Source organism: Phacochoerus africanus, chromosome 11 (genome assembly GCF_016906955.1).
Source record: "Phacochoerus africanus isolate WHEZ1 chromosome 11, ROS_Pafr_v1, whole genome shotgun sequence".
Taxonomy (NCBI): Eukaryota; Metazoa; Chordata; class Mammalia; order Artiodactyla; family Suidae; genus Phacochoerus; species Phacochoerus africanus.
Window position 1 is genome coordinate 66,018,870 of NC_062554.1, and position 71,232 is coordinate 66,090,101.

Genomic DNA, 71,232 nt, shown 5'->3' on the forward strand with positions numbered 1-71,232 from the left:
CTATGAACCTACAGGTGCATGTATTTTTTTGAATTATAGTTTTGTCTGGGGATATGCTCAGGAGTAGGATTCCTGAATCATATGGCAACCCTATTTTTAGATTTTTTGAGAAAGCTCCATACTGTTTTCCATAGTGGCTGCACCAATGTATTCTACAAGGTATGATTTTAAAAGCACCAGGAAGATATCTTTGTTCCACCTGGGGTCAGCTTGCTTGAAATTCCACCATTGTCCACTTTTTCCCTAGAGTAAGGCATTACCTTCTTAGAATAACGCCTAGCACCTAGTAAGCCCTCAATAAATTTTAGCTGTTCTTTCTTTCTAGGTGGTCTTTTAGAAATGCAAACATTCACAAATTTCTCAGTGGAAAGAGGATGAGAACAGGGGTGGAGTTGATGAAAGGGAGAAAGAGCTCCCAAAAAAATGCTCAGGAATCTAAAGCACATCTCAGTTTGTGGTTTTGCTGAGGCCCGCAGTGGCACAGCATGATGATTGCTCTGCAAGCAGCACCAGCCACTGGCGCTTCATTTTGAGGGGTGGTGTGCCTCTCCCTCTGAGCCCAGCCAGCAGTGGAGGAAATGAAGAGGCTCTCAAGGGAGGGGCAAGGGAAAGAGGCCAGGGTAGGGTGGAGGAGAGCAGTGAGAGCAGCTGCCTCTTCAACATGGAAGGCTCCTCCCGCTGCTGCTGTTCGCCCAGGAGACAGGTAAAGGGTTCTGTGGATGATTGAACTTCGCTTTCGGTTTCTTTCCTACTTGTCTGGAATCTGGGCTCAATAGGATGAAATGGGCACTAGGTAGCCTAAAGGGATTGGAGAACAAGGCCCCCCCCTTCCCTTTAACTAGTCCTAAGTTTCTCGTATATCCTAAACCCCCAAACCAGATGCATAATCTGACAGCTGTTCATGTGGGCAATGGGAAGGAATAGTGTCCATAAGCTTAGGATATGTCTGCGGTTCATAGGAAAAGGATTGAACTGCCGGTTAAGTACCTGGGGATATAAGTAGCTTGGGAACCCACAGGCACGTGTATACTGCTGGGTAAAAACATCCCCCATTTGTCCTGGATCCTAAACTAGACAGTGAGCCCCCTGAGGGCAGAAACCGTGCTCTAGTCTAGACCTCTTAACAGCCCAATGGTTGGCACATGGGAATTTGCCTACATTTGCTTGGTCGAATATGGCGAGCACTGGAAATGTGGCTGAATTGACGTGTGGCTATTGGCGTAATGTGCATGGTGATTTGAAGACTTAGGAAAAAAAACATAGGATAGCTTATTCATAATTTTTATATTAGTACAAGTTGAAATGATCATATAGTAAAAATTGTTTGTATTAAAGTATTGTTGATTTACATAGCTCTGTCAATTTCTGCTGTACAGCCAAGTGACCCAGTCATACACACACACATACACACACACACACACACACACACACACACACTATATTCCCTTTCTCATATTATCTTCCATCATGGTCTATCCCAAGAGATCGGATAGAGTTCCCTGTGCTATACAGAAGGACTTCATTGCTTATCCATTCGAAATGTAATCGCTTGCATCTATTAAACCCAAACTCCCATATTTTGGATATACGGGATTAAATATATTATGAACGATGAATGTCATCTGTTTCTTTTTACTTTCTTTAATGTGGCTAGGAGAACATGTGGAATTACCTAGGTGGCTTGCTTTGTAGTTCTATTGGACATCTCTGGTCTATACTGCCTTCCTTGTCCTACTCTTTCCTCTTCCCTTCAACCTTCAAATCAAACCAGAGATGCCCTTCATCCTGGGCATCTAAAGTCCCCAGAATCAGTTATTGGCCAGAGTAGGATCTCCTGTGTATTTTACATGTGTGAAATCACTGAGTACACGTTGGCAATGCTTTGCTCATGCATGTAATTTGTAACCACACCATTTGTTTGGGAATAAAGGAATTCAGGTGGTAGCAAGCAGAAGGGGAACCAACGCTTCTTAGGCGCCAGGGTTAATATTATCTTAAATATTATCTCCCAATATTTATCCCAAATAAAGCTTCCCAAATATTATCTCCTTTAGATGTATTTTCATGACATTCCCAAATATTATCTTTCCAAATATTATCTCCTTTCGATGTATTTTCATGACATTTCTGTAGGGGTGGGCATTATTTAGTTCAAGAAAGTAACTGAGGCTCAGAGAGCTCTGGTAACTTGCCCAAGATCACCCACCTGGTAGGAGGTGCACGGTTAGAACTTGAAACCTGGTGTGTCTGGCTCAAAGGGAAATTTTCCTTTGCCTCAGTAGCAGGAGGCTTCATTTTGCATCATTTGAAATGAATCTACAGGGGTTTCTGTGGTCCTGTTATGCCTGCATGTGAAAGGGGCTCCCTAAAGCAATCCCACAGATTTCTCTGTGGTGCAAGGAAGGAGCCCAAGGCTGGATCTCAGAACACTGGGGTGCGTCCTGGTCCTGGCGTGGTCCCTAATTTACTAAGTGGTTCAGGATGGGTAGCTTTCATCTTTGTAAAACAAAGAGGAACTTTACAGCCATGATCCCTAATCTGCAGGCTGGGGAAACCAAATGCAGGCTGCTCTTGTCACTTAATCACTAACGGGTTACTCCTGGAATTAGACGATGTTTTTCTAAATAAGATTTTTTTTTTTTTGGCAACCCTCTGAGAACTTCTTATTTCATGTCCACATTTCCGTGGAAGAGGCGAAAACTACATTCTGAACAAGGGAATCCACATTGTATGGGTGGGCAGGAAACCTCAAGTTCACTTCCAAGGATCAGGGGTCTCTGCTGCCCGCCCACGAGGCAGGCGGTTTCCCAGAGCGGCTTCATGCTGATGCGTGTCGTGGGAATGTTGATCTGGTATCGCTGCTCCAACGACTAGAAAGCCTCCTCATTATCTGTTTAGCAGATCGGAGAGGAATGCCAAGCTCTTCAAAACCTGTTTATTAATCCTCCCTGAAAAGCGGTTCATGAGCGCAGCATCAAAGCTGGGACGCCCTGAGGAGCTCTTTTTTGGGCCTCTGACAGCCTCTCTCCTTGTCAGAGCTGAACGTGAAGAACAAGTAAATTCCAGCCTGGGGGCTCCTCCAGCTGCAGCTCTAAGCTCCTTAAGCCCCTCCCCCCACCCTCCAAATCAAGCCTTTCTCAAACCTCTTTATCCAGTACCCTCTGATTGCTGCTAAGAAGGCCTGGGACGACGGCTCATTTTCCAAATGAGTTGCTATTTCTTGTTCCCGCTCTCTGGAAGGGTCAATGGAAGTCCTGCAGTAGTTAGTTCTCCTGAATGGATTTCAGGGTGAATAGTGATTTTTATCTATCCAATGGGCAGCATTGTAAATTAATTCACTGCTAGTCTTTGAGGCCTAGATATTAAAAATAAAAGGGGAGGGCAGAGGATAAATCCTTTATCTAAACCCTTTTGAAACTTGGCTCTGGAGTTCCAAGGTGGGGTGGGGAAAAGGGACAGAAAGAATTGTTAGTAAAGGATTTCAAAACCTATTTCTTTCTCCTGTTTTAAATTAGTTTTTTTACGTTTTTACATAATTTTTCCATTTTCCAAAGTAACATTTTCCAAGGTTACTTTCCATTTACAGCTATTATGAAATGTTGGCCCTATTCCCTGTGTGGTACCATACATCCTTGAGCCTGTTTTACACCCAATAGCTTGTACCTCCCACTCCCTCACCCCTATATTGCATCCCCCCCCAACTGGTAACCACTAGTTTGTTCTCTACATCTGTGAGTCTGTTTCTTTTTTGTTATAGTCACTAGTTTGTTTCATTTTTTTAGATTCCACATATAAGTGATACCATACAGTATTTGTCTTTGACTTATTTCACTGAGCATAATGCCCACCAACTCCATCCATGTTGCGGCAAATGGCCAAATTTCATTCTTTTTCATGGCTGAGTAGTATTCACTGTGCGTGTGCATGTGCACATGTGTGTGTGTATGTGTCACATGCATATATACTTATACCATTGTACTGTAGGTATACCACATCTTCTTTACCCACTCATTGGTCAGTGGACACTTGGGTTGCATCCCTATCTTGGCAATTGTAAATAATGCTACTATGAACATTGGGGTGTGTGTATCTTTTCAAATTAGTAAAACCTATTTCTTTCTACCTCTCTCTCTCTCTCTTTTTTTTTTTTTTTTTTTGGTCTTTTTAGGGCAGCCCCTGCGGCATATGGAAGTTCCCAGGGTAGGGGTCAAATCGGAGTTACAGCTGCCTGCCTACACCACAGCCACAGTAACATTGGATCCAAGCCAAACCTGTGACCTATAGCTAGCTCAGGGCAATACTGGATACTTAACCCACTGAGCCAAGCCAGGATTTGAAACCTTATCCCATGGATACTAGTCAGGTTCATTAACCGCTGAGCCACAATGGGAAGTAGGAGTATTTAAAGAAATACTTAAGCGTGATTATAAGTAGCAAGCGCTTATTGATTTTTCAATGATTCCATGACGACTAACTAATCAGGGACTCTTGCCTTACACTACATAGCAATAAATTAAAGGAGGGAAACATTTCATATGAACAATAACAAGGCCCTGATAAGTTATTTCTTAGAAACAAACAACAAATTAGCCTTTTAAAAGATCTTTCAGCATGTTGACAGTGGAGATGATCAAAGAATTCTGTTACTTTCAAATTAAGTTTTTCTGTGAGAATCCTTAAGAAAAGACTACCATGGGTAGGCAACCTACACTTAATAAGGCCGCCACTTTGATGGGAAAAACAGCATAAAGATTTCCTTCATTTTGCTGAAGATTGTTATTAAAAAGACCAAGATCGGAGTTCCCACCGTGGCTCAGTGGTTAATGAATCCGACTAGGAACCATGAGGTTTTGGGTTCAATCCATGGCCTTGCTCAGTGGGTTAACGATCCGGCGTTGCCGTGAGCTGTGGTGTAGGTTGCAGATGCGGCTCGGACCCTGCGTTGCTGTGGCTCTGGCGTAGGCCAGGGGCTACAGCTCCAATTTGACCCCTAGCGCGGGAACCTCCATGTGCCGCGGGAGTGGCCCAAGAAATGGCAAAAAGACAAAAAAAAAAAAAAAAAGACCAAGATCTTCAGAAAAAGGCTACATCTGCAAAACAAAGGCAAAAATGACAAGGCTTAACATGAGCAAGGTTACAAGGACCTGTCATTATCCCGGGGAAGAGTTTGGCTCTTCCAGAAACTGCTAAGAAAAATTTATGTGCACTTATACCTGGGTTGAGAGCCTTTCAAGGCAGGGAGCATGCCGAAGGCACTCAATAAATGCTGAATGAACAGAATGCGGTGTGGAGTCAGCTCTTTGCTGACTTGCCATTCTCAGGTCTTTTTGTCAGCTCCTAAAACAGCTGGAAGGTCTCTGTGTTGCCAAAAACAGAGAAGAAAGGAGTGGGGCATGCGCATGTCCATCCAGTGGTCCTCAGAACGATGGCGGGCAGGCCAAACAGCCCTTTCTGAGGGCTCAGAGACACCTCTGGATGCGTCTTGACATCCTGACAGAGGCAGCTTGGTGGTGCGCTCTGGGGCGCCCATGGGGAATGAAGAGGAGGGAGGCAGTGGAAAAGGGTGATGGAGCAGGACAGCGCCTGTGCAGGTGATGCTGTCAGTGCTGCAGAGCCTTCGGGGGGGGGCGGGGGGTGTGGTGGGGGACCTGGTCGGATTGCTGATGCCCGTTCCCAACAGCACACCTGGTGACCAGCAAGTCCTTCCTCCAAGCTACACAGAGAGAAAAAGACTCAGGAAAACTGGCCTAAATGTCTGGCAGGGATGCATGGTGGAGGCCAGGAGAACCCGAGGCTGGAACCTGAATTCTAACTCCAGCAGCAGATTCCTCCCAGGTACCTACCGTGCTGTCCCCCGGCCCCTCCTGCTTTAGAACATACATTTAACAGCTACCCTGCACAAGGCTTTGAATTTCCAAAGGAGCTAAATATAAAGTGACTGCAATGAGTCTCAGGCACTGAGTGCACTAGATTAAGGTGACATTTACTGAAATGTGTTTTAAAATAGATCCCAGGAAAGTGGAGATGCTCCAACCTTTGCTCGTCCCACATCAAAATAGATTCGTGGCAGAAAAACACGTTCATTACAAATCTGCTTCTCTGACCTACATTAAAAGTAGCAGACATTCCTAGAAAGAGGTCAGAAATTAAAGCTTTGTTAGATGCAAGGAGCAATGCTCTGTAAATAGACCAGGGAAACTAGGGATTGTGAAAATAAGTTTTACTGTCAGGAGAATTTTTCTCCAGCTGCTGGATTCACAGGCAGCTTCAATGATGCCCAGGCTGCCTTTTGGCAATTCCATCCACCTCTGGATACTTCTTTTAAAAACCTATCTTTGGAGTTCCCTGGAGGCTCTGCAGGTTAAGGATCTGGCATTTTCACTGCTGTAGCTCGGGTTACTGATGTGGCCCGAGTTCGATCCCTGGCCCGGGAACTTCTTCATGCCTCAGGCACGATCATAAGTAAAAAAATAAAAATTTAAAATGCAAGGTTTCTAAAACATTGTTTTTAATTATCTTCATTTTTCAAAGCTTCTGTTATCTCAGTACTGGAGGTCTTCGCATTCTCAACTCACCCACTCCCTCTCCCTCTCCTAATTCCAATTCTCTCTTTGCTTTGAGAGCCACTCTCCCTTCTCGTTATCAACCTTGAAAGGGGCTGACACCTTGGGGAGTGGGGGGCAGGCTCTCTCCTCTTCTATCTCTTCTCTCATCTCTTCTCCTCTTTCAATACTCTGTATGCTCACTGCAGAAAAATTAGAAAACGCAGAGGAGTAAGAAAGGAGAATATGAAGTCATGAGGAATCGCGCCATCCAGAGGTTCAGGGCTCCTACTGGCTCTTGCGGCATCTTTGTAGGAGGAAGGAAGAAGCATCCCTTTCTCAAGTCAAGTCTTTTCAAGTTAGTAAGTTGTGTACGTCTCAGTAACAACAAAGCAGACATAACCTGATTCTTCATAGATGACATACTCAAAATTATCGAATGCAAAATAGTAGACAAGGTTTTTAGTCCCAATCCTTATGAACGCAAAACCTCTGCGGTGTAACAATTTGTCCTAGGAGAGCTTCAGTCGTGAAAGAGTGTTCGTGAAAACAAAACCGTCTATGGTAATGCTTGCTTGTTCCAATATCTTATTTTCTATAGCAAGGGTCGCTAGATTTGGTAATCCTTCTTGTGACATTGTGAAGTCATGGGTGTTTATTTTTTGCTTTTTATTTTATTTGTATTATTTTTAGTTGAATCCTTTAAAGTATTGTTGATTTACAATGTTGTGCTGATTTCTGCTGTACAGCAAAATGACGCAGTCCTATGTCTCTCTCCCTGTATGTGTGTGTGTGTGTGTGTGTGTGTGTGGACATTCCCTTTCTCGTATTACCTACCATCATGGTCTATGCCAGGATGAGTAGTGTTTTTTAATTAATTTTAAATGTGAGAAGTTGCATTTTCCACTGGTGGCTGATACTGCCAAGGTTAGTATATCCTGAAAGCTATGATGGCTTTAGTAAAATGTGTCTGATATATTATTGCTGAAAATATATTGAGGCACTTTGAGTAAGTCAGCTAGATTTTTCTTATATCAAAGTCTCATCATTATCACATTGCCTACTATATTCCTCCATTTCAATTATGTGTTTTTTTTGTTTTTGTCTTTTTGCCTTTTCTAGGGCCGATCTCTCGGCATATGGAGGTTCCCAGGCTAGGGTCAAATCAGAGCTGTAGCCACCAGCCTACACCAGAGCCACAGCAACGAGGGATCCTAGCCGCATCTGCGACCTACACCACAGCTCGAGGCAACTCCAGATCCTTAACCCACTGAGCAAGGCCAGGGATCTAACCCGAAACCTCATGGTTCCTAGTCAGATTCGTTAACCACTGAGCCACGATGGGAACTCCCTCGATTATGTGTTTTTAATTGTAGAAGTTCATGTTTTTCATAACTTTTTCAAATTACACATATCAGAGTTCTGTTAAGTATCACAACTTTTTCTTTTAAAAAGGTATTGCCATTTCCCATATAGAAAAGCATTTTTGATTTTGATATTGATCTTTTGATTGTAAAAGGGCTGGTTATGGGGGTCACAGTTAAAATGAGGCTTCTCTTTCCTTTTTTCAGTATTTTCTGTTTTGGAGAAGTTGGCATCAATGTCAAGAGACCACAATTTGTTTGGCATCAATAATATCTATTTCATTAATTTTATTTTATGAACTGGGTAAAACTTTATGGCTTCTACAAGAGTTTCTGAATCCCTGTAAAGTTTTCAAAGATATTATGTACATTAACTTTTTTGATTTTTGCTTTTTTTGATATTTATATTGTCGTAATTTGTCATATGTTGTCATAAATTTGATGACAAATCAGTGCTGAGCAAATATGTCTTTTGAAATATTTTTTTCAAAAATATAGCTTTGGGAGTTCCTGTTGTGGCACAGTGGTTATGAATCCAACTAGGAACCATGAGGTGGTGGGTTCGATCCCTGGCCTTGCTCAGTGGGTTAAGGATCTGGTGTTGCCGTGAGCTGTGGTGTACGTCGCAAATGCAGCTTTGATCCTGAGTTGCTGTGGCTGTGGTGTAGGCCGGTGGCTACAGCTCCAATTCGATCCTTAGCCTGGGGACCTCCATGTGCCACAGGAGCGGCCCAAGAAATGGCAAAAAAAATACCGAAAAAAACCCCACAAACATATATAGCTTTGGCTTGTGTTCTAAAATCTATATCTTTATGAACATTGATGATTTCTTTTTTATTTGTCTGTTTTGCCTTTTCTAGGGCACTCCTGCGGCACATGGAGGTTCCCAGGCTAGGGGTCGAATTGGTGCTGTAGATGCCGGCCTATGCCAGAGCCACAGCAACTCGTGATCTGAGCCACGTCTGCGACCTACACCACAGCTCGCGGCAACTCCAGATCCTTAACCCACTGAGCAAGGCCAGGGACGGAACCCACAATCTCATGGTTCCTAGTCGGATTCGTTAACCACTGAGCCACGACGGGAACTCCTGAACATTGATGATTTCTAAAAGACTATTCCATTGTCTCTAATTGAGTTTTTCCAATCACAATGGTTTTTGATGGACTTTTCCATCATTTATTTGACAGTTGTTGCAAATTTATGTTTGATTACTCTGTTTTCAATACTCTCCAGTGTTTCACTGAAGTCCAACAGATCTTAGATGACATAACAGAATTCGGTGATGTCAAAAGAAATGTTTGCTGTATTATCCATCACTAGGTTTAAATAATGGGCAGCCTTAGGATGTTTTGGGGGAAATCTTATGCTGAACTCCGCTGAGTTTGTCATAAATTTTTTTCATTGTCATAATCTTGCTCCCTACAAATTATTAGTGCTTGGATTCAGTGTTTTGTTGTTGTTGTTGCTGACAGTCTACTAAAAATCTGTGGAATCCTCCTCCAGCTGTATCGTGTACAATAGGAAATTTGTTTAATGTTTTCATATAGATAGCCATACATTTTGAAAAATTACAAATCTAAAAATAACTGCTCCACGTGACTTACATGGCTATGTACCTCTGTTATTTAACTATGTAACGTTTAGTATTTCTTACAATATTCAAAACTAATTTGGTCAACAAATCTACTATATTTTTAAAATTTTTTTTCCACTGTACAGCATGGGGACCAAGTAACACATACATGTGTACATACTTTTTCCTCCCATTGTTGTGTGGCGATGTAAGTATCTAGACATAGTTCTCAATGCTACACAGCAGGATCTCACCATAAATCCGTTCCAAGAGCAATAGTTTGCATCGGGTTAACCCCAAGCTCCTGATCCCTCCCACTCCCTCCTTCTCCCCAGGAGCAGCCACAAGTCTATTCTCCAAGTCTATGATTTTCTTTTCTGTGGAAATGTTCATTTGTGCTGGATATTAGATTCCAGTTATAAGTGATATCATATGGTATTTATCTTTCTCTTTCTGACTTATTTCGCTCAGTATGAGAGGCTCTAGATCCATCCATGTTGCTACAAATGGCATTATGTCATTCTTTTTTATGGCTGAGTAGTATTCCATTGTATATATATACCGCATCTTCCTAAAAATCGACTATATTTTAATTAACTGACCTTTGGTTTTCATTTGCTAAATAATGTGTCATGTTATCTGGTGTTTGCATCCTGGATAAGTGTTCTCCTCTACTGCTGTTATTAATCTATGATTTCTGCAAATGAGGAAAACTCTTGTTAGAATGCTCATGTAATTTCTTGGATGACCCTCTGAATGCTAGATAATGTTTTGCTAAAAACATAATTGTGTTTATTATGTGGTCAACAAGAGCATGCCAGTATTTTCTTTATCATACAGAAGCAGTTTTGCAGCAAGTACACATTTTTTCACATCCAATTTGAAATCTGAATACATTTAATGTTCATTTCAAATTTTTTATCTTTAAGAAAAAATAGTGCTAAATTCTCCCAATCGTTGCACTCTTTCTTACTTTCTAGTTGGTTTTTCATTCTCAAAGTGCTGGCAAAATGCAGAATTCTTTGCAGTATAATAAAGTAACCAGAACTTAGTGATTCCCCTCCCCCCCCAAATTGTGTCTGTCATATTTCCATAAACTTCCAACCTGTATTATTATCGTATGTAAAGTATAAATTTCTTACTTGAAGTGAATAATTTTCAACGAGAGTGTGCCTTTGTTTCATATTCATATTACATGGTTTTGTATTTGGGTTCTTTGCATTTTGTACTAGTTTTCCTTGGAATCTATCAGTCGTGTTCGACAAGGGAATGACAAGGGAATGAATTCACATCCTGATCACATTTCTGTGACACAGTCACTGAAACCTACAGCTCTTTTATTTTTATGTTTTTAGCACTTTACCTTTTTCTCCCCAAATTTATTCAACAATACAAATTATTTTATTTCATTTCTTCTGTAGGCAGTTTTTCATTTCCTGTTTTTGGTTCAGTATCTTTTTTTTTCTTTCCAATATCATGGGAAAAATAATATATGAGCTTAGTATTTTATTTTAGAATCTACAACTTCTTTGTTTTTAGAATTTATGATGCTAAGAATTATTATGGGAGTTTTCGTTGCGGTTCAGTGGTAACGAACCCAACTAGTATCCATGACGATGTGGGTTCGATTCATGGCCCCACTCAGTGGATTAAGGACCTGGTGTTGCTGTGAGCTGTGGTGTATGTTGCAGATGCGGCTCAGATCTTGCATTGCTGTGGCTGTGGCATAGGCTGGCAGCTATAGCTCTGATTCGACCTCTAGCCTGGGAACTTCCATATGCCTCAAGTGCAGCCCTTAAAAAAAAGAAAAAAAGAAAGAAAAAAGAAAAAGAGATCAGATTTGTGGTTACCACAGATGGGAAGGGGCAGGAAGGGGGATTTGAATGAAGGCAGTCAAAAGGCACAAACTTCCAGTTATAAGATAAATAAGTTCTAGGGATGTAATTTACAACATGATAAATATAACTAACACTGTCACACGATACATGTGAAACTTGAGAAGAATAAATCTTGAGTTCTCATCACAAGGAAAAAAATTCTTTTCTATTTCTTTAATTTTGTATCTGTGTGAGATGATGGATGCTCACTAAACTCAGCATGGTTAATCATTTCGTGATGTATATAAGTCATATCACTATGCTGTACACCTTAAATTTACACAGTGCTGTCTGTCAATTGTAGCTCATAAAACTGGAAAAAATTCCTTAACCCATAAATAGTAGCTATATATATATATATTTTAATTTTTTAATTTTTGGCTTTCTAGGCCATACCTGCAGCATATGGAAGTTCCCAGGCTAGTCAAATCGGTGCTCCAGCCTCCGGCCTACACCACAGCCACAGCAACTCAGGATCCAAGCTGTATCTGCAACCTACACCACAGCTCACAGCAATGCCAGATCCTTAACTCACTGATCAACTCCTTGTGGATCCTAGTTGGGTTCATTAAATGCTGAGCCACGAAGGGAACTCTGATAGTAGCTCTACTTTACTTAGCAGTTCATTACATAGCAATCTCTAATTTATAAATATAAAATCATTACTTTCTGCATAGGTAATGGTAAATGAACATACGGTCCTACAAAAATGAGTTATATCAGAGTTCCCGTCGTGGCGCAGTGGTTAACGAATCCGACTAGGAACCATGAGGTTGCGGGTTCGGTCCCTGCCCTTGCTCAGTGGGTTAACGATCCGGCGTTGCAGTTAACTGTGGTGTAGGTTGCAGACGTGGCTCGGATCCCACGTTGCTGTGGCTCTGGCGTAGGCTGGTGGCTACAGCTCTGATTAGACTCCTAGCCTGGGAACCTCCATGTGCCATGGGAGCGGCCCAAGAAATAGCAAAAAGACAAAAACAAAAAAAAATGAGTTATATCATCATGAAAATAAGGTAGATTAAAATTAGGATCTCTGAGCGACTGTTCAGGCAGAAGATAGGAATTATAATGCAACATTTTAGAAGTAGCCAATACACAAATACTAATAGATTTTGGCAATTTAGATAAAAAAAATCAAAACAACAGATGGAAAAGCAGCTCCTTGTTTGGAAGCACTAGCCATTGCAAATCATCAACAAGGGCCTCACCAACCTCACTCTGCTTTACTTATAAAGCAAGGAAATGTCGACAGTGTTAGAAAAAGTCTTCTTATTTCCATCTGTCAGAAAATTATCGTAATAACTGGATTTTTGCTAGATAACACATTTTATTGTTATCTTCCAGAAAATTATTGTAATGAGGATATAAATCACCTACCTTTGGAATCGGCAGTCAAACAAAAGTGTGGGAAAAATTCAAAAGCATAATGACATCTATGATGCAGATAGTCCCCTTAGATGTCATACATTTGTGCAGTGACCAACCTGAACAACCATCCTTGGAGATGTTAAACATTAATGTGGCCATTAATAAGGTGTTCCCATATACATAGAAATAACCTGTGTGGGATATGAGAGAAGGGCTAAGGGATCCTGAGACCTGTGTTTGGATGCTGGTCACGATGTTTGCTGTGACCATGAGCAATTCACACAGCACTCTCTAGGAGTCTTCTCTCACCTCATCTACAAATGGGGATAAGTACACCTAATCCTTCAAACTGCTGCCTGGAGGCCATGGGAGATGTCTCTAGTTCAGTAGTAAATTAAATCAAGAGAAGGACGTGCAGGTTCCACTTTGCCCTTGATAAAATGTACTTTCTTTAAAAATTGTATCATGTTTTTTAATGTATTTATTTTTATTTTTAAAAATTTTTGTCTTTTTAGGGCCGCACCCATGGCATATGGACGTTCCCAGGCTAGGGGTAGAATCAGAGCTGTAGGTGCTGGCCTACACCACAGCTCACAGCAACGCTGGATCCTTTAACCCACTGAGCAAGGCCAGGGATGGAACCCAAGTCCTTATGGATCCTAGTTGCGTTCTTTACAGCTGAGCCATCATGGGAACTCCTGTATCATGTTTTTTAAATCGAATGAAATGCATGTGCAGAGCCAGTAAAAGACAATAATTCTGATGCATTTGGAACCAGTTCCCACTCTGTCACCTGTGGACAGTTGCTGATTTCCCATATGCAGTGGTGATCTTCTGTAGAAGCCCGCCTGAGAGGATGACCCTTTGATTCTTTGAGGAAGCCAAATATTAAGGCAACTGTTTGAAGCTTGCAAACAAGCCACTGTGCAAACTGAAAATCTAGAGGTGATCTTTACAGCCACCCCAACCAATAAATGGCTCTGTAATAAACCTCAAAAAGACATGGGGTTTCTATTTTGAGAAATCAATTTTGCAGAAACAGCCAGAAAAGCAGTTGAAGTCCCAGAAATGGTGAGAATATTTACTTCAGAGGAAACCAGGAGGAAGTTGGGTTGAACCTCCTCCTCACCTCTTTTCCTGATTGATGGCCCAGCTTGATTACAGCAGCGCATCTGTGGCCAACCTGGAAAGAAGGCGCGAGTGTGCAATCTTTCACTTACTCAGTAAACATATATTGAGGGCCTGCCACGTTCCAGGTACTGGCCTGTGTGCTGGAAAGAGGCAGATCGGACATGATCTCGGTCCACCAGGGCCCTTGAGGTCTCATTTGTGAATTTTCTCACACCCTGTCTCCCCCGGTTCTGTCTTTCCTTTCTTCCGTCATCCTAGGTGACAGCTCCAGTTTATCCTCAGAGGTCCAGGATTCCTTCTATTTTCAGTGCTTTCAGATGTTCACTGAGGGGAAAATGACTGCATGTTCCAATTGACTGCCTTTGCTCCTAGCATCATGATGCATCCAGAGTCTCAGCACCGCCTATAGAAATCCTTTCCATTGGAGTTTCTGTTATGGCTCAATTGGGTTAAGAACACGAATATAGTGTCTGGGAGGACGTGGGTTCGATCCCTGAAAAATTATGAAGTAACCAAAAGAGCTATTGTTTATATAGGCTATGTCGATTTACATTGACCAAGTTAGAAATTAAACTAAGACAATTAAAAAATACGTATTTAGGAGTTCCCACTGTAGCTCAGTGGATTAAGGACCTGATGTTGTCTCTGTGAGGATGCAGGTTGGATCCCTGGTCTCGTTCAGTGTTAAGGATCCAGTGTCGCCTTGAGCTGTGATGTAGGTCACAGACACAGCTTGGCTCTGGCGCTGCTATGGCTGTGGAGTAGGCCTGCAGCTGCTGCTCCAATTCAACCCCTAGCCCGGGAACTTCCATATGCTATAGGTGCAGCCGTAAAAAGAAAAGAAAGAAAAAGAAAGGGAAAAAAATAGGTATTTAACTAATTTTAAAAATAGTACTATCGGGAGTTGCCGTCGTGGCGCAGTGGTTAACGAATCTGACTAGGAACCATGAGGTTGTGGGTTCAGTCCCTGCCCTTGCTCAGTGGGTTAATGATCCGGCGTTGCCCTGAGCTCTGGTGTAGGTTGCAGATGCGGCTCGGATCCCACGTTGCTGTGGCTCTGGCATAGGCCAGAGACTACAGCGCCGTTTCAACCCCTAGCCTGGGAACCTCCATACACCACGGGAGCGGCCCAAGAAATAGCAAAAAGACAAAAAAAAAAGTACTATCACTATTGCATAGTAACATAATTAACATAGTTTTATGAAAAATAACCAGATTTTCCAAATCATAAAAAATTTTGTGAGAAGAGAGGTGTTGCTTTATATTTTTGCCAAACTAATTATTAATATCTGGCTTGATAAAAGAGCACTAGATTCTCAGACCTGCTTCTGCATTCAACCTGTTGACATTAAACACGTCCTGTAGCCTTTGGAAAACTTCACTGTACCTTGAGAAAGACAAAGAGAAAAAATGGCAGCTAGCATATTAGTACTGTTATGAAAGAGTTATGACCTCACCAACCCTCTGAAAGGAACCCTCAGGTGGTCCCCAGGCCACACTTTGAGAACTAGCTGCTGCCTTAGACCACTGGTTTCTTTCTTTCTTTCTTTCTTTTTTTTTTTTTTTGGTCTTTTTAGGGTGGCACCTACAGCATATGGAGGTTCCCAGACTAGGGCTTGAATCAGAGCTATAGCTGCTGGCCTACACCACGGCCACCGCAATGTCAGATCTGAGCCATGTCTGTGACCTACACCACAGCTCACGGCAATGCTGGATCCTTAACCCACTGATCGAGGCCAGGGATCGAACCTGTATCCTCATGGATGCTAATCAGATTCGTTTCCGCTGAGCCACAATGGGAACTCCCGACTGCTGGTTTCTTGATGGCGAGGCCACTCTCTGTTCATCTTTATTTTAAGCAGACTCTGGATTGAAACTCAGTAAATCTTGTCTGAAGTACATGGAAATGACTGTGTCACTGAGAGTTATCCCAGCCTCAGCATCACCCCCAGAAACACTCCACTTATTCTAGTGCTACTGCTGGTGCATTTGGGTTCTCATGGAGAACAGCCTCCAGAGGCAAAGCAGCTCTATTCAGTACCCTCCATGGTCTCAGATCTTTGCTATTTGAAATCTGGTTAAGAATTTGGGTGGTCAACTGGGTAATACTACAGTTTGGGATTTTGTTGTTGTTGTTGTCTTTTTAGGGATGCACCCAGAGCATAGGGAGTTTCCCAGGCTAAGGGGTAGAATTGGAGCTGTAGCTGCTGGCTTACACCACAGCCAAAGCAATGCTGGATCTGAGCTGCATCTGCAACCTACACCACAGCCCACAGACACAGGGATCCTTAGCTCACTGAACAAGGCCAGGGATTGAACCTGCATCCTCATGGATACTAGTCAGATTCGTTTCCACTAAGCCACAATGGGAACTCCTTTTTCTTTCTTTCTTTCTTTTTTTTTGGGGGGGGGCAGGGGGTTATTTTTATTTTTATTACTATTTTTTTCTTTTTTGGCCTCAACCATGGCATATGGATGTTTCTGGGCCAGGGATCAAATTTGAGCTGCAGCCAAAGCTGCAGCGACACTGAATCCTTAACCTGCTATGCCAGGCTGAGGCTCAAACCCATGCTTCAGCAGGAATCTGAGCCACCACAGAGACAATCCTGGATCCTTAACCCCCTGTGCTACAGTGGGAACTCCCAGTTTTGGACTTTTTAAAAAAGTAACACCGAGGTCTTAAAATTTGGATTGCAAATCTACTTTAATAACCATTCCTCTAATTCTAAACATAGATTCACGCATGTGCAAAATGAGATTTGAACACAGTTAATAACTGCACCATCATTTGAAGAGAAACATGGGAAACAAAATCTTAAGGCCCACACACAACCAGAGACCAGTTAAATAAACCACGGGCATCCATGAGATAGAACACTTGGTAGCTGAATAAAAGGAATGAGAAAGTTCTATACATATAGGTAATAAATTAACCCCAAGGCATATTAAGTACCTTTTAAGTTTTAAGCCATATGAATGTTACCTAAAAAAATAAACAATCTTAGGAGCCCTCACTGAACAAATTATGAGGTCCTTCTCCTTCTTCTAAAATTAAAAATGAAATCAATTCCTAACCCTTAGAGAGGCTATCCTCCAAATAAAAGTTCTTAGTTGGGCTTGAGCAATAGAGATTAGTAGAAGAAATACGTGCTCCGGGGATCAAGATGGTGGAGTAGGGTGTGGTCCTCAACTTGTGCCACAAACACACACACACAAAAATCTACATAGAGAATGATTTGGGGAGTTCCCGTCGTGGCTCAGTGGTTAACGAATCCGACTAGGAACGATGAGGTTAAGGGTTCGATCCCTGGCCTTGCTCAGTGGGTTAAGGATCCGGCGTTGCCGTGAGCTGTGGTGTGGGTCGCAGATGCGGCTCGGATCCCATGTTGCTGTGGCTGTGGTGTAGGCCAGTGGCTACAACTCCGATTGGACCCCTAGCCTGGGAACCTCCATATGCCACAGGAGCGGCCCTAGAAAAGGCAAAAAGACAAAAAAAAAAAGAGAGAGAGAGAGAGAGAATGATTTGGACAGAACATCTATTGATCGATGGCAGAAGACTTCAGACTTCCAAAAAGGGCAAGAAACCCTCCCCATCACTGGGTAGAACAAAAGGAAGAAATACGCAATGTATGTGGGGACACGTGCAAAGCGGATACTAGAAGGGGACAAAAGACACGTTTGTGAAAAGAACTAGTCATTTTTGTAGTCGTGCCTTACTCAGCCTCCCCCCATTTCACAAAGAGGGAAACTGAGTCCAGGCGGACTGAGTGACTCATCCAGGGCATCTGGCTCTTGGTCCCGGCTCTCGCCTTGTTAGGGGATTTCCTGACAGCCCCTGCAGATTTCTTTTCGGGGATGTGACAGTGGGTGGGGGCCAGATCCTCTTCATTTGGTCCTGTACACACCTCTGTCCTCATGTCTCCCCCCACCCCTGGAACAGTGGGGGGAGGCCCAGGCAGGACGCGGGCCCCAGTGATGGTGGCTTGTGGGCTGCATCTTACTCATTCTCTCCCCCTGGGCTCCCACCTCCCCCAGGCTCCACCAGGACCGTGCTCTCTTGGTGTTCGGTGATCGGTGTTCGGTATGCATAGCATCTCTATTTCCAAAACTGGCACTTCCCAGATCAATCATCACCACTTATCACACAACTTGATGGGTTCAGGTGACTTTGGGCTGTTTTAGGTCAATTTCTCCTTCAAAGGATGAAGATGTACCATCCACTAAGGGATTCAAAGTCTGTGGTGGAGCCTCTCCAAGGTCCCCACAGAAGTTGTGTCACCTGGGTCACAAATGTACGTGGAGCCTATTCGATGTTCTAGGCATTCGGGATGCAGGGATGACCAAAATGGAGAAGTTTCTGTTTTTTTGTTTTGTTTTGGTTTGGGGTTTTTTTGCCTTTTCTTGGGCTGCTCCTGCGGCATATGGAGGTTCCCAGGCAAGGGGTCTAATCAGAGCTACAGCTGCCGCCTAAGCCACAGCCACAGCAACGTGGGATCCCTGTTGCATCTGCAACCTACAGCACAGCTCATGGCAACACCGGATCCTTAACCCACTGAGCAAGGCCAGGGATCGAACCCACCACCTCGTGGTTCCTAGTCAGATTCATTATCCACTGAGCCACAACAGGAGCTCCCAGAAGGTTTCTGTTCTTGTAGAGCTTATATTCTTGGAATGAGAGACTGACAATGAGCAAGTAAACAAATGAAAGCTTGAGGTAAAATCACATAGTAATTAATAAATCAGAAGGTGATGTGGCAGAGGCTGGGAAGCCACCTTGGACCACGCGCTTGGGGAAGGCCTGTCTTGAGGATGCCTTCTGGAGTTCCCATTGTAGCTCAGTGGGTTAAGAACCCAACATAGTGTCCGTGATCCCTGGCCTCCCTCAGTGGGTTAAGGATCTGCTGTTATCTCAAGCCGAGGTATAGGTTGCAGCTCAGGTGAAACTTTCGTAGGCCACAGGTGCAGCCATAAAAAGGAAAAATAAAACCAACTATAATAGAAAAAATAAAAATCATTATAAACATTTTTTAAAAATTATGTTCAGCAAACAGACGAAAATTGAAGATGCTTTCTTTAAGACAGAAATGCCATCTCAATGCCTTTGAGGCCCCCCTTTTCCAGTGGTGAGAGTCTAATATTCTCTTCCTCTTGCAGGTGCCCATGGAGGAATGAAAGGCAGGGAAGAGAAGGAAGGTGCCAGTTCCCTGGGGTTCTGTGTCTGCCAGCTACTGTTAAGTGCCTCTAAGAAACTCTGCTTTCAGCTAACGGGGACCACCTATCCTGGGAACCTCAGTACATGGGACCAGAACCCCCTGGGTGGACTCTTTGGCAAGATGAATTGGACCAATGGTAGGTTCTGGGACTCCAGAGTCAGTGGTGACTTCCTAACAACCCCAGCTAATTGCTCTGCTTGGGTAAGATCAGCTGGAAGCCAGCTCTAGGCCCAGGGGCTATTAATTACTGTTAAATAATAGTCTGAGCATTTTGTTCTTAAACAACCCTGTGGGCTGTTCCAACTCTGTCCATCTCACAAGGGAGGAGAAGGAAGCTCAGAGAGGTTACGTGACTGTCCTAAGATCACACAGTTAGAAGTACCTACGACTCGGGGAGTCCCTTTTGTGGCTCAGCGGTAGTGAACCCAACTAGTGTCCATGAGGATACAGGTTCAATCCCTGGCCTTGCTCAGTGGGTTAAGGATCCAGTGTTGCCATGAGCTGTGGTGTAGGTTGCAGATGCAGCTCTGATTCTATGTTGCTGTGGCTGTGGCGTCGGCTGTAGCTTCGATTGGACCCCCGGGAATTTCCATATGCCACAGGTTCCCCCCCCGCCCCCCCGCAAAAGTATACCTGAGGCCCAGGTCACTGGATCCTAAAGCTCAGGCTCTTTCATGACATCATTCATCATCATGATGATGTGTTCTCCTCACCTCCCCCGCAACTTTTACTAACCCTCCTCTGCCTTCCCAGGATACGTGCCTGTCTTTCTGACCCTAGAGGGAAACCCTTATGTTGTCTGTCCTCCTTGCTGAGAACAGCTGTTGCCCTATCCAGCCAGCCTCCCGCAGCTGGTACCCCATCCCGCAGCTGGTACCCCAGGCCCTCCTCTCACAGCTTTTGTGTCACATCTCGTGCCACCTAACTCCCTGACACATCAAGCCCTATGACCTGGCACCTCATCTTGGGTGATTCCCAGCTGGGGCTGTGGACATTGGAAAGATCCAGTTTCCAAGTCCCCTCCCTACATTTTGCCCAGAAAGTGGGTGGGAGCTGTTAAAGAGAAACTTGGTGAGGTCGACGATCTTTTTTTTTTTTTTTTTTTCCGCTTTTTAGGGCCACACCTGGGGCACATGGAGGTCCCCAGGCTAGGGGTCCCATTGGAGCTACAGCTGCCGGCCTACATCACAGCCACAGCAACGCGGGATCCAAGCCGCGTCTGGCACCACAACTCATGGCCACACCAGATCCTTAACCCACTGAGTGAGGCCAGGGATCAAACCTGAAACTTCATGGTTCCTAGTTGGATTCGTTTCCACTGCACCACAACGGGAACTCCAGAGGTCAGCTATCTTACTCAGAAGGGGGACAAGAAAAAAGGAAATGAGCCATAAAGGTGACTGACACAATTCTATCCAGCCAGTGGCCCCAGAGGCTGTAATTCTTGGTACTTCCACCCTCAGATCCTATGTATGGTCAGTGGGTGTTAGATTGCTCGTAGGCAATTAGGTCCAATAGGTTCCCTCCACTCCACCCTGACAGCAGTCTCTGCATTCGGGTGTCTGAGAAGCCAGTTCCTAAGATATGTCTGGAGAGGTGTCACCTGCTATCGGGGCTGAGTCACTCAGCTGTATTTTGTGGGGGAAGGGACAGGAAGGGGCCTGAGTGCAGGCAGAGAGCTTTGGGTTGGGAATTGCAGACATGGACTCCTGGGGCCTGCAGCTTACCCTGAGGAACTGTACACAAGGGAAGCTTGGCAAGACATGTTTTAAGATTCCTTCCAACTCTGAGAATCTAGGGACAGGCTGTGGCTGGAAAGGGGATGGGCTTGGTATCTCCACCTTTTTTTTTTTTTTTTTTTTTTTTTTGCTGTTAGGGCCGCACCCGAGGCATATGGAGGTTCCCAGGCTAGGGGTCCAGTTGGAGCTGCAGCCGCCAGCCTATACCACAGCCACAGCAACACAGGATCCAAGCCGCCTCTGAGACCTACACCACAGCTCAATGGCAACACTGGATCCTTAACCCAAGGAGCCAGGCCAGTGATCGAACCTGCATCCTCATGGATACTAGTCAGGTTCGTTAACTGCTGAGCCATGAAGGGAACTCCTTGGTGCCGCCACCTCTTGATACAGGAGAAATTTTTTTCACTGTGCAAACAGCATCCCCTCACCAGAGCACGGGCAGCTGTGAGCTGCCACCTCTGTCTTGTTCCAGCCCATCTAGCTGGTGTCCTGAACCCTTCCCACCCCCTCACACACCCCTCCCTGGGGACAGATCACATGTGTCCTCCCTGCTGTCTTTTTTCTGGATATCATGTCATATCTGCTAACCCTTAACCCTTTGTAAGAACGGCAGAACTCAAGACAAAATGATAGCACAATGGCAGCAAGGGGTAGTATTCGTCAACACACAATCTAAAGTCAGAGGGACATGGGTTCAAGTCTGATCTTGGCCGCTGTCTAGCTCTATGACCTTGAGCAAGTCTGAGGGCTGTGAGCTGGTTTCCTTCCTGCAAGATGGACATTAGAATTGTTCCTACCTCATTGTTTGTTTATGAAGATTATATGAGGTAATAAATGTGCCTGGCACATATGAAGTCCCCAGGGTACAGTAGCTACTATTTCTGTTTGGCATCCTGTAAAGCTCACTGCCATATGTATTATCTTGGTCCATGGGAATTGCTGTAACCAGTTACTATTTGGCTGGATGCTTCATAAACCAGACATTTATTTTTCATAATTCTGGATGCCAGAAGGTCCAAGGATAAGGCACTGGTATATTCAGTGTCTTCTGAGATTGCCCTTCTGGTTCATAGATGGCCATCTTTTTGCTATGTCTTCATGACGGGGGGAAGGAGACCCTCTGGGGTCTTTTTAAAAAGGGAACTATTCCCACTCATGAGGGCTCTACTCTCTTGACCTATCATCTCCCAAACACCCCACCTCTAAATACCATGACCCTGGGGGCTAGGCTTTCACATATGCAGGATGCAAACATTCAGCCTATTGCACGTGCTAAAGAATTACTCTCAAATCTCCTTTTCAGAGTTCCCGTCGTGGCTCAGTGGTTAACAAATCCGACTAGGAACCATGAGGTTGAGGGTTCGATCCCTGGCCTCGCTCAGTGGGTTAAGGATCCAGTGTTGCCGTGAGCTGTGGTGTAGGTTGCAGACTTGGCTCGGATCCTGCGTTGCTCTGGCTGTGGTGTAGGCTAGCGGCTACAGCTCCGATTAGACCGCTAGCCTGGGAACCTCCATGTGCCACGGAAGCAGCCCTAGAAATGGCAAAAAGATAAATAAATAAATAAAATCCAAATCTCCTTTCCTTTTCCACTCTGTCTCTTTCTGCAGAGACCACCACCACCATGAAGCCAGGGGTTGACCCTAAAGGACTCAGTGGGTAGGTAAGGGAAGAGCTGACCACAGAGGAGGAGTATTGGGGATCTTGGAGGAGGGTCTGTTTGGCCTGGAGGCAGGGACTGGTATGGGAGGGACCATGGCCGTGGAGGTTGGGGCAGAGGAGAGAGTCTCAAAATGGAGACAGAGAGGGTTCGTTGGCTGCTGGGCATGTGGAAGCCCAGAGATGAGGGAGCTCCAACAGAAGGCGGGCAGGGCAATTTTGTGAATGGTCACCACAGCCAGCCAGGGCAGCAGAAGCATCCTCGTTCTCTGTTTGCTTCCCTCAGCTTAGGACCAACAGCCACCGTTCTTTCTGGCTCCATCGGTGTCATAGCCCTCATCTTGCTCCTGATGGGGCTCATGTCCATGCCACTGAAGAAATGGAGGCACGAGAGTGAGTTGAAGGGGCTGGGCATGAGGAAGGGAAGAAACCGGGTGACTTTCCTATGGGGCAGCCTTGGGGGAGGGGGGTAGGCTATAGGGTCTGTTCTCTGGAGTTGCCAGGGATTCAGTGCAAAGCAACAAGATATATATATACATATTTTTTTTTTTATGGCTGCATCTCTGTGGTATATGGAAGTTCCTGGGCCAGGGATTGAATCTGAGACGCAGTTTCGGCAGCACTTGAACCCTTTAACTCACTGCACCAGGCTGGGGATCAAATCCACACCTCTGCAGTGACCAAGCCAATGCAGTCAGATCCTTAACCCACTGTGCCATAGTGGAAACTCTGCAACAAGATTTATTTATGGTCCAAATTCTTTATGCCAAAAGCCACGTATCAGCCATCTGCAAAGATGGTTTATATGCTTCAACGAAAAGAAATATTGATGCCAAATAATCTAAATAATGAGCAAAATTATAAAGTACACGACAGTGCTCACGCCCCCTGCCTCTTCCTGGGCACTTAGCTCAGTCTTAAAGGCCCAGTGGGTTGAACGTGGTAGATTTTACATTCTGTAGTTCGAAGCTAAGTCCGGCAGTTGGCCAGACAAAGACGGTTACTACCCTGACTCAGGCTGACTCTGAATTTATTAATTTTTCTAGGACTATTTAAGAAACAACTGAAGCATCAGATGAACTATCTCCACAAATCCTCGGTAAGGAAATAGTTGCCTCATACTATCCCTGTCATCTCTGCAAGATTTCATGTAGTTGCTAGATAGACCCTCATACAGGGGGTGGTAGGGGGGAGACAGAGAACAGTCCTGAAAGAAATGTTTTTGAAAATCAAGGGAGATCTAGGGCTTGCTCAGCAAGAACCCAATGTTCTGCTTGCTGTCCTGTACGAACCCCAGTAGCTGGTTTTGTCTTTGGCAGTCACTGGTGCCCAATTCTCTGCCTCTAACCTGCGTGCTGTCTCTAAAGGAGTTTTCCTGCCATGCTGATGCCATATACTCCAACGTGATCAACCTGGCCCCCAGGAAGGAGGAGGACTTCGCTGTCTATGCCAACGTGCCCCCTTTCAATCGCCCCAGAAGGACATCCCCAGACCAAGTGGAATATGCCTCCATTGTGTTCCACTGATGGGAAGCCAGTGAGATGCTTCAGGGTGGAGAGTCAGACCTGTGCCCTAGCTGGCTCACAATGCAGCTTTTGCTTTAGGTGTGTGTGTGTGTGTGTGTGTGTGTGTGTGTGTGTGTGTGTGTGTGTGTGTGTGTGTCTTTGAAATGCATTAAACTTATTCTGATGGAGACAAGTGGCTAAGTATTTCTTCTTATTTATTGGAAGCAAAGTGCAGCTCTAATGGAAAGGAGTGACGCTTGTAAGATAAGGGACACAATCCTTCTGACCCCCTTGAGCCCCAGAAACGCTTTCCCGAGAGAGACTGGCCAATAGCAGAGAATCCCTTCTTAGCCTCTGCCCCTCCTGAGGATAGGGCTGAGCAGTGGAGCTCACACCATTCAGGGACCAGCTTCTGGATTTTTTTTCTTTCTTGTTCTTCCCAGTTAGAAATGGAATTAACCTGGTGCAGGTTAATTCACAAGTCAAGCTCATACCTGTGGAGACAGGAAACGCTAACTACTGTGCATGTCTTTGCAACAGCTTTGCAGGACAACACACCAAGTGTCGGGGGAGAAGGAGGCGTGGAGGAGCTGCAGCTACTTGTGAAGTGCTTCTTCCTGGGGGCGTGAAACTTGGCGGAGCTCCCGCAGAGAGTAGAGGGGAAGCAGCGCCTGGTGGAAGTGGATACATGTCACCACTGACCAGGGTCTGCTCCGTGTGAATTGGAAGAGGTCTGGAACTTTGCAAATGACTCACTCCCCCTTTCCTCCATTTGAAAACCTTCATTAAACACCACCATCTTCTAGACCCTGGGAATGCAGCAGCGAACACAACAGACAAAACCTTGTTCTCATGGGGCTTACCTTCTAGGAGGGGGAGACGGGCAATGAACAAATAAACAAGCAAATACACAGACTGTCAGGTGGTGGCAGCCTCCCTGGTATTTGATCTGAAGGAAGTGAGAAAATGAGACTTGAGGATAATTGGCGAAGAGCATTTCAGGCAGAAGGAACAGCAAGTGCAAAGGCCCTGAGGTGGACATGTACCTTACAAGGTCAAACAATAGCAAAGATATGAGTGTGTCTAGAGTATGTGAGGGGGGGACAGGATGGTAGATGAGGTCTGGGCAGCCAATCAGCACCTGAGTTAGGGAATCAGTGATCTAAGGCAGTGTTCCCCACAGCATATTCCACAGGACATTAGTAGAGAGCCCCAGGGTCCTTTGGGGATGATGCTCTGCTGTACCACCCTCTACACTCCTGTTACTAGCATCTGCTAACCCCACACAGTCCCCTCATTTATCAGGAACTCCTGGCCTCCACTCCACCCGAATTTTGTCATCACCCATAGTGATTTCAGTGGCAATGTAGACGGTTCTTCCTACCTCTGAGTTCAAAGTTCCCCAAAGTGTGTTCTTCCAGTTATGGGAGATGTTCATGGGTGTTGGGATGGAGAGAGTAGATAAGATCGATGGCCAAGTAAGTTCTGAAAATGATGAATAACTAAATAGTAATGGGAAAAAAGAAATTTTCACTTAAAATCAAAGCTGATGAGGAGTTCCCATGGTGGCTCAGTGGTTAATGAATCGGACTAGGAACCATGAGGTTTCGGGTTCGATCCCTGGCCTCGCTCAGTGGGTTAAGGATCCGGCATGGCCGTGAGCTGTGGTGTAGGTCGCAGATGTGGTTCGGATCCCGCGTTGCTGTGGCTGTGGCGTAGGCCGGTGGCTACAGCTCCGATTAGACCCCTAGCCTGGGAACCTCCATATGCCGCAGGAGCAGCCCTAGAAAAGATAAAAAGACAAAAATAAAATAAAATAAAATAAAATAAAAGCTGATGGGAACCCCTTCTTTCTTGGAAGGAGGATGGCATGGCTATCATCAATAAGAAAACACATACCCTATGGTTCATGCCACTTAGAGGGACTAGCGAGGGGAGGAGCAGGTAGAAAGGCGACACGAAAATTTCTAAGCCTGTGCCACCTTTTCTGTGTTGATAACAGGAAAGTCCAAGAGTAGACAGACCTTTATTTTAGTGCAGATGCATGGAAATCACGAGTCCTGGTTTGTTGGGGACTTTCCTAATGTGAGCCTGTTGTCACAGTGAAATTATTAGGTCCCCTTTCATTTTCCAAAGGGTCATAGTTTGGATGATAAATTATGGGGTCACCTCTTAGCAAGGCTTTGAAAGTGCAAAAAACAAGTCCAAGACCAATAAGAAGGGGAAAGCAAATTATCCAATAAAGGAAGGAGGATGGAGTTGGGTGGGGGTGGAGGAGGTTGCATGAATAAAGAGTTAGGGTCGGGAGTTCCCGTTGTGGCTCAGTGGTTAACGAATCCGACTAGGAACCATGAGGTTGCGGGTTCCATCCCTAGCCTTGCTCAGTGGGTTAAGGGTCCGGCGTTGCCATGAGCTGTGGTGTAGGTCGCAGACGCGGCTGGGATCCCGCGTTGCTATGGCTCTGGTGTAGGCTGGTAGCTACAGCTCCAATTCGACCCCTAGCCGGGGATCCTCCATATGCCATGGAAGCGGCCCTAGAAAAGGAAAAAAGACAATAAATAAATAAATAAAGAGTTAGGGTGAGAATGAAGAAAGTTTTGAGGGGAAGGGGTGCTAGTAATCACATAAAAAGCTTCCACCACTGCAAACCTCAGCAAAGCCCGCAGAACACACCAATGCCTGGCGTGGATATTTTGGGGAAGGAGACATTATGAAAGGGGGCTGAAATCCACATCTTGGTCAGCATAAGAGCAGACATAGAGGGAAGTGGTAAGAGATGCAATATGAATGAGTTGGACAATTCAGGGGGAGGCTGAACACAGAGCTGGAAGTGAACCCACGAATGCAAATTCTCAGAAATCTCAGGCAGGGCACTAGAGTTTCCAAAGAACCGTCAGCTGAGAGATGCGATGAGGATATTTCAGTGGATAGTTTGATCTCAGCATAAGTCTGGGTTGTGAAATTTATTTAATTAAATTAATTTATTTAATTAATGTATGTATGTATGTATTTATTTATTTATTTATTTTTGTCTTTTCTAGAGCCGCACCCGCGGCATACGGAGGTTCCCAGGCTAGGGGTCCCATGGGAGCTACAGCTGTCAGCCTATACTACAGCCACAGCAACCCAGGACCCGAGACTCATCTGCGACCTACACCACAGCTACGGCATGGCCAGATCCTTGACCCATTATGCGAGGCCAGGGATCGAACCCATAACCTCATGGTTCCTAGTGGAATTCCTTTCCGCTGAACCAGAATGGTAACGCCTGGGTTGTGTAATGTAAACAGGTTTCCTTATTGCGAGGCTTTTCAGATTTTTCCGTATGTAATGTATTTGGTGAATAGTCATGTAATATCCTTTAAACTCCCTCTGATTTCCCTAGGGAACATTCTGAGGGACAGGAAGTAATCCTTGTGATGCTGTGGGAAGAGCTTAAGTGGGCACCTGTCCAAGCAGCCCTGTCCCAGGGGGACCCCAGCGACAGGGCTAATTCTGCTCCTGCTTCTACCTGGGGATGGGGCCGCATAGCCATTATTGTATATGTCACATGGGGTGGCTGTGCCCCGCCTGAAGCCAGGACACCCCCTCTTCCAGCTTTGATTTGTGCCTAACAGCCCCACATTTTTAGTGAGGAAAACAGAGACCTCTCTCTCTGAGGCACCAGCTCTCAGCTGGGAGCAATTTTGCTCCTCCCAGGGGATATTTGAGAATATCTGGAGATATTTTTGATGTGAGTGCGTGCATGCTCTCATGCACGCATACATGCAAGTACTGGCATGTAATGAGTAGAGGCCAAGGGTGCTGTTCAGCATTGCACAATGCACTGAAAAGCACCCCCCAAATAAATTACTCTCCGTAAGATGTCAGTAGTGCTGCTGTTGAGAAACCCTGCTCTAGCTTTTGCGGGGAGCTCATGTGTGAGCCGGCTTTGATGCTGGCTCCTATACACAGCTAAGATGAATGTATTGTCCAGCTCCCTTATACTCAAAGCTTGGGACTCACAGTGATTTCTCTCTTTTTTTGGCTGCACTCAGGACATGTGGAAGTTCCCAGGCCAGGGATTCAACCCGCCCTACAGCAAGGACAACACCGGATTCTTAACCCACTAGGCCACCAGGGAACTCCCTTCCCACAGTGATTTCAACAACAGTAACGTGAGCACTAAATGATGATTTAAAAATCTCAGCAACTAGAAGGATGGATGAGCAACCACCCCAGCTTGTCCTGGAATGTCCCACTCTTAGCATCAAGAGTGCTGGGTTCCAGGAAACCCCTCAGGTCTGGGCTGCAAGCAGCTAGGACTCTCCACTACTGAATTTTAGAGCAATCTTTTGTGATTTTTAGAGTGAGCTGCTGCCCTTCTCAGTTAAGGTGGGAGAATTATGGATCTTTCCAGCTGAAGCCCAGAAGGCAACCAAGTTGTACACTCCAAGGAAGCCTAGGTCCTGGGCACTAGGACAAATCCCTTTGGCTCATCCTCAAAAGAAGTTTGTCCTTATCCACAACCCACTAGCCTGGCGGATGACACCTAACTCTTCTTGTCATCCACCAGCACCCATGGCTCTTGTCTTGCTTCACCCTCAGAGGAGCTGCCCAAGGCATCTTGCTGAATGAGTGAATGGGTGCTGCTCTTCTAGAAGAGTCTCAGGAAATTCTGTTAAGTAGGCTGAGGAGCTCCTAGACATTTGGCTATGTGATGTTTGCTATTTTTCTTGGGAAAGCACAATTTTGTAAGATTCTACACTCCCTCAAAGAGAATGTATCTATTTTGACAAGGGCAGGGATTTGGAACATGAAATGTTTTGCCAAGTCCTGAGGTTAATCTCTGTGTGTGACTAGAAATGAAACTAACTTGCTCCCTTAATGTTTCTATTGGAAGATAGGAAAAGTCAACTTCTCAGTGCCCAGCAGGAAGGAGTATTTTATTACTGACGTTATTTGGAATTACTGGAGCACAGTGATAACAAGAAGCAGACTGCCTTTAGTTGGTTTTATTATTATTTTTAAACCCTCTGCAGACAGGGCACCCCTTTCATGTCTGCTTCCAGGATGGACAGCTCCCAACCCTACTCCAGTCTTTTTTTTTTTTTTTGCTTTTTTTGCTTTTTAGGGCTGCACTTGAAGCATATAGAGGTTCCCAGGCTAAGGGACAAATCAGAGCTACAGCTGCCGACCTACACCACAGCCACAGCACCGCAGAATCCGAGCCGTGTCTGTGACCTACACCACAACTCACGGCAACTCCAGATCCTTAACCCACTGAGCGAGGCCAGGGATCGAACCCACAACCTCATGCTTCCCAGTCGGATTCGTTTCCTCTGTGCCACGATGGGAACTCCCAGCCATCAGTCTTGACCCATCACTTACCCTGTGCAACCTTTGGCAAGTTAAGTAATTTCTTCAAGTCCATATTTTCTTGCCTATAAAATGGAAATAATAATTTCACAGAGTATGGAAATAATTTGTGACCACCTGGAAGGTGTTTGTCTGATGATGTCATATGAAAATATTCTGTAAATTATAAAATACTGTAGAAAATGTGAAGACTTCTTGTCAACTGATTATATGACAATTGGTTATGTTACAAGGAGAGGTTGCTGATGGATCAGTTGAATGGACGAGATCAGCAGGATGATTTCGCCGTCATTGGAAGGGAGTGGCCACTATCAGCTAACACATTTGTGTGTGTGTGTGTGTGTGTGTGTGTGTGTGAGAGAGAGAGAGAGAGAGAGAGAGAGAGAGAAACTGCCTCAAATACTATTCAGCAACATCTCATCATAAACAGGAACTCAACGAATAAATAAATCATGTGGTCCCTGATTTTTCACTTCCTTAAAAACTAGTGATCTAAGAGGAATTAAAATAGACACAAATGGTGAAAAAAAAAGTGTGTGCAAAGAAGCTAGCCCAGATCGAGGAAAGGATATACTGACTGTACAATGGTCCAAACGTATGAAATCAGTGAGCATTGAGGGATGTCTCTCATTCCAGAAGGATCCTTGTTTTTATGTGCATTAGGCTTTGTAAAAATAGTGTACTCCTCTCACAGGCTCTGCAGTGATGTTTCTGGGCATAGACGTTAAAGACTTTGAGGGAGCTCCCTTTGTGGCTCAGTGGTAAACAAAGCCAACTAGGATCCATGAGGATGTGGGTTCCATCCCTGGCCTTGCTCAGTGGGTTAAAGGATCCAGCATTGCTGTGAACTGTGGTGTAGGTCGCAGACATGGCTCGGATCTGGTGTTATTGTGGCTCTGGCATAGGCCAGCAGCTACAGCTCCGATTAGACCCCTAGCCTGGGAACCTCCAAATGCCACAGGTGCAGCACTAAAAAGACAAAAAAAAAAAAAAAAAAGAATTCACGTACCAGACAATTCATTCATCGAAAGTGTACAATTCCATTCTTTTCTGTATATTCACAGAGGTATGCATCCATTACCACAATTTCAGAACATTTTCATCACCCGTAAGTTTTCATAAGAACCTTGCCCTCATTAGCAGCCACTCTCCATTTATTTCTGTGGGTTTTTTTAAATTATTTTATTTTATTTTATTTTATTTTATTTTATTTTATTTTATTTTATTATTTTTGTCTTTTTGCCATTTCCTGGGCCGCTCCCGCGGCATATGGAGGTTCCCAGGCTAGGGGTCGAATCAGAGCTGCAGCCACTGGCCTATGCCAGAGCCAGAGCAACGCGGGATCCGAGCCGAGTCTGCGACCTACACCACCGCTCATGGCAACGCTGGATCCTCAACCCACTGAGCGAGGCTAGTCGAACCCACAACCTCATGGTTCCTAGTTGGATTTGTTAACCACTGCGCTAGGATGGGAACTTCTGTGTTATTTTTAAAAGATAGTAAAGCCTAGCATTTGCAGAGTGTTACATAGTTGACAGTATTCCATGTGGGCTCCTTGATCTTGAACAATTCTGTGAGGTGGGCACTTGTCGGCATCTGTCACTGAGTTTAAACTTCAGTTTTTGGAGGGAGACCTTTAATCAATAAAAAGATTAATCTAAAAGGAAGGGGAGGGGTGGTGAGCTAGGGGCTCCTGTCTACAGGCTGCAGAGCCTGGAAGGCATGGGCTGGTGCTCCAATATGTTGTCGCAAGAACTTGGGGATCCACACTACCCCCTAAGCTCTGGTATGTTGGGTGTCCACAAAACTCACTACTGCAGAAAGTCACTTCATTGGAGGATATAGATGGTAGAGAAAGAATACCTAAAGCAAGTGGCTTTTGAGATAATAATAATAAAATATCTGAATTTGAAACCTTATTCTGCTGCTGCTTTCTACAAGTCTTTGACTTTGGGCAAGTTAACCTCTACAATATTCAGTTTCTTTGTTTTAAAACAGTATACAAAATAAATAAATACACACATAAAAATAAACACAAAACAGTATCCAGGAGTCCTCTTGTGGCACAGTGGGTTAAAGATCCAGCATTGTCAATGAGGTAGCTTGAATCCCTGCTGCGGTGTGGGTTTGATCCCTGGTCCCCGGGAATTTCCACATGCCTTGGGCGTAGCCAGAAAAAACCCAAACAGTATCCAGAGTGGGGGAGAGGTAAATAAAGAGTTTGGGATTAAAATATACACAGTACTGTACATAAAATAGGTAACCAATGAGGACCTACTGTATAGCACCATGAAATATGCTCAGTATCTTGTAATAACTTATAATGGAAAAGAATCTAAAATAAAAATATGTGTGTGTGTGTGTGTGTGTGTATAACTGAACCACTTTGCTGTGCACCTGAAACTAACACAATATTGTAAATCAACTACATATATATGTGTGTGTGTCTGTATATATACATGCGTGTGTGTGTGTGTGTGTGTGTGTGTCTGTGTGTATATATAGTCTCTTTGTCTTATTTTAGGGCCTCACCCATGGCATATGGAGGTTCCCAGGCTAGGGATCTAATCAGAGCTACAGCTGCCAGCCTACACCACAGCCACAGCAACATCAGATCCGAGCCGCATCTGTGACCTACACCACAGCTCACGGCAATGCCAGATCCTTAGCCCACTGAGCAAGGCCAGGGATCAAACCTGCAACCTCATGGTTCCTAGATGGATTCGTTTCCCCTGCACCACGATGGGAACTCCCATGAATTACAAAATTCTAAAAAAAGCTCATCATTTGTAATATGGGAAACCATCTAAAAAACACACAAGTATGTAGGAAGAACAGTTATGCAAAAATATATTTGGATGATTGGATGATGAGTATTTTTTTTCCCTTTTCAAAAATTCCTCAATCTTGTTGACACACCATTTTCCTTCTTTAAAAATGAGGAAAGGGAAAGGACTCACCCGCGGAAAGTAGCTGTGTTTTATGTGAGGTGCTGCATCCCATGTGTGTCCGAGGCATTGTGCAAGGGGAGAGGGCTTGGGAGGGATGTGGTCTTACGAAATGTGGAGCGGGTGGGAGGTGAGAGTGACTTATCAACCTCCATCAGCTGCTCCTTCTCCACCAGGTGATAAGCTATCGGAAGTAGCTTCCTGTTGATGTTACAGATGTCATAGCTTCATTTATCACCGGCTGATCTCCCCTTGAACCCTGCCTTTGAGGCTGTGGTCTATCAGCTCAAGGCAGAGAGAGGAGGACCACGTCATGAGGGGTTTGGCTGATGGAGGCCTGGCCATGGACCTCCCAAGGGCATCAGCAGGAATCCATTGCCAGTGGCCTCTGGGAAGGAGCAGGCTCAGTGCTTTGTCAGCACATCCTCTCATCCTCGGCAAGTGTTTGCATGTAGTCAGGCAGTGTGTGAGATGCGGGCATACCCTAGGCAGAGCACTTTAATTCATCACTCACTTATCCATGCCACAAACACTGCTTGAGCACCTACCAGAAGCAGGCAGAGTTCTGGTGACCGGGGATACAGTAGAGTAAGACTTAGACCTTCGGAGTTCCTGCCGTGGCTCAGCGGAAACAAATCTGACTAGTATCCATGAGGATGTAGGTTCGATCCCTGGCCTCACTCATGGGTTAAGGATCCAGGGTTACCGTGAACTGTGGTGTAAGTTGCAGACACAGTTCGGACCTGGCGTTGCTGTGGTTGTGGCATATGCCAGCGGCTACAGCTCCAATTCGACCCCTAGTCTGGGAACCTCCATATGCCATGAGTTTAGTCCTAAAAAGACCAAAAAAAAAAAAAAAAGACATAGACCCTCAATTTAAAGTAGAGTCATGATGATCTCATTAAAAACCTTAATATCAGAGTTCCTGCTGCAGCTCAGTGGGTTATGAACCCAACTAGTATCCATGAGGATGCGGGTTTGATCCCTGGCCTCACTCAGCACATCAAAGATCCGGTGTTGCCGTGAGCTGTGGTGTAGGCTGGCAGCTGCAGCTTCAATTCAATTCCCCTAGCCTGGGAACTTCCATTTGCCACAGGTGTGGCCCTAAAAAGCAAACACACACACACACACACAACCGTCTTTCTATTGTATGTGAAGAAAATGTAGTCCAGAGATGTCCAGTCCCTCAGATCTCCAGGTCCCTGAGGTCCAAGTCAAAAGAACTTTCTATTGTCACAATACGGTCCTAGAGAGAGAATACACAATGGAGGACCCAAAATATGTCATGTTTAAAGGTCCCTAACAACTACACGATATCGTGAGCCCTGGAGGGACATCCTGGAAGGTTCTGGTCCAAGAGTGGTCCACACAGAAGAGCAGAGAGGTGTGCACATTACACAGCTCTGGCTGCTGCCATATCTACTCTGGGTTTAGGTAAAAGGAAAATCAGTGCAGTGAGTCAACATCTTGGCTTAGAGTTCCCTGGTGGCCTAGGGGGTTAAGGATCCCACATTGTCCCTGTTGTGGTGAGGGTTCGATCTCTGGCTCAGGACCTTCCACGGGTATGAAAAAAAAAATCTTGGCTTGGTTCCCATAGGTTAAATGAAGCTAGAGTTCATTACTTAGACACCCTGGGAGAGTCAGGAACAGAGAAGGTATATGTTGACAGTGTAAGAATGAACCTGGAGGGGAGTTAGGAGTTCCCGTCATGGCTCAGTGGTTAACGAATCTGACTAGGAACCTTGAGGTTGCGGGTTTGATCCCTGGCCTCCGTCAGTGGGTTAAGGATCCGGCGTTGCCATGAGCTGTGGTGTAGGTCGCAGACTTGGCTTGGATCCCAAGTTGCTGTGGCTGTGGTGTAGGCCAGTGGCTACAGCTCCAATTCGACCCCTATGCCGTGGGTGTGGCCTTAAAAAAAAAAAGGCCCCCTCCCAAAGCCCCCCCGCAAAGAATGAACGTGGAGGGTATGGAAAACCAGTTAGGAAATCACTCTGTAGAGCTTCCTGCATTCTCATGCGTTCCTAAACTTTGACTAATAACAGGGCTTCTTGTTCTTAACATAAGCTGTGCAAAGGAAACTGCAGTCACAAAAATATTTCCACAGTGAGCTGATAATACATCTTGGTCAGAAAACATCGAGCAGGACTCAGCCCGAGGGGTGGATTTCTAAATTTAACTTAGAGAACATGTAAATAGCTACCATTTGTTGTTTACTGGAGAAAGGAGCTTCTGTTAGTGCTTTGCCTGTTTGTATTAACGTTAAATGACCTTATGAAGTCATTAAAAATTAGACATTTATTATTAACGTATGAAAAAATGGAGGATCAGAGAGGTTACGTAACTTTTCCCAAGTTGCTCAGCTACCAAATAGTAGAGCCAGGTTTCAAATCTGAATATGTCTGACTTGGGAGCCATTTTTCTACACAACTCAATCTTGTCTTGAGCATGGAGGTGACATCATAGAGGCCTATGAAGTTCGGCCTTCATTGTTTTATACCAGAATCATTTTATCCTCCTCCTGTTCTTCTTCATTCCCAAATTTAAATCTTAGGGGTTTAGCCTGAGACCCGCCACCACCCCACCCCCCACCCCTCAAAGCCTGCAAGAGACCTTCCTTCTCTTCCTGGCACTCTCTGTCCTACAAACTGCAACAGCCCTTGTAGCGTGGCCTCATTCCATGTTTAGTGGCAAAAGAAGTCCGGGGAGTTCTATTGTGGCTCAGTGGTTAACGAACCCAACAAGGATCCATGAGGATTTGGGTTCGATTCCTGGTCTCGCTCAGTGGGTTAAGGATCCGGCGTGGTGGTGAGCTGTGGTATAGGTCACAGACGCAGCTCGGATCCTGTGTTGCTGTGGCTGTGGTGTAGGCCGGTGGCTACCGCTCCCATTCGACTCCTAGCCTCGGAACCTCCATATGCCGTGAGTGCGGCCCTAAAAAGACAAAAAAAAAAAAAAAAAGAAGAAGAAGTCCTTGAAAATCTATCCAGAAAGAAAGAAAGAAAAAGAAAATCGTCAGTTGCCATATACTCCATACACACTCTCTCAATCATCTGTGGCTGCCTCACCCACAGACTCAGAAATGAGGCGAGTTGGAAGGGATCTTTCCAATAGCTGGAGGCCCATGTCTTTATTTTCTAGAGGTACAATGTGAGGCCCCTGGTGGGAAAGTGATTTGCCTGAGCCCAGACAGCAAATTAGTGCCAGAGCCGGAATTTGAACCCAGGCCTCCTGAGTCCTTCTCCAGTGCTATTTCTGTGCTACCAGGCTGTGTGCCTATTCTCGGTATTGTTTGTTTGTTTGTTTTCTATCTCTTCTAGCGCTGAACCCGCGGCACATGGATGTTCCCAGGCCAGGGGTCGAATCGGAGCTGCAGCTGCCGGCCTACACCACAGCCACAGCAACGCGGGATCCGAGCCGCACCTGCAGCCTACATCACAGCTCACGGCAACGCCAAGCCCCCAACCCACTGAGTGAGGCCAGGGATCAAACCCGCAACTTCATGATTCCCAGTCGGATTCGCCAACCACTGAGCCACGACGGGAACTCCTATTCTTGGTATTTAAACATGTGTTCACAGAGAGAGAAAGAGACGATTCATTTTCATCGACGTCAAAGAGTCTGCTGCACAGAGCGGTAGGGTAGGAGGCTGAGCGAGATAGGTGGTATTATCTGTCGCTTCACCCCACTCTACTCAACTGAGCTAGATTGCTATCTTCTAAGCAGCCTGCCCCCACCCTGTTGGAAATGATGAAACATTTGTGACTGACCTCCAGTGACTGAGAAGCTTCCGACCGGAGATGTTTCTTTCAGGACTGCGCTGAAACATAGGCTGGGATCCGACCTTTCTCACGGTCCTGAGGGTAAGTATTGTCTGAACAAGGTAGGATTTTAAATTAGCTTGAGGGATGTGCCTCTATTTGTGACAATACATAGGCAGAAGTTTTAGAGGAGCTTCTCTACCTGTATGCTAGAATTCCAGGGTGTGGAATTCAATTGCAATTGGCTTGAAGCGAGCTAACGATGCAGCAGTTTGCACTTTAGGGGACATTAGTCTCCTGCTCCTGAAACCTGAGCTGTGGCTGCCTTAGCAGCAGTGGCCCTCAGGGCTCTGGCTAGAAGGCGAATGGACTTTGGATCCAGACAGGACCAAATCTGAAGAACTCTGCCAAACATTTGTAGGCCTCAGTTTCCTGATCTGTAAAATGGGTATAAAACCAGCCACCTTACAGTGTTGCTATGAGGATTCCACAATGTACATTTGGCACCCAGTCCAGTGCTCCATCAGTAGTAGCTATAAATTACACTTTGAAAGTCAACTGGAAAGTAGATTCCAGAGAATATCTCCCTGCAGGAGGTTTTCCCTTAAGATTCCTCCTGATCCACAAGGAATTGGGATAAGTGGAGGCCAGGGAACCAGTCCAGCAGTTTTAAAATGTTATGAATGGGAATCAGAAAATGTATGCTGTCAAAGAAAAAAGCCACACAACCCTTCCGGCAAGGAAAAGCCAGCAACAACAGCAAAATGTAACACTCGGTTCTTTTTTTTTTTTTTTTCCAGGAGCTATTCTAAGAGCATCACATAGATTAATTCATTTAATCCTTACAACAACCCTGAAAATAGAGTTGCTGTTAGTAGCTTCTCTTTATCGTTGAGGAAACCTGGGCACAGAGGTGTTAAGTGACCTGACAGAAGTCAGTGATGGAAAACTCTTCTAGCGAAGTTTAGCACAGCTGAGTGTTTTTAGAGCAGGCCTCTCTCCATCCTCTCTGCAGCCTGGGAGCTCAGAAGTGTAGACCAACCACTCAGGGAAGACTTGGTGACTGGCACCCCCTGCTCTGGTTCTGTGTAGTGACTTTGCTGTGTGGGCTTCGGCTGCTCTACTCAATAAAAGGCCTTGAGCAGGATCAGTGTTTAACCGGAAGGGCCCAAGGCAAGTGGGAATCTGGGGTTCCCTGTTAAAAATTATTAAGGATTTAAAGATGGTAACGGTCCATCACTAAACCAACCCTGGGGCCCTTCTGAGCACAAGGCGCTACTAGACTGCACAGGGGGCACGTCCAGGGCTCTGAGACCCAGTAGTGAAGCCATAACTGTGCTGGAAGTTTCCATGGTCTCACCCCTCTTTGGTTTTCTGATTAACAGAGTTGGAAATTGGGACTGAGGGACATTAAGTGCCCCCCTACAACCAAGCTTAAACAGTGTTTATTATATGCAAACTGATTTAACTGCAATGTGTCCAGAATGTTAAAACAGTGCTTTCCTCATACATTATCTCTAAGAATTGCACCAGGAATGATGGAGCTAAAGTATGGACAAGACAGGGTCCCAGCCACCAAAGTGCTCACAAACTGAGCATAATCTATAGAAAGCGTTTCCTTTCTCTAAAAGTTACTGGGTTAATTCCATAAAAGGTGGTCGGCCCCTCCAATTCACCTGGAGCTTTGTGGGAACTAGCAAAATGAATCCTGAATACTGCTTGAGTTGCTTGCAATTCTTTGTCTTGCTGATTTAATCTTGGCACTAAGTTGCACTCACCTCAAGTCATTGTATAATTGCTTCCACCCCCAAATCACCAAGTTACATTTCTCTCTAAAACTTTCTTGCAAAAATGTTTACCTCAAATTAACTAATTCAATTTTTTTTTTTTTTTCTGTCTTTTAGGGCTGCACCGCTGCGTATGGAGATTCCCAGGCTAGGGATCAAATTGGAGCTGTAGCTGCTGGCCTACACCACAGTCACAGCAATGCAGGATCCGAGTTGCGTCTGCGACCTACACACCACAGCTCTCGGCAACGCAAGATCCTTAACCCACTGAGCGAGGCCAGGGATCAAACCTGCATCCTCATGGATGTTAGTCAGGTTCCTTTCCGCTGAGCCACAACAGGAACTCCTAATTCGAAATTTTGGATGACTGGTTTTCCTCCTCAAAAATCAGCTGCACCCACACTTACAAATCATTGTGACTGGAGATGTGGCTTTGCTGGTGGAGATTCAGTGTTGCTACTTCTGGCTCATTTATGTCATTTTAGACTCAGAGAATTCTGGAACAACAAAATGTCAGAACTAAATCTATTTTGCTCACCCCTCTCAGCTTCTGGGAAACTAAGGCTCTGAGAGAGGAAGCAGGGTGTCCAAGGCGGCTGAGTTTAGAGAGCTGCCAAGCTGCAACGTTGATCTGGGTTCTCATTTCATATTCCAGATGTGTCTCAGCCACCTGGGGGTGAGGCCCCTGCCACAGTGACCAGAGCCGAAGGAACTCTAGAGACGATTTCTCTGATACCCAGGAGAGAGGTGACACCCTAACACTCTGTCATCCCCTGATTTCCTCCCTTTTCACAGCTGGAACTTTGACTTTCTCTGTCCCCTGGTGTGTGGACATGGTGACAGTTGTAGGAGTGGGAACTGTTTAGGACTGAGGACCTCCCAGGACCATCTAGCTTTGTACATTGAAAATCACAAGTGAGCTCAGTTTTCTTACAGGACCCTATGGAAATGGGTGCCTTTACGTGGGCAAGCCAGTTTGAACTTGAGCCCTCTGTTCTGGTCTGAGGATCTTCCGCTGCTGTGCACCTATAGACACCAGGCCCTCAACTGAGCTTCTTCTTCTTTTTTTTTTTTTTTTAATTATTAGAATATAGTTGATTTACACTGTTCTGTCAATTTCTGCTGTGTAGCATTGTGACCCAGTCATACATATATATACATTCTTTCTCTCATGGTATTTTCCATCATGCTGCGTCCCAAGAGACTGGGTATAGTTCCCTGTGCAGTACAGTTGGACCGCATTGCTTATCCATTCTAAACGTAATAGTTTGCATCTATCTGCCCCAAACTCCCCGTCCATGCCACTTCCTCCCCTTCCCCCTCAGTAACCACAAATCTGTTCTCTATGTCTGTGACTCTGTTTCTATTCTGAAGATAGGATCATTTGTGCCATATTTTAGATTCCACACATAATGATATCACATGGTATTTGTCTTTCTCTTTCTGACTTAGTTCACTTAGTATGAGAATCTAATGTTGCATCCATGTTGCTGCGAATGGCATTATTTTATTCTTTTTTATGGCTGAGTAGCACTCCATTGTATATGTGTACCACATCTTCTTAATCAACTAAGCTTCTTAAATACCGTGTGCAGTGTGGTGGAGGCTCTGGCCCTAAACAGCTTGGATTTGAGTTCCCTTCCCCTCCCTGGGGGATTAGAGCCTGGTTCTCTCATCCGTAAAATGAGGACAACAATATGTTGCTATTCTGAGGATTAAATAAGATAATTTAGGCGAGATGTTTTGTATGATGCTGGTGCAGAATAAGCGCACAACATGTGAGTTTAAAAAAATGAAACAAGTGATGTCTTCATTTTTCTGATCAAACAATGAGGCTAAGAAGGCCAGAGCTGGGATTCCCAGCCCAGTTCATCTGACCACTAAGTCCCTGCTCTCCAGCATTCTCCTGCCCTTACTTGTGAGGTTGCCTGGCAGTATACTCAGCTTTCTCCCATATAACCTTATTCTCGTGTGGTCATCTAGACTGAACTTTGTTAAAGACTGTCAGTTCCACTGAAGCTACAGTCAGAGCTGGCAGACACCTTTCGCTGGAGTGCTATCCTCCCAGTTCTCCACCCATCCATTGCCTGTTCTCCGTCACCACACAGCGACTCTTCTCTGAACATGCTACTGCGTGGAGATCTCCATTTCCACTGAAATAATATGTGTCATTGATATCACTCCTTCTGCCAGTCCTTCATGCAGAAGGATGCCATGGCATCTTTTGTGCATTCTGATTTTTCGCAAGTTAATGTCTTAATTTTCCCAGTACAACGTGAGCTCTTGGAAGTTCAGATGACATTCTCATCTCCCTCATGGGCATCAGGGTATTTCACCCAGCACCATGCACATAGACCCCTCAAAAAATATTTAATCGATTGAAATTCAAACATGGTGTTGATTATCTCAATGTTTGATTAACTTGGTGAGATACAATTTTTTTAGTTTCATAATATTTATTTAGTACATGGAAAGTTAAAACATTGGAATCATTGAGAATTGAAGTGTATTATTTGCTTTTTTTTTTTTTTTTTTTGCTTTTTAAGGCTGTGCCTGCGGCATATGGAAGTTCCCAGACTAGGGGTCCAATCAGAGTTGCAGCTGCCAGCCTGCACCACAACCATAGCAACACCAGATCTGAGCTGCATCTGCAAACTACACCACAGCTCACGTCAACCCGGATCCTTAACCCACTGAGGCCAGGGATCAAACCCACATCCTCATGGATACTAGTCAGATTCATTTTTCCACTGCACCACAACAGGAAGTCCGTGTATTATTTCTAATTTTTTCTTTTTTTAAAAAAATTATTATAGTTGATTTACAATGTTCTGTCAATTTCTGCTATACAGCAAAGAGACCCATATATATATAATTTTTTCACATTATCCTCTATCATATTCCATTACAAGTGATTAGATACAGTTCCCTGTGCTATACAGCAGGAGCTCATTGTTATCCGCTCCAAAGGCAATAGTCTGCGTCTACTAACCCCAAACTCCCAGTCTATCCCATTCCCTCTCCCTCCCCCTTGGCAACCACAAGTCTGTTCTCCATGCCCATGAGTTTGTTTCTTTTCTGTGGAAAGGTTCATTTGTGCCATATATTAGATTCCAGATATAAGTGATATCATATGGTATTTGTCTTTCTCTTTCTGACTTACTTCACTTACTATGAGAGTCTCTAGCTCCATCCATGTTGCTACAAATGGCATCATTGCGTTCTTCTTTATGGCTGAGTAGTATTCCATTGTGTATATGTACCACATCCTAATCCATTCATCTGTTGATGGACATTTAGATTGTTTCCATTGAAGTGCATTATTTCTTTGTACAGAACTTATCAAAAGGGTTTTGAATAGCCTTTGCCTTCCTATTCTATAACTTAAGATACAGAGTGAGCATCTTTTCTTTGCCTTGGCAAATTATCATATTCCTTACTAAGTTTAGATCAGCTGCCAACATTTTATCTTCTGTGCTTTCAATGCCAGAAAATATGAGATACAATTTAGAGGTTAAATAAAACATTTATGTAGATAAATTTGGTCTCAAGCTAATTTAAGCTACTCAGAATTTCTGGGCTTGTCTCCATTCTCTTAAAATATGTTTTTTTTTCCTCATTGGAAAAATCATCCACATTTCACTACCTAGTTTTGTGAACATTTAGGTATATTTTCTTCCATTTCCCATTTTTGAATAAAGTAATTTAAATAGAATCCCCAATTTAATTTTCATAATTTATATTCATGAGAAAAATCTATATTTGATATACACAATTATTATTAATTACTCTGGATTTGGAGAAACCAAATCAAGTGAATTGAGGGTGGCCATTAGTGTTCAACTAATAGACAAGAAAATCTAATAATGCAGAGTTTTCTTTCTTAGAAATATTCATTAATTTATGTTTACTTTTCACAGGGTTGCGATCATATTGTATATCATATATATATATATACAATAAAGTACAAGCTAAATGTAACTGCCTTGTACTTTTTCACAGACCTGAGTCCTTCCCCAGATTAATATTTCCTAAACATAATTTAAAATATCTGTATAAAACACCCCATTCTATACCTTCATCCTAATTTATTAAGTTTTTGTTTTTCAATTAGATTGTTTTCCATTCTTTTCATTTTTATAACCCACAGTGGGTAGAGCTACCTTGCATTTACATCTTTGGTCTCATTCTCGATTGTTTGTGAATTGTCTGTTCCACACCTTTTATAGCTTATCATTTGGGGAGTGCTAGGGTTTTTCATAAGAATTTTTGCAAAAAAAAAATGTAAAATCTTTAAAAATTATGTGTTCCACGTATTTTTTCTAGTTTTTTGTCTGTTTGCCTTTAGATCCTTTTTTAACATGTTAATTTTTTTAATTGAAGTATCCTCGTTGATTTTCAATATTGTGTTAGTTTCAGGTATATAGCATAGGGCTTCAGTTATATAGATATTCTTTCCCTGATTCTTTCCCCTTTAGATTATTACAAAATATTGAGTATAAAATTTTAATATTTTAGAACCAGATCTACTTTGCTTGTGTCACTTTATAATTTCTTCCATTGCACATAAACTGAGAAAGTTTTCTCTCATTTGGGGATTTCATAAATATTATTAAATATATGAATATCTGATCCTATTTCCTTTTAATTTTAATATCTCAACTTAAAAATATTTACTTCCTTAATCCCTTTATACTTTATTTTGTTATATCACATCTGAATCTAAGATATTTTCTGGATTCTTAAAGGTAGCTAATTCATTATTCTGGGTGCAACATTTTTAAAATAACCCCTCTCTTTCCTCTCCCTGCTTTGTGAATTACTTTTATAATATATGCACTGTACAGAGGCATATTTTACAAGCCTACACTACTTTTAAAAAGTGGTGTGTCTGGAATCCACCTGTCTCAATTTCTTCTCAAACATGTTTCAGTGCTTCTGGATTGGTACTACTTTTTCTCAGATGAATTTTTGCATATTTTGAGATAAAAAAGTTCTCACTCTAACTTTGGACAATTTCAAATTGATTTATTTCAATTTCACTTGATTTCAATTTCAAAGTGATTTATTCTTAGTCTTCTAGCTTCCCAGTCTGAATCATCGTATGCCTTTATTAGTTTTAAGTCTTTTAGATTTCTCAATAAATTTCTACAATTTTCTTCAAAATAACTTTCCTATAATTCAAATTATTCTCAGATCGATCTGTGGTGAAGGTTGCTAAGGCTCCTGCCTCTCCCCGCCCCCAATTCGGTTTTCTAACTGGCCATTGCTAAAATAATAGAAAGATAGCTGGTAATTTTAGAATATTTATCAGGTCCTCAGGACTTTCCTGAACAGTGTCATTAATTTCACTAGTCTTTCAATTGATTCTTTGGGGATTTATCAGTATAAAATCACATCTTTTGCAAATAAGGAGAAATTTGATTTTTTTTTTTGCCCCATTTCTTTGATGCATCAGTTATTAGCTGAGGCTCCAGCGCTCCTCTGGGCACAAGACCTCATTAACTCTTTTCATTATCTTGGCCAAATTACTTAAGTTCTCTGTGTCTGAATTTCGTCCTCTGTAAAATGGAAATAATGATAGTACCTACCTGCTAAGGTGATTGTGAGAGTTGAGTCAGCTAATACATGTGTCTGCCACAGAGAACATACTAAATAAATACTCAATATTGTTGTTAAATGTGGATGAATTTCCAGGACTCAAATTTCCAGGACTAACTTTTAAAAATGGTTACAGCAGACATCCTTGTTCTCAAATAACTGCTAAAATACTTTATGATTTGGTAAGACGTTGATTGTTCGTATAGAAGGGATATTCATTATTAGAGTAAGAAACAATCCTCACCCTTGAATGTAATCAACTTTATGAAAAAATTAAAAATGAACCCTCAGTTTTATCCATTATTTTACCATTTTACTGAGATCATTTAAAAAATCTGATTTGTTCATGTTGTATTTATGTTTGCATGTAACATGCAGTTCTTTGTAAGGATTGAGGGTTAAACTTTGGAGTCAGATGGGTGTGAGTTTAAAACTTGACTCTAGACTACTGAATAGCACAGAGAACGATATTCAATGTCCTGTGATAAACCATAATGGAAAAGGATGTTTTAAAAACAGTGTATAGGGGTTCCTGTCATGGCGCAGTGGCTAACGAATCCGACTAGGAACCATGAGGTTGTGGGTTCGATCCCTCGCCTTGCTCAGTGGGTTAAGGATCCGGCGTGGCCGTGACCTGTGGTATAGTTTGCAGACACGGCTCGGATCCCGCATTGCTGTGGCTCTGGTGTAGGCTGGTGGCTACAGCTCTGATTAGACCCCTAGCCTGGGAACCTCCATATGCCGTGAGAACAGTCCAAGAAATGGCAAAAAGACAAAACAAAACAAACAAACAAAACAAAACAAACAAAAAAAACCATATACTGTATATGCGTGACTGAATCATTTTTCTGTACAGCAGAAATTAACACAATATTGTAAATCAACTCTACTTCAATTAAAAAAAAACTTGGGAGTTCCGGTCATGGCTCAGTGGTTAACGAACCCGACTAACAACCACGAGGACACGGGTTCAATCCCTGGCCTCGCTAAGTGGGTTAAGGATCCAGCGTTGCTGTGAGCTGTGTGTTGTAGGTCGCAGACACGGCTGGGATCTGGAGTAGCTGCAGGCTGGCGGCTACAGCTCCAATTCGACCCCTAGCCTGGGAACTCCATATGCTGCAAGTGCAGCCCTAAAAAGACAAAAGATGAAAAAAAAAAAACTTGAGTGGGTCGCCCAGGGCAAATTGCTCAGCCTCCCCAAGCCTTGAGTGGGTCGCCCAGGGCAAATTGCTCAGCCTCCCCAAGCCTCAGTGTCCTCCTTTGTGAAATGGTGATGATGCCTAGTCTCGTAAAGTAAGAGGATAAAAGCACACGGTAAATACTCAACGTTAGTTTTCCTTGTTGTAATGACGGATTCCCTGGACATCCCTGGAGTGCCTTTTGATATTATCATGTTTGTCTCTATATTCGTAAGTGAGATGAGTCTGGAGAGTTTTCCATCTTTTTCGGTGCCCTGGATCTTCTTATATAGCATAAAAACTACATGTTCCCGAAAAGTTCAAAATAACTCATTTGTAAAACTGTTTGGACACAGAGTTTGAGTAGAGAATTTTTATAATGCTTTTAATTTCTAAATAATAATAGCTTCCATGTATTGGATGCTTCTTAATAGGTGACAAAAGCTAGAATAACTGCTTCACATATCTCATCTTATTTCATCCGCAGAAGGAGGTATCATTTACATTCATCTTATCTTTTTTTTTTTTTTTTGCTTTTGCCATTTCTTGGGCCGCTCCTGCAGCACATGGAGGTTCCCAGGCTAGGGGTCTAATTGGAGCTGTAGCCACCAGCCTACATCAGAGCCACAGCAACATGGGATCCGAGCCGCGTCTGCAAACTACACCACAGGTCACGGCCATGCCGCATCCTTAACCCACTGAGCAAGGCCAGGGATCAAACCCGCAACCTCAGGGTTCCTAGTTGGATTCATTAACCACTGAGCCACAACAGGAACTCCAATATATTCATCTTATCTAATCCTGGGAATTAATTATTATTGCTCTCATCTTACAGGTAGGAAAAGAGAGGCTTTGGGAAGTTAAATACCTACATCAAGCTCATGCAGGGGATGGGCTGGGGTGTGAACTCAAGCTGTCTGACTCCAAGTTCACTGCCTTAAGCAGTTGGAGACTACACTGCTTCTCACACTTCTTTCTTATTATTTTGCTTTGGTTTCCATCTAAATTTTCTGGGCCTGATGAAATCAATTTTGCTAGTTTATATTTTTCTAGCAATCAATAATTTTATTGAGATTTTGTGAAAAGAAAATTTCAGTGGCCTCACAATGTTCGGCCTTCTCTGTTCCTGTGGTTATATTCATTATTAGTTTGGTTTATTTTCGTTTCCTCATTTTGCCGACTCTTCAAAACTGCATATTCAATTAGGGGAGAAAAGTCTAGTAATATGAAGGAGACTGGATGATATTGTAAGATGAATATATATTTTTTCTTTTAAAAGATTCCGTTTCCATCCAGCTAATACTTCCCTTTCACCAACTCTACTTCAGTCTTTAAAGAACAGAAAGCTGGAGTTCCCATCATGGCTCAGTGGTTAACAAACCCAACTAGCATCCATGAGGACGTGGGTTCAATCCCTGGCCTCGCTCAGTGGCTTAAGGATCCAGTATTGCCATGAGCTACGGTGTAGGTCACAGACGAGGCTCGGATCCCGAGTTGCCTGCGGCTGTGGTGTAGGCTGGCAGCTGTAGCTCCGATTTGACCCCTAGCCTGGGAACTTCCGTATGCCACGAGCGCAGCCCTAAAAAGACAAAAAAAAAAAAAAAAGACAGGATCCTGAGGGCTAGAGAGAGCCTTAGGGGTCCTGTCAATTGCTGGGCCTGGGAAGGACTTCCACCTGTCTCATGCCGTAATTGGCAAGTGACAGAGCCAGGAGGATAAGCCAGGCTCTCCTCCCTGCCTTGTTCTTTTTCCACTGTGTTCTAGCTCAAATTGTGCATTTTATTTTATTTATCTTATTTACTTTTTGTCTTTTTAGGGCCACATCCGAGGCATATGGAGGTTCCCAGGCTAGGGGTCAAATCGGAGCTACAGCTGCCAGCCTATACCACAGCCACAACAATGCCAGATCTGAGCCATGTCTGTAACCTACACCATATCTCATGGCAATGCTGGATTCTTAACCCACTGAGCAAGGCCAGGGATTGAATCTGCGTCCTCATGGATGCCAGTCAGATTTGTTTCTGCTGAACCACAATGGGAACTCCTCAAATTGTTCTTTTTAAAAGCAATAAATGATGAAAATGGCCAGAAAATCTTTTTTTAATGATTTTTATTTTTTCCGTTATAGTTGATTTACAGTGTTCTGTCAACTTCTACCATACAACAAAGCAGAGAAAATCTTTTTAAATGCTTCATAAAAGCCATTAAAGAGACTTGATTTTTAAAAATTGACCAAGTCAGCTTAGCAATATTGATGACAATGGCTCTAACCCACATGCTTTTCATCGAAATCACCTTCTGTTGTGGTCTTATTTTGAAGCACTCTTTCCAGAATCTATCTATCCAAAGAAAGCATGACATCAGAGAGAAAAAGGTGTGTTTTTATTATTTCACATCTTTTGTTCTGCTGTACCTACTGCCACAAGAGAGCTCCTTTATCAGGGGAAGGAGAAACAAGAAAATGGAATCCAGCCTTCACTGGGAGCCTAAGGATTTCCACCAGGTCTGAAGTGAACAGAAGAAATGCTCTTACCCCTTTGCTGGCGTGCGTTTGAAGGCACCTGGCGGGACACTCTATCACCAAAACCTGAAAGAGGGCAGGACAGTCCCTTCTTGATTATGGGACAAGGCTTACCTACTTGTACATGGTCTGGGCACTTTGTCACAGCATAATTGCCTCGGATTGCTCATTTCCCAGTCATTTGGGGGATGTGTGTGTGTGTGTGTGTGTGTGTGTGTGCGCGTTCGTGCATGTGTGTGTGCCCACACAAATGAGTAGATGTTTCTGCCGACTGATCAGCAATCTGCTGTTAGACACCATGGAACAACTTGCTCATTGTGGTTAGGGGCTATTAGCCACTTAATAATGACGTCTGTCATCATTTTCATATCTCATTCTGCCCAGATTTTATCTTCAAACCATACTCAGAAGGAATGCCTAAGTTTCCTAAAATAGAGTGACCCAGTTTTAATAGCTCTACTCTAGTCACCACCTTGGTGCCTGGTGTGGCATTTTAGGGTTGAATAATACCTAGTAATTATGGTGTGCTTCCCATATGCCTGGCACTGATTTAGGTCTTTATAAACATAACTCCCAGAGCCCACATAAGAACTCTGGGAGGTAGATACTCTCATTGGCCCCATTGTACAGGTAGAGAACCTGAGACACTGAGGAATTCAATAATTCACACTTGGAAGGGAACAGAACTTGAATCCATATTGAGATCTGTTTGACGTTTATGTTATCTATTACCACAGGTACTGTGTGCCATTTGGCTAGTAAGATGCTCATAATATATCAGAATGATGGAAGAAGTGGCAGGCAACATAGTTTTGTATAAAGAGACAAAATAAGATTGGTGTTAAGATAATGGGACATTTGGAAATGGGTGCGGTCATTTCGGTCATTTTGGTTGTTACATTGACCTGTTAACACCTGTTATCGGTGATCTCCGAGGACACTGAATGTCTGGCTGTCCACATAATTCTAGACAAGGAACTGTCTGCCTCAGAATGTCAGCCTGCTAAGAAACGCCAATAGAGTGGAACTTTAAATGATGCTATAAAACGGAAGGTGACAGACTCAAATGCCTTCAGGAACCAGCCAGGGTCTGAAAGGAACCTGGTCCTCCTCAGGACATCCACATACAAAGTCTTAAGGCATGTTATCAAACAAAATCATTAAATTTTGTTTAATGGCAAAATTGGCATTAAATTTGGCCTGTGGGCCCCTAGATTGGAGATTTTTTATTTTATTTTATTGAAATACAGTTGATTAAGTGTTGTGTCAATTTCTGCTATACAGCATAGTGACCCAGTCATACATATATATACATTCTTTCTCTCATACTATCTTCTATTATGTTCTATCCCAAGAGACTGGATATGGTTCCCTGTGCTGTCCAGTAGGACTATATTGCTTATCCACTCTAAATGTAATCGTTTGCATCTACTAACCTCGAACTCCCCCTCCCCGGTCCCCCTTGGCAACCCCAAGTCTGCCCTCCATATCTGTGAGTCTGTTTCCGTTCTGTAGATAGACTCATCTGTGCTGTATTTTAGATTTCACATGTAAGTGATATCATGTGGTATTTGTCTTTCTCTTTCTGACTTAGTTCACTTAGCATGAGAATCTCTAGTTGCATCCATGTTGCTGCAACTGGCATTATTTTGTTCTTCTTTATGGCTGAATGGTATTCCATTGTATACATGTACCACATCTTTTTAATCCATTCATCTGTCAACGGGCATTTAGTAGATTGGAGTCTTTTAATGGAGGTTTTTCTTGTCTGGAAACAAGTTTATGATATATTAAGTGAAGAGAAAAAGCTACCAATCAGCATGACACCATATTTTAAAATATCGTGTAAACATACTCCAAAGTGTATGCATTTATGAAAATATATAGAAAACTTTATTGAAGAAATTTGGGGTCATTTTTGTGAAATGCTTTGCTTATTTACATTTTTAATTCTCATATTATAAACCCTTATTCTTTGTTTAATTTTTTAATAAATAAAGAGAGAAGGGAGTCTTTAAAGATTGAAACTTTGAGCACACTTTCAGAACATAGCTCTGGTGGCGTCCTGGCCATCTCCTTCAATGAAAGAGGGGGAATAATTTCTGAGATTAAGGACGAATCAGATGCTCAATATGAGGTAATCAATCCTAAGGCACTAGAGCACCTTTAAAAAAGGGACAATTGAGTAGTTCCTATTGTGGCACAGCAGGTTAAGAACCCGACTGGTATCCATAAGGCTGCGGGTTTGATCCCCGGCCTTGCTCAGCGGGTTAAGGATCCGGCATTGCCCTGAGCTGTGGTGTAGGTCACAGACACGGCTGTGATCTGGCCATTGCTGTGGCTGTGACCAGAATATACACCTTCGATTGGACCCCTCGCCTGGGCCTAGCCTCACCTAGTGGATGTGGCCCTTAAAAAAAAAAAAAAAAAGGAACAATTGATGTTCCAGGCACACTAGCCTAGCTTCTAGCCCTTTGCCAGGATCTTCATGTCTTTTTCTTTTCTTTTTTGGGGGGGCCTTCCCATTGGCCCTAGGCTAGGGATCAGATCTAAGCTGCATTTTCGACCTACGCTGCAGCTGCGGAAATGCTGGATCCTTAACCCACTGAGCAAGGCCAGGCAGGGACTGAACATGTGTCCCAGTGTTCCCAAAAAGCCGCTGATCCTATTGCACCCCAGCAGGAACTCCTTCATATCTTTTTTGATGCAATAAATTTCTCCTGGTAAAGTTAAGATCGCATCTTATTTTTGCAACTGCCCCAGAAATCAGGATAGGTAATGACATTTTCTTGAGAAATTGGTATCTATTGAAATTTTTTTTTCTAATTTTATCGAGGTATAGTTGATTTACAAGGTTGTACTAGCTTCATATTGAACTTTTAGGACAGCTTATTCAAAAGAAAACAGGGCATTTAAAATACACCTATGCCCTTTCTTCTGTCAAGTCACCTGATCCTTCAAGATCACTTTTTCGTGAACAATGCCCTTCTCGCTTCTTCTTCATCACTTTGGTGTTTTATTTCTGGCATCCTGGCTCTGTAAATTTTATTTTGTGCATGCCACTTTTTTGGGGTTTTTTTTTGTCTTTTTCTAGGGCCGCACCCATGGCATGTGGAGGTTCCCAGGATAGAGGTCTAATCAGAACTCTAGCTGCCGGCCTATTCCAGAGCCACAGCAACACCAGATCCAAGCAGCATCTTCGACCTACACCATAGCTCATGGCAATGCCAGATCCTTAACCCACTGAGCAAGGCCAGGGATCGAACCCGCAACTTCATGGTTCCTAGTTGGATTCTTTAACCACTGAGCCACGACGAGAACTCCTGTACATGCCACTTTTAGACTGAGCTTTCTTTCTGGAGCTTGCAGATCACTGGCGAGTGTTCGATTTTCTATCCATTTGTCCTGGGACTCAGAGGAGGTGAAAGGTGGGTCATTTCTCTTGTTTTCCATCTGGGTCAGTTTCCACCTCCTGCCTCCCTGGGGCCCCTTTGTGCTAAACCAGAGTGAGCTCATGCAGCTCTCCTGCAGAAGGAACCACAGAAGCTCTAATGCTCAGATGAACTTCTGGTGCTTCTCGGCACCAGGGTGGTGGGTGCTTGGGATGCAGCAGAGGGAGAGGAAAGGGAATTCTCCCACTTAGAACGTTCCCACCTACCATCTCCCCCAGTGCATCCCTACGTGATCTGAATCTATACGTAATGAAGCACTCGTGTCTGGATCTTGAATCCAGCTTTATAAATCAGACTAAATACAACTCTTTAGGCGTGATGGTGTTAGGTGTTCTTTGCTCATTTAACTTGAAAAGCAAAGGGTAGATTGAGTTAGGTTCCTTTGCGGGAAGTGTCTAGAATTTATTAGGCGGGAAAGACGCAACTCAAGCAAGTATGATGACTAAATTGGGCAGGGTTGCTCCCAAGTTTTGACCTCACACACACACAAAAGTCATTCTTAAGGGCTGGCTTGTTGTTTTGTGAAGGGTGTAGGGGTGATGGTGGTAACTTCCCTCTGGCACCCCCCAGCTGGCCAACACCCACAGGCCTGGAGAGGCCGTGGTGACCAGCCCCACAGACTCCCTCTCTGGTTAGCGCCTCTTCTGTGCTCCAACTTTAGTCCAAGTTGGAGCTTGGAAGAGCCCCAGCGTGAGAACTGCAGACAAAACCCAATACGCCGAGACTTTCCATACTGCCCTCATCACTTGGAAACTGATTGAGGGGAAAATAAGCCTATTGGCAATAAAAGGCTTTTCAACCTTTACCGTCTTCAGTAGGACAGTGGGTGGTTTCATGGCCTCATCTTGTACTGAATAAACATCCTTTCAGTGTTTACTATCCTGGCTTGTCTTAGTGTAATCTCCATATTCAACTCCATGTTGATGGAATTTATAAGTGGTTTTTTGTTGTTGTTGTTGTTGTTTTTTACTTTTTAGGGCCACCCTCCCATGGCATATGGAGGTTCCCAGGCTAGGGGTCTAATAGGAGCTGCAGCTGCTGGCCTACACCACAGGCACAGCAACTTGGGATCCAAGCTATGTCTGTGACCTACACCACAGCTCACGGCAACACCGGATCCTTAGGATCCTTAACCCACTGAGCGAGGACAGGGATCGAACCCGACAGCTCACGGTTCCTAGTCGGATTCGTTTCGGCTGTGCCACGATGGGAACTCCATCAGCTGATTTTGATTTTTATTTTTTAATTTATTTATTTATTTATTTATTTATTTATTTATTTATTTATGTCTCCTTGCCATTTTTCTTGGGCCACTCCCTCAGCACATGGAGGTTCCCAGGCCAGGGGTCGAATCAGAGCTATAGCCGCTGGCCTACACCACAGCCACAGCAACATGGGATCTGAGCCGCATCTGCAACCTACACCACAGCTCACGGCAATGCCAGATCCCCAACCCACTGAGCAAGGTCAGGGACCGAACCCGCCACCTCATGGTTTCCAGTGGGATTCATCAACCGCTGAGCCACGATGGGAACTCCTCCATCAGCTGATTTTTAAAATAAACATGCTCATAAAGGTTGGAACAGCATCCACAGTCCTGGACTTAAAGCCCAGTGAAGTCACAGAGGGTGTGAGTGAATGTGTGTGCATGTGTGTGTGTAAGATTGGGCTTCCTCACAGTCTCTCCCTGTGTGTTTGCTGCAGTTGGACCCCTTTGTGCTTCCAGCAGCAGGTAAGTCTCCTGGGAGCAGAGACGAATGGTTGGAGGTGTAGGCTTGGATGTAGAGCTCAGATCCAGGCCTGGCTGTGTGACCTCAGACGCATTCCCTCAGCCCTTGGACCTCACATTGCTCCTTATAAAAGGAGGGTAGTGACATCTAAGTCATGGGATTATGTGGATCAGGTAGAATGGGCCATGTCCCATGGACTCATCACTGTGGCTGGCAGAGAACAAGTGCCCACTGGCCCTTACTGCCTCTTTTGTAGATTCAAAAACTGGAATCCGGGGAGTTCCTGTTGTGGCTCAGCAGATTAAGAACATGACTAGTATCCATGAGGATGCAGGTTTGATCCCTGGCCTTGCTCAGTGGGTTAAGGATCCAGTGTTACCTTGAGCTGCAGTGTAGGTCACAGACAGCTTGGATCTGGTGCGGTTGTGGCTGTGGCATAGGTCGGCAGCTACAGTTCCGATTTACCTCCTAGCCTGGGAACTTCCGTATGCCACAGGAGCAGCCTTAAAAAGAGAAAGACAAAATCTGGAATCTGGGGAGAGAAAAGCAAACGACACCCCAGTAGCTGAGTTTGCCTGGGAGTCCTGACCTGCTGCCCCACCTCTGCAGGTCTCCGGGACAGTCCCGCTGGCCGTGCTCCTTGGCGACAGGGTGCCCAGGGTGGATCCACCCACATCTTTTCCTGCCACTCCCCTCCAGAGATCCTGAGCCCCACTCACAACCCGAAGCTGCCCTGCGAGGAGCACATCATGCTGACGGAGTGAGTGGCCCCGGAAGAACCGGCGCGGCTTCCTTTCAGGCTGATGGTATAGCCGGCTTCCAAGCCAGCTTCTGCGGGCTGCCTCTGGCAGGGGGCAGGGGATGGGTTTGCATCCATCTCAGCACCTCTGCAACCTCTAACCTGACCTTTCCCAACAGAGAAATGAAGCTCTGGCAAGGAGTAGTGATCGCAGTGGTGTCGCTGGTCCTGCAGGCCTGCCTCCTCGCAGCCATCAACTACCTGCTCAGCCGGCACATGGGTAACTGGCTCAGCCTTCTCTTCCTTCCTGGTCCTTCTCAGGGACCACTCCCCAGCCTGTAGCAAGTGGAGTCCCCTTTGGAGCCCTAAATATCACTTGAAAACCTATCTGAGGATCCACTGGCCAGATGCCCCCTCACTCTGCCAGGCTCTAAGGGGATAATCCCCATCCTGACCCAACCTCTTTGTGGTTGGCAATGACAGCTCAGAGGCCATCCATCCCACAGACCTGCCTAGAGACAGGCTTCTCTGCAGTGCTTGGGAGGCTGGGCTCACGTAACCTGAGCCTGGTGAATTTCCTTCATCACAGGCAAGGGACTGAACAAGTGAAGAAGTGGCCTAGCATTGCAGCAGAAGGAAGTATACTTAGACTGAGAGATTAGCTTGGATGCTGGGACTGGTTTATAGTGGAAAGAAGGAAGCTCTGTCCAGGGAAGACATTACAGTCAGAGAAAATAAAGTAACACTGCTTTGGCTGTGCTAGGACAAGGCACTGGGTCGGGTGGTGTAAATTTAGTGACTCATTCATGCATTCATTCACTTATTCAACACAACAGGGAACAAAACAAAACTCCCTGTCCTTATGGACCTGACATTCCATGGGTAACCCAGACAATGAACAACATAAACAAGTAAAAATATGTTAGCTTATGCTATGTGCTGGGCAGGGTGTGTGTGTGGGGGGGGAAGAGGATGAAGCAAGGCGAGGAAATAGGCATTGGAAGGGGGAGTCAGTGTCCCCGCGATGCTGACAGGTGAGTCTAAACCTAGGGAAGTAAGGACGTGAGTCATACCTACAAAGGCTATAAGCCAGGAACAAACACTGTGCGGGGAGCAAAGAGGCTAGGGTGGCCCAGCTGAGAAGCTGCCAGGAAGAGGAAGGAGGAGTGAGGCCAGGAGGGCCTTCAGGCTGGTACTTGGGTTTTTTACTCCACAGGAGGCAAAGGGCATTGCCGGGTTTTGAGCAGAGACATGCTACGATTAGAAGACATCCCTCTGATCAGTTTTCCCTATTGGGACCTGGGCCCAACCCAGCGACCTTTCACATGGGTCACTTGCCTTTTCCCCTTTAGTCAAGGAGAATGAGCGGATACTGAAAGAGGCCAGGCTCCAGGTCCCCATACTCAGCCCTGCCCAGCCCCACGCACCTGCTGTCAAGGAGATAAAGGAAGCTCGGGCAGAGAGAAACCCCCCTGCGTCTGAGCCCCGATACCGGCGTGAGTACTGGGGCAGGTGGTGAACTTGTCACAAAACTTGTTCTGTTCTGTCTGGACAGCGGGGGAGGCTCCATGCAGCAACCCCAGGCTGTCCTGCCCAAACCCCTAGCCTGGAGATTCCTCACACCCTCCCCAGTACTGGTCAAGCCAGACCCCCGTTTCAGAAGCTTGTTCTTCCTATCCTGGCGGAGGGTGGATCTCATTGGGTTTGTGTGGGTCTAAGTTTGGTCCCAGCTTTGGTCATGTGTGAATGGCTGCAGGGGAGGCTTGGGGACCCTCTCTTCCCCTGTCTCTGTGATCCTCTGGCATCTTTTCTCCTGCCTGCCAGTGAGTGGTGGAGCCAAGATTACAACCACGCCACCTGTCCCCCAGCCATGGTATCTGGGCATTTGAATAAGTGTGAGTCTTGGTGACACTTCACATCTGTATCCCCCTCTGGCAAGTGAGCCAACAGGGACATCACTCCTTTTTTTTCTCTTTCTCTGCTTAGGAGGCCCTGCAGGTCACTCTTCACACAGTGACAACGGTCACTTCTGCAGCATGAGATTCCCTTGCCAGAGACTGCTCCTTCTTCTTTGCTTTAGCTCTTGGTTGCTTTGAGTTTTCTCTGTTTTTTTCTGTTTTGTTTTGTTTTGTTGTTTTGTTTTGCTTTTTAGGGCCACACCTGCAGCATATGGAGGTTCCCAGGCTAGGGGTCAAATTGGAGCTGTAGCCGCCTGCCTACACCACAGCCAGAGCAACGTGGGATTTGAGCCGCATCTGTGACCTACACCACAACTCACGGCAATGCCAGATCCTTAATCCACTGAGCAAGGCCAGGGATCAGACCTACAACCTCATGGATCCTAGTCGGGTTCATTACCCACTGAGCCACAACAGGAACTCCCAGCTCTATTGTTCTAATTGGATCTTCTCCCTTGAAGAAATCTAATTGTCAGACTTCCTCGGCACTGAGATATTATTTATATCTTTAATAAGGCCTCAGTGCCTGTGGGAATCAGAAGATGCCACTTCGCGTGAATTCAAGGTGTCAGTGGAATAGGAGGGGTGATAGCCTTGCCATGACCCCTGATCCTGAAGCTCCACTGGAGCCTGGCCCAACTCAGACACAGTTTGGTTGGCAGGAACCTCAGAGATCATGGTCCAATCCTCTTGTTTGACAAAGGACAAAATCAGGGCACAAAAAAAGGAATGTAACCTTCCTGGAGTTAGTGACAGGTATAGACTAAAAGCTGTGCCTGTGATTTCTGGGGCCAGAGCTGTTCTCATTGGGCCGCAGCATCTCAGCACATGCCCGCTCACTCCCCTTGCAGCAGACAGTCCTTCCCGGGCACAGTTCAACCTGGTGGGCTTGGCATTACTTTTAGATGGAGCTGGACAAAGCTGCAGTGCCCAGAGTTCCTGTCATGGCTTAGATGTAACAAATCTGACTTGTATCCATGAGGATGTGGGTTCAATCCCTGGCCTCGCTCCATTGGTTAAGGATCTGGTGTTGCCATGAGCTGCAGTGTAGGTTGCAGATGCAGTTCAGACCTAGCAATGCTATGACTGTGGTATAGGCTGGCAGCTGCAGCTTCAATTTTACCCCTAGCCTGGGAACCTCCATATGGTGTGGGTTCAGCCCTAAAAAGAAACAAATAAACAAACAAACAAACAAACAAAACCCAGCAGTGCCTGAACTCTTGGACATGTTCCTGGCTATTTGGGGAGGGTCTCTGCCCCACTGCCCTTTCTTCTCTGTTCTATTCCTTTTTCCTCTTTGGTGGGTTCTGTGTCTCTCTTCCCCACTCCTCTCTGAGTCGCTGGCTCTGCCTCTGTCTTTGTCTCCTTCTCCCTTCCATTGCCCCTACCTCCTCCTAACACCCTCTGGCTTCCTGCAGAAGAACAGTTTCTATTTCTCCCTAGATGACAGCGACACATCCTCCGATAGTTCTGACAGCTCAGACAGCTCGCCGCCCACCCGCCAGGTAATGGACCCTCCCAGGGATCCCAGCCCTCCATGTCGAGTCTGGGGTCACCTTGGATACAGAGATGGGAGCAAGGAAGGAGGGGCTTCTGGAGTCATTCCAGCATCCTTAGGGGAGGGTGCTCAGGCTTTTGCCCAAAGGCTCCTATCAGCATGGATTATCCAGACAGAGTAGATCTGAGTGGGCTGTAAAAATGAAAGCTCCACCTAGAAATTATCATGCCAGGTAAAGTTAGCCAGACAGTGAGACACCAACATCATATGCTATCACTTACATGTGGCATCTAAAAAAAGGACACAATGAACTTCTTTGCAGAACAGATACTGACTCATGGACTTTGAAAAACTTACGGGTTTCCAGATGAGGCAAGTTGGGGGGGGATGCGCTGGGGGTTTGGGATGGAAATGCTATAAAATCAGGTTGTGATGATTGTTGTACACTATAAAAGTAATAAAATTCACTGAGTAATTTTAAAAAATCTGAGCAATAAAAAAAAAATGAAAGCTCTAGTGGGACCCCTCCTTCCCATGGCCTAGTCACTGGCCAAAGTCCACTCTGACTCTTGACCGTACTTGGATGGAGTCTCCATGCCTTTTTTCCTTAAACCCATTCATTCCGGCGGGCACGAGGAGCAATCGTCCGCTCTGCCCTGCCCCTGCCCCCAGATACCGCTAGCTGGAACCCAGGTGAGCCTAGGGTGAGCCTCTTTGAGTGAGTGAGCTCAATATCTCCTCCAAACATGGCAAGAATCTTGACCCAAAGGTTTTGCTTTCCCCTCCCCGAAGGCCACCAAGGATGTGAACTACACACAAGTGATCTTTTCAGCCCCTGGAGGACGAAGAAATGAATCCGTCCTAGACTATGAGAACATAAAGGAAACGACAGATTACGTCAATGTCAACCCCAAAAGCCATAAGCCCAATTTCTGGGCTTTTGTGAACCCTGCCTCTGAGCCAGTGGAATACACTCAAGTGGCCGTGTGAATTCTAGGCTTTGCAGTGGCATGCAGTGCCTTATGAATTCTTGCACTTAGACTGTAGGTGAATTACGGAGTTTTGTTTTGTTTTTTAAACAAGGCATAAGAAACCTGAGTCTTTCTTGCATCTCCGCAAGAACGATTCAAATCAGGAAGCCTTCCAGGTGATGTATGAAAACATTGGAGCATCTCAGTAGAGAAGGTCATGAAGACGCTCGCCAGCGAAAAATGTGTCGAGGTTTTCATCAGCTGTCATCGTTCTGTTTGACGGTCTTATAAGTAAATGCCTCTCTGAGCTCTTGAATTATTGCCAATAAACAATCCCTAAAAGTTTAAAATAAAACAGAAACTACTCGTTCCTCTTTTCCTCTCACCTAAGCTTGCACGCTGTTCCTTTTTCAGCGTTGTTATCTTGCTGAGTAATCCTCCCCTCCCCTCAGAACTTTCAACAGTGCCCTTGGAAAGCCCACCAGCACTCCACCTTCAAAGCTGCAGTTTCTTGGGAACGAAAGATAACAGGGTACTAGTGCCAGCCAACATCACAGTCTGTTATTCCAAGGAAAATCTTTCCAAATTTAATCCAATAAAATTCAATATCCATCCTGGGTTTGTTGATGTTTTTACTTTGACTGCCAGTTTGTAGTGAAGGGCATCTTCTTAACTTGATGAAGAATAGCTTATCTCGAATCAGCTGAGAGCATGATATTTCACTGTAAGATTCTGCGTGAGGTCCTGTTAAATCTTGACCAAAGTAAGAATGTCCGAAAGCCTGCCATTTCCTCTATTACATAACATTGCTTTAGAAATTCGAATCAAGTCAGAATGGCCATCATTAATAAATCCACAAATAACAAGTGCTGGAGGGGCTGTGGAGAAAAGGGAACCCTCCCGCACTGTTGGTGGGAATGTAAACTGGTACAGCCACTATGGAGAACAGTTTGGAGATACCTTAGAAATCTATACATAGAACTTCCATATGACCCCACAATCCCACTCTTGGGCATATATCTGGACAAAACTCTACTTAAAAGAGACACATGCACCCGCATGTTCATTGTAGCACTATTCGCAATAGCCAGGACATGGAAACAACCCAAATGTCCATCGACAGAGGATTGGATTCGGAAGATGTGGTATATATATACACAATGGAATACTACTCAGCCATAAAAAAGAATGACATCATGCCATTTGCAGCAACATGGATGGAGCTAGAGAATCTCATACTGAGTGAAATGAGCCAGAAAGACAAAGACAAATACCATATGTTATCACTTATAACTGGAATCTAATATCCAGTACAAATGAACATCTCCACAGGAAAGAAAATCATGGACTTGGAGAAGAGACTAGTGGCTGGCTGATGGGATGGGGAGGGAGTGGGAGGGATCAGGAGCTTGGGCTTATCAGACACAACTTAGAATAGATTTACAAGGAGATCCTGCTGAGTAGCATTGAGAACTTTGTCTAGATACTCATGTTGCAACAGAAGAAAGGCTGGGGGAAAAATGTAATTGTAATGTATACATGTAAGGATAACTTGATTCCCTTGCTGTATAGTGGGAAAATAAAATAAAATATATATAAAAAAAAGAAATTTGAATCAGGGCAGTAAAACAATGAACAACAATAAGGGCTATAACTATTGGAGAGGGGGATAAAGTTCGCCATTGTTTTCAGTATGCTTATTCTAGAAAACCTCAGGGAATTAAATGTTTAAAAATTGATCATGTGTAGTAACAGTGCCTAGATAAATATATGATATACCTTTTTTTCCCAACAGCTGAGACAAAATTCCAAAAAAAAAAAAAAAGGCTGCCAATAGCTAACCAAACTTCTCAAAAAACGGAAATCCTAAAAATACTCCTAGCTAAAATCAAACTGCGGGTGAATGGCATTCAGGTCTAGAGACTATTTATTTATTTATTTATTTATTTATTTATTTATTTATTTTTGCCATTTCTTGGGCCGCTCCCGTGGCATATGGAGGTACCCAGGCTAGGGTCGAATCGGAGCTTTAGCTACACCAGAGCCACAGCAACGCGGGATCTGAGCCGTGTCTGCAGCCTACACCACAGCTCACGGCCACGCCGGATCGTTAACCCACTGAGCAAGGGCAGGGACCGAACCCGCAACCTCATGGTTCCTAGTCGGATTCGTTAACCACTGCGCCACGACGGGAACTCCCTAGAGACTATTTATTTACCGTGTTCCATCTGCAGGCTGTAAATGACCTTTCTATCCTTGGTCTGAGAGTTGATGCTGGAAAGAGATTACCTGAATTTGGGTTCTTGTTCACACAGCCAAAGAATTAATTTCATGAAAACACAGGCAGCAAGCAAGTCTTTATTACAGGAAAGCAAATAGCTTCCAGGACAGCTGGGATAGGGGAGAAGAGCCCCCCCCCCCCCACATTGTCCTATAGGGGGCTTTATCCCTTAAAGTTGGGGGGGGTAACAACATGGGGTCCAGAAAGATGTGGTTTTCTCCCATTGGCCTTGCCCAGTTTCCTCTATCAGTCCTTGTCCAATAGGGGTCTTAGGGGTGGAAATGTCTCCTAAGTCTCATGGTTTCTTTGCCCTTCTCTTCCTGTAAACTGAGTCACAGGGGGTTAGGGATTAATGTTCATCTGGGTGTAGGTACACCCCCTATAGCAAACAAGGCCTGTGGGGATGTTACTCCCTGGAGCCCTTAAGCTGCAAATGTCAATCAATAGCCATATCAAAGAATGCATCGAAGCCCATGCTCCTGCACTGACTACCTGAGTTCTTATTCAGCCTCAGAGCGGTGGGCAACTTTCATCTTCCCAAATTCCTCTTCCCCAAGATGATCTGAAGAAAGGGTTCTAGTTGAAGTTTCTGGGGACTGGAAACTTTTGCCAGTTCATATGTCCCTACTCCTTTTAACTGCCATTCTTATTTCTCTCTTGCTACAGTTTGAAGATTTGTGTCCCCTTCAAATTCCCAAATTCGTGTATCGAAATCCTAACCCAAGGTGATGACATTGGGAGATGGCGCCTTTGGGAGGTGGTTAGGTCATGAGGGTGGCAGCCCCCGGAAGGAGATTAGTGCTCATAGAAATCCACAGAGCTCCCCAGCTGCTTCACATGTAAGGATACAATGAGAAGTCCGAGACCCAGAAGAGGGCACTCACTGACCATGCTGGCACCCTCCAAAACTATGAAAAAGAAATAGCTGTTGTTTATAAGCCACCCAGTCTATGGCATTTTTTTTTTTTTTTTTTATGGCAGCCTGTAGTGACTGTGACATCTCCTTAGGGATTCTTTTTTTCATCTAGCTTCATTGAAACATAATTTTTTTTTGTCTTTTTAAGGCCATACCTTATGGAGGTTCCCAGGCTAGGGGTCAAATAGGAGCTGTAGCACACCCACAGCAGCACAGGATCAGAGCCGCATCTGGGACCTACACCACAGCTCACGGCAACACTGGATCCTTAACCCACTGAGCAAGGCCAGGGATCGAACCAGCATCCTCATGGTTCCTAGTCGGATTCATTTCCACTGTGCCACAATGGGAACTCCTATTGAAATATAATTGACACACAGTACTGTATAAGTTTTAGGTATATATCATAATGATTTGATTTACATATATCATGAAATGATTGACACAATAAGTTTAGTGAACATCCAGCATTTCATACATATACAAAGTTAGAGAAATAGAAACTTGTTCCTTGGGATGAGAACTCTTAGGATTTACTCTCTTAACAATTTTCATATACAACATAATAGCAGTGTTAATTTGATTTATCATGTTGTAATTGCATTCCTAGTATTTATCTTACAACTGAAAGTTTGCGCCTTTTGACCACCTTCATCCAATTCCCCTCCCACAACCCCCTACCTCTAGTAACCACAAATTTGATCTCTTTTTCTATGAGTATTTTTGTATAGGTTTTTTGGTGGGTTTTTTGTTTTGTTTTGTTTTGTCTTATTTTGTTTTGTTTGTCTTTTGAGGGCCCCATGCGAGGCATACGGAGGTTCCCAGGCTGGGGGTCCAATAGGAGCCACAGCCACAGCAATGAGGGATCCAAGCTGCACCTGCGACCTACACCACAGCTCACGGCAACGCTGGATCCTTAACCCACTGAACAAGGCCAGGGATCGAACCTGCAACCTCATGGATGCTAGTCAGATTCGTTCCCTCTGATCCACCACGGGAACTCCTGTTTGTACGTTTTTGAAGCATAATTGACCTACAACATAGCAATTTGTTATTTCTACACATTTCAAAATGATGACACAGTAAGTGCAGTTACCCTGTCATCTGCAAAGATACTACATAATTATTGACTGTATTCCCCGCACTGAACCTTTCAGAACTGTGACTCATTCACTTGGCAATTGGAGGTTCGTACCTCTTAATCTCCCTCGCCTACTTCTTCTCTTCTCTCACTCCTCCTCTCTGGTAACAACCTGTTTGTTCTCTGTATCTAAGCTCTGTTTCTATTTTGTCATATTTATTTGTTTTGTTTTTTATTTATTGTTTCTGATTCCAAAATATAATATAAATGTACACTAATCAGGAGTTCCCATTGTGGTGCAGTGGTTAACAAATCCGACTAGGAACCATGAGGTTGCGGGTTCGATCTCTGACCTTGCTCATTGGGTTAAGGATCCGGTGTTGCTGTGAGCTGTGGTGTAGGTCACAGACGCGGCTTGGATCCCACGTGGCTGTGGCTCAGGTGTAGGCCGGCAGCTACAACTCCGATTCGACCCCTAGCCTGGGAACCTCCATATGCCATGGGAAGCGGCCCTAGAAAAGGTAAAAAAAAAAAGACAAAAAAAAAACCACACTAATCAAACAGTACGGTACTGGCATAAAGTTAGACATGTAAACCCATGGAACAGAATAGAGATTCCCCCTTCAAAATATACACATATGTGATCAACTGATCTTTGTTACGGGTGTTAAGAATGCACAATGGAGAAGGAATACTCTTTTCAACAAATTTTGTCTGGAAAACTGGTTATTCACTTGCAAAAGAATGAAACTGATCCTTTTAAAATACCATACAAATATACCCAAAATGGATGAAAGACTTAAAAATAAGACCCCAAACTATAAAAGTCCTAGAAAAACCCTGAAGGCCAAAGCTTCATGATATTAATTTTAAGAATACTTTTTTCTTTTTTTTAATTACTCAATGAATTTATCACACTTTTGTTTTTTAGACTCCATATACAAATGAAATGATATAGTATTTGTCTTTGTCTGGCTTATTTCACTTAGCCAGTGTAATAACCTCTAAGTCCATTCATGTTGTGGCATATGGCAAGGTTTCATTCTTTTTTTGAGTAATACAAGTGTGTGTGTGTGTGTGTGTGTGTGTGTGTGTTTGTGTGTGTGCTTGTGTGTGTGTGTGTGTGTGTGTCACATCTTCTTTATCCATCCTCTTTATCAAGGGGCACTGGGTTGCTTCCATATCCTGGCTACTGCAAATAATGCAGCAATGAACATAGGAGTGCACATGGCTTTCCTAACTAGTGTTTTCATTTTCTTTGGATAAATGCCTAGGAGTGGAAGGTCTGTAATGTATGGTAGTTTTAATTTCAATTCTTTTGAGAAATCTCCGTGCTGTTTTCCATAGTGACTGTACAAAGGTGCATTACCTTCTCTGCAGTAGCAACAGTACAGGAGAGTTCCTTCCCCCCCCCCATCTTCCTGAACACTTATTTGTTGTCTTTTTGATAATAGCTATTCTGACAGGTGTTAGGTGACATCTCATTGTAGTTTTGATTTGCATTTCCTTGATGATTAGTGATGTTGAACATCTTTTCATGTACCCACTGGCCATCTGTATTATCTTCTTTGGAAAAATGTCTATCCAAATTACCTGCCGGTTTTCCATCTTTTTTATGTTGAGTTATATAAATTCTTGTATATTTTGGATATTAACCCCTTATTAGGTATATCATTTGCAAATATCTTCTCCTATTCAGTAGGCAGCCTTTTCATTTTGTTAATAGTTTCCTTCATGGTGCTAAATCTCTTTAGTTTTTTATAGTTCCATTTGTTTATTTTTGCTTTTGTTTCCCTTGCCTGAGGTAATATATCCAAAAAAAAAAATTGCTAAGACCAATGTTAAAAAGTGTACTGCCTCTGTTTTCTTCTAGACAATTTAATTTTACATTTAAGTCTTTAATCTATTTTGAATTTATTTTTATGCATGGTGTGTGAGAGAGTAGTCCAGTGTGATTCTTTTGTGTGTAGCTGTCCACTTTTCCAACACTTTTTATTGAAAAGACTGTCATCTCCTCATTGTATATTCTTGCCTCCTTTGTCATAGGTTAATTGCCTATGTAAGTGCGGATTTATTTCTAGGCTCTCTATTCTGCTCCAGTGATTTCTGTGTCTGTTTTTGTGCCAGTACCATACTGTTTGGTAGTGTAGTTTTGTGATATAGTTTGAAATCAGAAAGTATGTTTCCTGTAGCTTTGTTTTTCTTTCTAAAGACTGTTTTGGCTATCCAGGGTCTTTTGTGTTTCCACACAACTTTTAGAATTATTTGTTCTAGTTCTGTGAAAAATATCATTGGTATTTTGATAGAGATGGCATTGAATCTCTAGATTGCCTTGGGTAGTATGGTAATTGTAACAATATTAATTCTTCCAATCCATGAGCACAGTATATATTTCTATCTATTTGTCTCATCTGCAATTTCTTTTATTAGCGTTTCATAGATTTCCAACTATAGATCTTTTACCTCCTTAGATTTGTGGATATCAAACCATTCTTATATCTCTGAAATAAATTCTACTTGATCATGACATATGATAATTTTAATATGGTTGATTTGGTTCACTATGATTTTGTTGAGGATTTTCGCATCTATGTTCACCAATAATACTGACCTATGATTTTCTTCTCTGTGATATCTTTGTCTGACTTTGGTATCAGGGAACTATTGGCCTCATAGAATGAATTTGGAAGCATTCCTTTCTCTGCAATTTTTGCGAATAATTTGATAAGATAGGCATTAACTCTTTACTAAATGTTTGGTGGAATTCACCTGTAGAACTGTCTTCTCATAGACTTTTATTTGCTGGGAGTTTTTTGAATTACAGATTCAATTTCATTACTGGTAATTGATCAGCTCATATTTTTGATTTCTTCCTAATTCAGTCTCAGGAGATTATATGTTTCTAGGAATTTGTCCATTTCTCCTAGGTTGTCCATTTTATTGGCACATCATTTTTCATAGTAATCTCTTATGATCCTTTATATATATGTGATGCTGATTGTAACTTCTCCTTGTTCATTTCCGATTTTATTTATTTGGTCTTCTCTCTTTTTTCCTGGTAAGTCTGCCTTAGGGGTTATCAATTTTGTTTAAGATTTTCTTAATGGGGAAGAAGAGATTCTACTGATTAGAGAGGCAGAATAAAGACTAAACACCACCAAAGCCACCAACAAAAACAGTATCTTTGCATCCAGAAATGGAGATCTCTTTTAAAAAGGAAAAAACAATTCAAGAGTATGCTGAAGATATTCAGATAGGTTATAGCACACTCAAGAGAGACAGAGATACTGCAGAGACAGTTCCAACACCAGGAGAGGAGAAAATTGCAGTAGTATGGACTGCATAAATGCCTGCTTTATGCAGAATTCTGGATAGGCCCTGGGAGTTGGGAAGATCATACACAAAAAGAGGACTTGGACATGTGGATGGGGTCAAGGCATGTATGACCTAGTTGTGAGCACAGGCAAGAACATGTACAAAACAACATGTGACAAAGAAGAACTAATATCGAGCAAAGAAACCAGAGCTGGTCAATGTTTAGGCAGAATACGAATAAGACTGGTAGGTATAAGAAAGGTGGACCTTATCAAAAACCATCTCAGAGAGAGGTAGTTTTTGGCCTCAGTTGAGAAAAAAGGGTGTAAAACTGATGGATGGGAGAAGAGACAGAAGGAAAGGGGGCAGACCTGACCCAATGCAGGCACTTAATAAATTCTCCAGGGACTAACCTGAATTGAACTGCAGGAGAAATATCTGAGCCTGGGCTCAGAAGCAGTGGTGATATCTGGGAGCAGGTATAGTTGGGGTCAGAGAAAGCAGAGATGGCCATGCCACCAACAAGCTGATTAAGGTCTATCATAAACGCCGCTATGCTTGGCTTCACAAGTATGACTTTCACGGCAAATAAACATATCATAGAGTTGCTTATAAGGAAAGGCATACTTGGAGAGTGCTGTTTAGGAATAGAGTTGAAAGAGTGGCTCCAAGTGACTCACAGATGTTTGATTGACCATCAGTAATGCTGATAACTTCACAGTGCCCTAAGTTAAATAAAGAGGAGGGCTGATCTGACATATTAAGGAGCTTGAGCCAATAAGCTGATGATGATTGGGGCCAGCTAACAATCTGAACTGACCCACATTGCTAGCCATGTTGCTAGAAATAACATGGCCTTTTTTTTGTGATACCTCCATGAGCTTAAAAGGGTAGCTGTATAAATCTGTAGGAATGGCTGCGTGTACAAGGCACAGTTCAAACAGGACAAACTGAGGAGCATAGTTTCTAGTACAATGAGTGGCTTTCTCCCAGGTTATTTGTCATCAGAACCTCCAGGGGAGTATCAGGCTGGCCTACTCTGGGTTCCTCTATGGATAAGGACTGGATAAAAACCTCTCCAAAACTATCTTATAACATGCTACAGACAAACTGATTTGGTACTGGCAACCAGATGAAGGTTGATTACATGCCAGTGATGACCTGGGAATATGGAGTAGACCAGAAAAAAAATGTGACCTGTCTTCAATGAATATTTATTCTAAAGGAGCAAGCACCCAGTGCCCACCATAGAGCTGCAGCAGAATTCTATGATTCCATGAGGGACACTAGACTTACTGGCCAGCAAGACCCACAGCGTGAGGAAGGTATTTTATGTCCAACATCAGTGAGATATTTGCTCCTGGATCAGGAGGCCTTCTAACCCAAGCCCCTGGCCTCTAAACCAAATACATTATAATGGCTCCATCTTAGTGGTTTTCTCTCTCTCTCTCTCTTTTTTTTTTTTTTTTTGGTCTTTTTGCTATTTCTTTGGGCAGCTCCTGCAGCATATGGAGGTTCCCAGGCTAGGGGTCAAATTGGAGCTGTAGCCACTGGCCTACGCCAGAGCCACAGCAACGCAGGATCTGAGCCGCATCTGCAACCCACACCACAGCCCACGGCAACGCCGGATCGTCAACCCACTGAGCAAGGGCAGGGACGGAACCCGCAACCTCATGGTTCCTAGTCGGATTCGTTAACCACTGTGCCACGATGGGAACTCCTCTCTTCTTTTCTTTTTTTTTTCTCTTTCTTCCTTCCTTTCTCCCTTCCTTCCTTCCTCTCTCTTTCCTTCCCTCTTTCTCTCTTTTTTTCTTTCTTTCTCTTTCTTTCTATGAGCTCCCTCATACACCTAGCCTTTCAGGCAGGAATTTCTATATTCAGGTCCTCACCTTGCAGAAGAAACCTCTTGTTCTTTGCCCCTTCTTGCTAAATACATCCTCCATGAACTTAGGGAAAAAGACGTGCACATCCAAGAATCTCAGGAGCACTGGGTCAAATGAAAGGCCAAGGCGCTAGAACTTTAGGGAAAGGTAGTATGGCCTTAGAGCTGAGAGACTGTGTAACTTTCCAGTAGGCGCCTGTGGGTCATTTATTGCTTCGGGCCCACTTTCAGCTCCACACTGCCACCGTGTGGTCTCAGGGCAAATCCCAGGTCACGCTTGTCTCCTTTTCCCTCTGAAGTAGATGCTGAGGCTCCAGGAAAGTGGCTCTCTGCCCCTCAGGCTTTCCCCTGCCTCTGCCCTGCTCAAAGAGATCAAAACTTTATTTTAGCTTGCATATCCCATTGTCATTGCCCATAGGAATCAAAGATGCCCAGAAATTTCCCAGTCATTAAGGAGTTTTATTGGTTAATTTCAACCACATCTATGGGTGCTGGACCCAGGAGTGAGCTGCTGTGCCCTCGGCTGAGGCTATAGCCCCTCAATAGATAAAACACCTATTTACATGCATAACACAGACAGAGTCATCTGGAAAATTACTGGCCTATACCAAACAACATAAAAAGCCATTCTGAGAAATGTCCACGGTCAAGCAATTAACCTTCTCCTGCCAGCCTCTGCCTGGCGTATCCTTGACCCCCTGCTCCCATATGGGTCCCAAGGGACTGAAGTGCTATATTTCTGAGTCCACAGGATGACATAAACATTTTACAAATGTGCTCAGCCCAGGGATAGTATCTTTCTGTTTTTCCTGGGGCAAACTCAGAAATGAGATTGAATGTGTATTTGTTTGTGTGTGTGTGTGAGAGACTGGTCACTTTGCTGTACAGCAGAAACTGCCACAACATTGTAAATCAACTATACTTTAATATTTTTAATGCATTAAAAAAAAAAGAAACAAGTTTGACCCAGAGAACACAGAACTTCCTTCTTGTTTCCCGCAAGTGCCCACCTCCCTGAACCTTATCCAAGGCCCTTGTGTTGTCTCAGAGTGTCTGTGAGAGCTTCCTACAGGGACTGCAAAAGCCATCATTTGTAGATCCAGATTCCCTCATGCCATTTCTTCCGGGAGCCTCCCCCATCCCAGTATCCAGCTGTTCCCCACTGGCCTCATCATAGGACAGCACCAGCTTTCTGGAAAAGAACAAGAGCAGCCTTTCCATGAGAGGAACAGTGAGGGCCCCAAAGCCACCAACCATAAGTAAATCCCCCTTGTGTGATGCAAAGCTGGAAATATAATAGTGGGATTACCTGCTACTCTTTGCTATAGAAGGCCTGGAATGGGCATGGCAGGGGCTCTGGTGAACCTCAATTCCAGGCCTCCTCTCTTCTCTCCTTTCTACTATGGAGTCTCCTGGGCCCAGGGCCCTGGAGGTCACCCACCGGATGCAATTCCAAGCCAGGCCATTATCTTCTCCAACATCAGCAGGATGTTCCAAAGTCAGTCCACAGCCTCACAAATCCTTCCCAGCAAGGCGAGCACTGTTACTGCCATTTCACAAATGGGGCACCTGTTGCTCAGAGAGATTGGATAACTTGCCCAAGTTCATACAGGCAAACTTGCTAAGTTTCATACAGGTGGAAAGAGGTGAGGTAGGACTCAAATCCAGGTTTAGGGGTACAAGGCCAGTATCCCTTCTACCTCTCAGTCATCATGATGAGCAAATTTGCTCAGTACCTACTATGGGCATTAGGGTTGGAAATTGCGGTCTTGAAAGGAGGGTGGCTTATGCAAGCAGAGGAAGGAGCAACTTCAACAGCCCAGGCTGGCGTAGGAAGCTCCTGAGCCCAGCTCCAGTGGGACAGATGGACAGGGAAGAAGTAGTTGGATGTCAGGGGCTTAACTGAGCAATGGGGTGTTGTGAAGAGAGACGGGGTGGGGGTGCCCATCCGCCTTGGGCCTTGGTCCCATATGCATCCTGTTTGCCAGTTCTCTCGTATCAAAGGCTTGGGATGCTTTGCTCACTCGCAACACTTGGCTTAGGTTCTTTTCTTTTAAGGAAGCATAAGAAAACTTAGAGCTAAGTAGCCTCATACGTAAGTATATGCCCAAAGACACAGCCACTCCTCGAAGCTTCCCTAGGAGTGGAGGGCAGAGAGCGAATCTGTTCCCTAGAGCTGCTCTCAGGAGCTCCTAATTAGCTTAGTCATCCATAATGAGTATGGGTTCGTGGGCTGACAAACCACCATCCACAGTCCTATTTGACCCTCATAATGAAGAGAGCCAGGATCAGCCAGCATCTTCACGGTCTTGGTCATGGGTGATGGCGTGAACCAGGCAGAGCCAGGAGCCAGTTCTCCTGACTTCAGCTGGTGCTCTTTTCACCATCAAGTCCATCACTTAGAGTAGAACCAGAGTCAGGGTGGGGAGGTTGTTCCATGGTATAAACCCCACTGGAGGTGATGAGAAGCAGGAGAAAGCCCCAGATTCTACCTGCTAGGCTGTCTCTCCTGGTGTCAGCATTGCAGAATTGAGGGCAAAAGTTCTGGCCACGGCAGGACCCGTAGTCATCAGAATTGAGTCAAAGGGCATAAATGTCATTGTCATGAAAATTGAACAATTCTTCCAGCCTTGGCATTTCCGTCATGGTTCAGCGGTTAACGAACCTTATTAGCATCCATGAGGACCTGGGTTTGATCCCTGGCCTCACTCAATGGGTTAAGGATCCAGCATTGCTGCAGTGTAGGCTGCAGACGAGGCACAGATCCCACATTGCTGTGGCTGTGGCGTAGGCCAGCGGCTACAGCTCTGATTCGACCCCTAGCCTGGGAACCTCCATATGCCGCGGGTGTGGCCCTAAAAAGACCAAAAAAAAAAAAAAAATCTTCCAGTCTTTTGGTTAGAATGTCCTTAAGACACCGTTCCTCCAGTCTTGCAGAGTCATGAAAGGTTAGAGCTGGGAAAATCCTCCAAGATCATTTCTGTTCTCCAGGCCAGGAGCTGAGGCCCAGAGAGGGAGGTGACTTGCCCAGGGCCATTACAGATCCCCAAAGGTAGAGCCAAGTCTCAAATCCTATGCTCCTGATTTGATCACAGCAAGCTTGTGATTCATGTGGAAGCTCTGAAGAGCCTCAAACAAATTCACAGCCATGACCAAGTCACACTTTCCAAAGGATGCCTCCTCCATGCAGCCCCAGGGGCAGGAGCAGCATGGATCCTTTGGGGGTGGGGGGGAGGAAGGAGAGCAACCCCTCCTTGCAGCTTCTGAAGCTTCCTCCGTTTGTCATTTTATTATGACCATTTTCATCTCCTCCTTTCCTCACTCCTTCTTCTCACACTCGCTCCCAGCAGGTCGTTCCACTGAGAATGTGCAACACTTTGCCCCTGTCGCCCCCTAAGGGAGAGAAGAGAAGTAGCATTTGCAGAGCTTTTACTAGTTACCAGGTGCTGTGTTAACCCTGCATCTCCCTTCCCGTAGACAGGTGGGCGTAGCAGGCGAAGCCCCGCCTACTCGTTTGCTTTTCTTCATTAACAAACCTCTCGCTACCAAAACAAACAAAACCATCCAGGATACAAATAGCATCCTCCTTGCAGTTTTTCACTCCTTCCCACTCAGGGTTGAGCTGGGATGCGCTAGTCAGGTTAGGATGGGGATAAACAAGATAAGAGACCAGCCTCTGAGTTCCTGCTGCTTGTGGACCTCCAGACAGGACAGTCCTAGGCCTGTCTCCGATCTGGGGCACCACATCTACCACATGCATGGTCCCCAGACACCCTGTGAATATGGCAGGATCAAGGAAACAGACATTGAATCTCCTTAACTCCCAGCATGTGAGACTGGGAATCAACGAGGACAGCGACCACAGCGAGGGTCGGAGCAGCCATGCTGGCCTCCTCACCCTGCCTCAACCTGGGCTCCCCTGACTCCAGCCCTGATGCTCCCAGGGTTCACATCTGAGATGAGCAGAGACCCTCCGCCAGCCCCAGGGACAGCGCCAGACTCAGGGGTGTGTTCCCTAAAAGATGCCGGTCTCGGTGGTGCCATCCCTGTCCACCGGCTCCGAGTTCTTCAGTGAGTCTTGGGGCTCCAGCCTCCCGCTGAGTCTGGGGCTGAGGCTGGGGTTGGGGGCGCCGCTGGAGCGGGTCAGCAGGGTGGTGCGGCGGCTGGACAGGCTGCTGCTGGAGAGTTGCCTGCGCACACGGGGCCCGGGGCCTCGGCAGCAGACAGGATGGCGCAGGGGGCGTGGCCACAGGTGGCTGTTGAAGCCCAGGTAGATCCAGGGGTTGCAG

At 44.5% G+C, this 71,232-nt stretch overlaps 3 protein-coding genes across 9 annotated transcripts in view; 2 read left to right on the forward strand and 1 right to left on the reverse strand.

The window, feature by feature from the left end:
* The first annotated feature begins 572 nt into the window (after positions 1–572).
* LOC125111927 (uncharacterized) lies at positions 573–24,885 on the forward strand. The gene is made up of 6 exons (XM_047754089.1): positions 573–703; positions 19,008–19,202; positions 22,416–22,464; positions 22,751–22,857; positions 23,511–23,563; positions 23,832–24,885. Exons 2-6 carry the CDS (start codon positions 19,022–19,024, stop codon positions 23,988–23,990), a joined length of 549 nt encoding a protein of 182 aa, XP_047610045.1. The 5' UTR covers positions 573–703; positions 19,008–19,021; the 3' UTR covers positions 23,991–24,885.
* An 11,009-nt stretch (positions 24,886–35,894) lies between these two features.
* RHEX (regulator of hemoglobinization and erythroid cell expansion) lies at positions 35,895–58,085 on the forward strand. Of its 7 annotated transcripts, none has more exons than XM_047753641.1 (8): positions 35,895–36,135; positions 38,476–38,567; positions 52,912–53,108; positions 53,221–53,321; positions 54,394–54,537; positions 55,028–55,039; positions 56,443–56,504; positions 57,290–58,085. In XM_047753641.1, the coding sequence occupies exons 4-8, from the start codon at positions 53,225–53,227 to the stop codon at positions 57,485–57,487; spliced, it is 513 nt and encodes a 170-aa protein (XP_047609597.1). In that variant the 5' UTR covers positions 35,895–36,135; positions 38,476–38,567; positions 52,912–53,108; positions 53,221–53,224; the 3' UTR covers positions 57,488–58,085. The 7 variants fall into 7 exon arrangements, with proteins under 7 accessions (XP_047609597.1, XP_047609598.1, XP_047609599.1 ...); XM_047753642.1 differs by having other exon boundaries at positions 53,002–53,108; XM_047753637.1 differs by having other exon boundaries at positions 35,897–36,135; positions 52,912–53,062.
* Positions 58,086–70,958: 12,873 nt separating this feature from the next.
* AVPR1B (arginine vasopressin receptor 1B) overlaps positions 70,959–71,232 on the reverse strand; it is a 3,952-nt gene continuing 3,678 nt past the window's right edge. Inside the window, exon 2 of the mRNA XM_047753603.1 lies at positions 70,959–71,232. This exon is cut by the window's right edge and continues 55 nt beyond it. Coding sequence (XP_047609559.1) covers positions 70,959–71,232 — 274 coding nt within the window.

Excerpts from the sequence above, each read along its gene's own strand:
- RHEX (XM_047753637.1), top strand. Across the intron at positions 53,322-54,393 it reads CCTGCTCAGCCGGCACATGG|TCAAGGAGAATGAGCGGATA; the intron begins GTAACTGGCTCA and ends TTTCCCCTTTAG. Across the intron at positions 56,505-57,289 it reads GCTCGCCGCCCACCCGCCAG|GCCACCAAGGATGTGAACTA; the intron begins GTAATGGACCCT and ends CCCTCCCCGAAG.
- LOC125111927 (XM_047754089.1), top strand. The coding sequence starts at position 19,022 with ATGAAAGGCAGGGAAGAGAAGGAAGGTGCCAGTTCCCTGGGGTTCTGT. Across the intron at positions 19,203-22,415 it reads CAAGATGAATTGGACCAATG|AGACCACCACCACCATGAAG; the intron begins GTAGGTTCTGGG and ends CTCTTTCTGCAG. Across the intron at positions 22,858-23,510 it reads GAAGAAATGGAGGCACGAGA|GACTATTTAAGAAACAACTG; the intron begins GTGAGTTGAAGG and ends TAATTTTTCTAG.